At 38.4% G+C, this 61,995-nt stretch overlaps 2 protein-coding genes across 2 annotated transcripts; both read right to left on the minus strand.

The window, feature by feature from the left end:
- Nucleotides 1-36,597: 36,597 nt before the first annotated feature.
- LOC122032136 (ubiquitin-like domain-containing protein CIP73) lies at nt 36,598-39,387 on the minus strand. The gene is made up of 7 exons (XM_042591395.1): nt 39,380-39,387; nt 39,236-39,307; nt 39,034-39,166; nt 38,424-38,936; nt 37,894-38,264; nt 37,731-37,814; nt 36,598-37,006 (listed from the first exon to the last, which is right to left on the minus strand). The coding sequence occupies exons 2-7, from the start codon at nt 39,242-39,244 to the stop codon at nt 36,998-37,000; spliced, it is 1,119 nt and encodes a 372-aa protein (XP_042447329.1). The 5' UTR covers nt 39,245-39,307; nt 39,380-39,387; the 3' UTR covers nt 36,598-36,997.
- A 24-nt stretch (nt 39,388-39,411) lies between these two features.
- On the minus strand, nt 39,412-45,805 carry LOC122031531 (ubiquitin-like domain-containing protein CIP73). Its single transcript, XM_042590633.1, has 10 exons — nt 45,666-45,805; nt 44,420-44,601; nt 43,281-43,398; nt 42,130-42,225; nt 41,633-41,745; nt 41,469-41,540; nt 41,283-41,390; nt 41,041-41,110; nt 40,774-40,937; nt 39,412-39,525 (listed from the first exon to the last, which is right to left on the minus strand). The coding sequence occupies exons 2-10, from the start codon at nt 44,546-44,548 to the stop codon at nt 39,412-39,414; spliced, it is 984 nt and encodes a 327-aa protein (XP_042446567.1). The 5' UTR covers nt 44,549-44,601; nt 45,666-45,805.
- Between the last annotated feature and the right edge of the window lie 16,190 nt (nt 45,806-61,995).

Raw genomic sequence — 61,995 nt, forward strand, 5'->3', positions numbered from 1 at the left:
TTAGTTCGTTAAATCAAGAGGCCTGATAAGTTGGGAAATAATATTATTTATATGGTGTGTTGTTGATTATAAAAGGAAACTGTGTCCTATTAAATCTAGGTTGATGATGTCCCCTTGAAGAGCTCATAAGAATTGTCATGTAAACCCTACAGGTGGACTTAGTCCGGCATGATAATGAAGTTAAGTGGTACTGCTCTTGGTGCTAGTTATTAATTAAGTGAGTTGTCAGTAACTCATTTAATTAGTGGACATTCGATATCTTAACTACAAGGAGATTAATGCACTCATAATAAGAAGGAGCCCATAATGTAATTTGGGATTGATGCGGTAGTTCAATAATAACTCTTTAGTGGTATGAGTTATTATTGATGAACTTGAATTGGATGTTCGGTGCGAACATAGGAAGCTCAAGCTCATTGGGAGACCAAAACCAATTTCTCCTCTCGGTCCCTGTTGTAGCCTCTATAAAGCATGTATCCACAAAGTCCACTTCTTACCCAAGTAATGGGTCGGACGCATCCTTGCTTTGACCAAGGGGGGTCGGCCAAGTATTTATTTGAAGCCAAGTAGTGGCCGGCCAAGCTAGGTGTCTAAGCTAGGGGCCAGCCACATAAGAATAAAAGAGAGTTTTTAATTTTGTGTTAAAAATTTTCCTTTTGTAGCCATTCATGAAGGGGTTTAAAAGAGAAATTTTAATTTTAAAATTTCCTTTTATAGTCATCCTCATGGTTTTAAAAGAGAGTTTTAAAATTTTAAAATCTTTCCTTTTATGGCTATCTACAAAAGATTAAAGAGAGATTTTAATTTTGTTAAAATCTTTCCTTATTTGTAGTTATCTATAATGTTTAAAAAAGATATTTTAATTTTTGATAAAACTTTCCTTTTGTAACCATGATTTAAAAAGAGAAATTTTAATTAATCTTTCCTTTTTGTAGTTGTCTACATGTTTTAAAAGAGAGAAATTAATTTTAAAACTTTCCTTTATTGCCATGTACAATAGGAAATTTAGAAAAGAGAGATTTTCATTGTTGTTAAAATTTCTTTTTTAATGGGAGGCCACAAATAAAGAAGTTTTAATTATGTTTAAAACTTTCCTTTTTTGCCATGAGCAAGGATTATAAAAAAAGAGGAGGTGATGCCTTATGGTGTAACACATAATTCTATTCCTCTCTTCTATTATCCTTGTATGGTCGGCTTCCCCTCTCCCTTCTCTCTTCCTAAGGCCGGCGGCACACGACCTTGCTTCTTCTTTCCCTTTTTTCCCTCTAGGGCCGACACTCCATTTCATCTTGGTGGTCGGAGGTTGGAGAAGAAGAAGAAGAGAAGAAAAGAGCATAGAGGTGGTCGGTTGCTTGGAGATGAAGAAGAAGAGAAGGAGGTTTCCTATTTTGGCATCCCTTGGTGGCTCGAGAGTCTTGGAGGAGAAGAAGTGGTTCGGGTGGAGTTATCTTGGTAGATCGTCGCCCACACAACGTCTAAGAGGAGGAGAGGAATATAACAGAAGATCAAGAGGTCTTTAGTTACAAAGAAAGGTATAACTAATTAATTGTTTCTGCTTCGAAATAATTAGTTAGTTTTCTTTGTATAGATTCTGAAATACCAACACAAGAGGCTAACAGTTTTAGGTTATCATTTTGTTATCGATTTTATTTTTTGATTTCATGTTTCGATATTGTGCTTCTATTGAGGTCTCTGTAGTTAAACCTAATTTACTGTAAGAAGTTAAATATCTGATTTCTTTGAAAAGCTTTGTCTAGGAAGTGATGGATGATCTCATTCCCAAGAAGGCCTAGTGCCTCGCCATGTTTAACCTGGAAGCTGATCTTTGAAATAGATATTTAATTAACTTCTGTAATATGATTTAACTTATGAAGAACACATCGGTTAAACTTGGAGTAAAAGTGTTAAATATCGTTTCCAATCCAAGTTTAACTTCTGAAGGACAATTTGGATTAATAATGTTAAGCTTCATTTGCAATACAAATTTAACTTCAATAGAGCACATGGGTAGCTAAGATAGTTCTATGCTTGTACAAATTTTTGTACAGGGGAACTAGAACGGTATTCTGAGTAGCAACCAACAGGGACACTACCACATAAAGTGTCCAAGGAGAGGAGAGCTCAAGAAATTGACGCACTTAAAGAAATGGGAAAAGAAGAGAAGCTCAAGTCAAGTAGGAGCTTCAAAGGTAAAAGTGAAGGTAATCCCTATTTTGAAGTTTAATTCAAGTTTAAATTCCTTCATGCTTGTTAGGAATATTGAACATTAGCTACTCATACATAATTATGGATTTAGGTATAATGATAGGAATAAGGTTAACATGGTAGATAATCCTAAGAAATCAAACACTAATGGTAGAACTAATAAGACCCAAACCAGTTTGCCTAAGGGAATGAAAGTGGGTGAAAACCTAAGCATTAATTCCAAGAAAGGGAGACATATGCCTAAGAAGGTGGGTAGGTCTAGGGATATCCAAGGTGGACATGTTGACTCTAGGGTTAAAGCCCTAGAATTGGAAAATCAGGCCTTAAAGGTAAGGCTTGAAGAAATAGAGAAAGCCCTAGATAGGTTCATTATTGGACCTAGAGGACTTGACATGTGTTTGGGTGTTTAAAACTCAAAAATGTCAAATTAGGTCCCTCTCATGCCAAGAGGAGGTCAAGTGCTAGGGTGTCACATGACAATGGCAAGGGAGGGGTGACAAAGGGCAAGGGAGAATCATCCAAGGTCCGTGATAAAAAAATATGCAAGGGTTGCATATGATTATAGAAAGGATGAGGTGCCCAAGGTTAAGAAGAGGAAGTTTACTAAGGTACACCATGTGAGTATAGCCATGGTAGATGAGTCACCTAGAGAGATGATTAAGGCTAAGAGACCTAAGGTTAGGAAGATCCTTTGGAACCCATGGTAGATGGGTTATAAAATGTGCCAAGTAATTTGGAGACGAACTTGATCTCAAATCCAAGGAATTGACACAATTGGAATGAGTATCATGCATGGAAATATGATTTGAGTTTATATTATATGAAAATTAATTTTTGATGTATAGATGTTATATAAACTAATGCTAGGGGTACATTATGGTTTAGTATGGGCAGATACATCAAGAGGAAGTCAAAACTAGGACTTTAGGTCAAGGTTCAATTGAATCATTTAGCTAGTTTTGGATTATATGTCAATCTTGGGATCTATAATAAATATATTTTTGTATATTTTTTTTCCAAGTAGACATTGGTAAAACAGACTCTCCACAAAATTTGATCTGTGAAATTTCTGATACATTTCTGAAGTTGGGTTAAAAATATGATTTTTTTGTTGAAATAGGGTGTCAGTCGACTGCAACATTTATCAGTCGACTACCCTATTGACTGATACTTTTACCAGTCGACTGATAATACTATTCACGAGTATGTTTCTGTGAGTTCATTTTGATGAGGACAGTTGACTTGGGTTAATGGCAGTCGACTTATACAGTTTGAAAAAGTTTTTCAGCATTAGAAAATGACTAAAAGAGTGGTGAACATATATGTAATCTTATGGGAGATTAATACATGATGCTTATGATCATTAGAGATTAAAGAGTCTAATAATTAAGATATTGTTGGAGTTTTTTTTATGTATGGCAAAGGGGGAGAAATGTTGGTTTAAGTGAGAAACCTACACACCTTTGTAAGAAAACCTAGCTCAAGGGGGAGCTTAGGTGAAGGGGGAGAAATTGCTCACTTGTTGACAAAAGTGGGGAAGTTTATTTTGCAGCAAGGGGGAGCTTAGGTAAAGGGGGGCCTAGGGTTAGATTCCATGTTTATGCATATCTGATTTGCATAGTTACTTTGCATTATTATTGCATTTATATTTCCCTAAATTAAATGGGTTGCCAAATATAAAAAAGGAAGAGATTGTTGAAGCAATCTAGGTGCCCTAGGTTTTGATGTTTGGGCAAAGGTTTAAGTTAGGTTTATTTTTATATTTGATATGCATTGTGAGTGTGCAAGATGATAGGACCCTTGGCGGTCGGCTTATGGGAGTGAGTGTTGGTTAGTCCTAGGAAGATCGTACCGGTTCCACTATACAAAAATTTTGTACAAGTGTCGAACCTTTCCTAAATAACCTATTGTGTTCTTTAAAAGTTAAATTAGGAATCGCAGACGGAACTTAACATCATTGATTCCAAATTTAACTTATCTGTTCTTAATGGTTTAGATTTGAATCGCAAGCAGAACTTAACACTATTGATTCAAATCCACCTACGTTATAAATTCCATTAAATATTAATTTTCAAAATTGGCTTCCAGGACTGCATGACAAGACACATGACCTTCTTGGGTATGGGAGCATCCACCACCGCCTAGGCAAAGCCTTTTAAGGAAAACTAATATTTAATTTCCTTATATAACTCTAGGTTTAACCAAAAGGAACAATCGAATCACAAATTCGAAAAAACAAAAAAAAGAAAACACAACTTCGAAACAAATCCGAAAAACTAGAATCTAATGCCTCTTGTGTTTGGAATTCATACAAAGAAAAATAACTAGCATGATGTGGAAGAAAATTACTAGTTATACCTTTTCTTTGCAAGCTAATGACCTCAAGATCTTCTGCTGTATTCCTCGTCTCGCCTTGGACGTCGTGTGGGCAACGATCCTCCAAGTTGAACACCACCCAAAAGAGCTTCTCCTCCTTCTAGTATTCGGCAACCACCACTAAAGAGAAAAAGAGAGCAAAGGGAGAAGATAGGGAGAGAGAGGGTCGACCACTTGAGAATCACCAAGCAAGAGAATAAGAGTTCTGTTATCATGAGGTCTCCTCACCCCTTCTTTTATATTACTTGCCCAAGGCAAATAAGGGAAGAATTTTTACAAAAATTAAAATCTTCCTCTTGTTTTTCCTTTTCCCTTTTTATTTTTTCTTTTCTTTCCTCTTGATTGAATCAATCATCAAACCTTGATTGGTTTGATTTGGTCGGCCCCTTGCTTCGGCACCAAGCAAGGGTGGTCGGCCCTAATAGGAAAGGAATAAAATCTTTTGTAAAAATTTTAAAAGCAAAGAAGGAATGCTCTTATAAAATTTTACAAGCTCTCTTTCAATATCCTAAAGTGGAAGTTAAAAAAGGAAAGTTTTAAAAATTAAAACCATGTTTTAAAATTTAAAACTTCTCTTCTAAAAATTTCCTTTTTTAATATGGTTACAAAAATTAAAAATTTAAATTTTAAAACTTCTCTCCCTTTTTTCTTAAAACCATGAGGATGGTTAAAAAAGGAAAGTTTTAAAACTTTTAAACTTTCTTTTAAACCATGTGGCCTAATTCAAATAAGGAAAGTTTTATAAATTTAAAATCTCTCTTTTACAACTTGTAGATTTCTACAAAGAGAATATTTTAAAATTTTAAAACACCCCTTCTATTTGAATTAATCATGGTCGGCCCCTACTTGCTTGGTCACCAAGCAAAATGGTCGGCCCCCATAGAGGAGGATGTGGCCAACCCTTGTTTGGTCACCAAGCATTGGGTCGGCCCCCTTCTTGGACACCAAGATGGGCTATTATTTAGATGGACTTGAGGCTTTAATGAGGCTACGACATGGACCTAGAGGAGAAATTGGTTTTGGCCTTCCGATGAGCTTGAGTATCCCGTGTTCGCCCCGAACACACAACTCAAGCTCATCAACAATAACTCATTCCACTAGAGAGTTATTGTTGCACTACCGCACCAATCCCAAATTACATTTATGGGCTCCTTATCATGAGTGTGTTAGTCTCCCTGTGTTTAAGATAACGAATGTCCACTAATTAAGTAAGTTACTGACAACTCACTTAATTAATATCTAAGTCCAAGTGTAACGCCCGAAAATTCTCAAAACTATTTTAGAAATATAGTATGATTTTTCTAAAATTTTTAGATATTTTTCCGGAATTTTTAGAGTAGCGGAAGTAGCAAAAATAAATATAAGCGAAAAACGGCCTAAGCGGGAATTGAACCCGAGACCTACAGTTTACGGATAATGTTAGTAACCAGTTGAACCCAGCAGGGCCGTGCTAAAAGGAATGGGGACCAATAATATTTATACTTAAGTTGGCCAAAATTACCACTTAATATAAATAGGAATTTAAGAGAGAAATTGCTATTTTTCTTTAACGAGAAAACTTTTCTCTCCTCACCCTAGCCACACGCCGAACCCCCCTCTTCTCCTTCCTTCTCTCGGCGCCAACACCCAAGCAAGCCTAGGGTTTCATCCCTAGGGCCATAGGAGTGCCTTCCGGTGACATCTCGGACACGAGGACGCTCCCCTCCGCGAGAGGAACACGTAGACGCGAGAAGATCGATGAAGGGACCTTCTCCACCGGAAACTAGCGCTTAGATTTGTAAGAAATCTAGCACACGAGGTAAGAAACCCCTCACCTGCAGTATAAGTAGCTTCCGTGTGGTTTTCTATGCATTAGTTTAGTTGTACGCAGTTTTTCGGCATGTAAGGTGTGTTTAACCTCCTTCGCTACTTAGGGATTTAGTTGAGCACCTCTAGATGGGCCAGACACGTCCTTCCCCTACAGTTGGAGGATGTAGACACTGTCGGGTGCCTAGAGGTGGTCTCCCTAGTAGAGGAGAGGGTTGGAGCACACCAAGTGTTTGATAAAATGCTCAGCCCAGGAAAGAAATGCAATTTAGGCATTTTAATAGCTTAGTTAAATGCAATAGAAGCATTCATTTAGCACATTCAGCTTTATTACAGCTTATATGGGACTAGATGTCCAATGGGTGGGCTCCCGCAGTCGCCTCTAGGTTCAGACAACCTAGCTCTAGGTTCAGATAACCTAGAAATAGCAAGAACAGCCAAGAATACAGCTATAATCAGTATTTTACTTTTCAGTGGCACTGTACAGGATTAGATATCCATTGGGCTGGACTCCCACAGTCGGTCCCTAGGTTCTAAATTTGGGACTTGCAAACCCGGGTCTAGTTAGGGATGCGCGCACAGCAGGTACAGTTGCCGGGCCCAACCAGCAGCATGATTATGTATTTTCACATATTATGTATATAGTTTTCAAAAGTTCATAAAATAGTTATATGAATTCAGTACAGTTTTAGTATCAGATCAGTAATAGCTTAGCTCAGTATCATGCTCCAGCTTAGTTTTTTTTTCCCGTGATTATGCATGATAACTCTATGTTCAGTTCGATATACATGTTTGGATGATTGTATGTCATGCCATCTTTTACATGTTCAGCATATGTTTTAAATAGCATGTTTTAAAAACATTATTAGCACCGTATGCATGTTTTTGTGAGGTAGATGGTTTCTTACTAAGCTTTAAGCTTACAGATTCTATTTTCCTTATACTGCAGATAAGGGTAAAGGAAAGATGGACTAGCGGAGGCTGGAGGTCAATGCAATGATGAGGATGTGTGTGGATGGAACATGGAATAAAGATCCTAGGGATCCAGCAATTTCAATTAAGCATAAGAACTTTAGTATTTCTATTACTCTTTGTTTTAGTATGTTAAACGCCATGAGCTAACGAACCATGCTTTAGATTATGCTTAGAATGTTAAATATATGATGTTAGAATGTTAGTTGTCATTGTTAGAGTGTTTCCTAGCCATCTTAGAATATTACATGTGATTGAGGCACGAAATAGTGCTGAAATCAGGAGTTTTAGTGCGAAATCAGAACCCAGATCGGTCTACAGACCGATCAGAGTCGAGTTGTGCCATTGGATCGGTCAGCTGACCAATCCATGCGCGAACAGAGAGTTGGCGTCGGTTATGGATCGGTCAGCCGACCGATCCATGTGCGAACAGAGAGCACAGAAGCTCACTGATCGGTCAGCCGACCGATCAGTGAGCCACTGGATCGGTCTACCGACCGATCAGTGTGCTCCTGGATCGGTCGGTAGACCGATCCAGCCGCATACAGAAGCGACAGCTTATGGATCGGTCAGCCGACCGATCCAGAGGGTTTTTCCATGCAGTATCAAGCTGGATCGATCACTGGATCGATCCGACAGGCCAATCGATCCAGGGATCGATTGAAATACCTGATTACAGCTAGCAGGTCATCCGAGAGGCATAGATTCTCTTCCCTAGCATGTGTACAACTCCTAGGTACACTTAGAATGTTAAGTTCAGATTTTACAGTAATTAGTTTAGCAAAATTTTAATCAATCCAGATTTCCGTAATAGTAATTTAGCACAGCATAATGTAGCAATCGGCCTTACAGCTTAGTTAGTAGAAGGCGGGTCGTTACACCAAGAGTAGTAGCACTCAACCTCATTGTCATGTCGGACTAAGTCCACCTACAGGGTTTAATATGACAATCCTTATGAGCTCCTCTTGGGGACATTCTCAACCTAGATTATTAGGACACAGTTTCCTTCTATAATCAACAACACACACTATAAGTAATATCATTTCCAACTTATTGGGCCTATTGATTTATCAAACTAAATCTCACCCTTTGATAAGTTAAAGAAATAGATACTAAATATATATGCTTGTTATTATATTAGGATTAAGAGTACACACTTCCATAATAACTAAGGTCTAATTCTTTTATTAAGTCGGTATAAAAAGAACTTACCTAAAATGGTCCTACTCAATACACTTAGAGTGTACTAGTGTAATTTATTAGTCAAGATAAACTAATACTTAATTACACTGCAACTTTACCAATGGTTTATTCCTTTCTATTTTAGTCGTGAGCAACTGTTTATAATTTATAAAGAGCTGATAACATGATCTTCTGTGTGTGACACCACACACATGTTATCTATTTTATAAATTAATTGAACAACTATATTTAACAAATAAATATAGACATTTGACCAATGTGATTCTTTTATTTCAAAAATAAATATTTACAAAAGCTAGGCTTTTAGTATACACTCTAACAGTGAGTTGCCTGAAAAAGAAAATAATATCTCTTCCATTCTTTTAACTCTAATTAAAAGCAACAATAACGATAAATTAAAATAATGACTAGAAAGAAGAGGCACAAGGTTTACTTGGTTACAACATAGATGATTGTTAATCTAAGGCAAGTGAAAGCGCAATAAAAATCTCCTTCATTGAAGGCGGAGAAGCCTCTTACACTCGTTGAAAAGCTTATACAGCTGCTAGGAAATGATTACAAGAGTTGATGATTATTTCCTAGGCCCAAAGGTCTTTTTACAACTCCTGGGAAACTTTATTCGAGGCTGGAAGGCGCCTCCAGTGAGGCGCCAAAGGATATTTATCCTTTGGCAATGACAATATCAGCCTAGTTGAAGGTGCCTTCCATAGGGCTGGAAGGCGTTTTCGTACTGTTCATCTAAGGCGTCTTTCAGCCATAAAAGGCGCCTTCCACAGTGAAGATACGGAGGCGCTCGAAGGCGCTTCGGAGGCGCCTTCAACTCCCTTTGAAGGTGCCTCTAGCAGTATTTCCAGCCTTCTTTTTGCTCTTCTGATGCTCCGATTGCCTGGGTGATCACGGCCATTCGGGGTAGGGCTCACCCGAACTCATTTTCCGGCCTTCTTCTCGAGTAGGCTTCCACTCCAGCTTCTCATCCCTCAGAACATCATGCACGTCCTTCTCGTCCACCGGTGTACTCTTCTACAGCACCTCGTCCCTCGGATGCACTTAGCCCGTCATCTCCCTTCCCGTGTCATCCTTCTCGCTAGCTACGTCTTTCGCTTGACTTCTTATATTCCTGAGCTCCTGCACACTTAGACACAAGGATAAAACACAACAATATCTAACTTAACCTTGTTGATCACATCAAAACTACCACTGGGTTCTAACACAGGATACAAGTACAACAACGTAAGTCCAAGTGTGACTTGGCAATTGATGAAGTCCCGGAGGTGCGATCTCTTGGCAAAGGAAGACCCGACAACAATGACAAGGTTGATGGAAGCTCCAGAAGGTAAGGCATGAAGGATGGGGAGGTATCCGAGGGATGCGAGGCTGATGGAGGAGGCTAGGTCTAGGTTGTGCTGACAAGGACGAGTGCATGAGAGACTGTATGTAGGGTAAAATTCTAGTGTTACTGTAGCGTAGCAGTACTGTAGCGTTACTATAGCAGTCGACTGGTGTTTTCATCAGTCGACTAGTAGCCGACCGTTGGCTTGCAACCATCGAATTTCACTTAGGACCAGTCGACTAGTGGTTGTACCAGTTGATTGGTGGTGAGAAAACAACTTGGTGTTTTCCTCCCGAGCTCTATTTAATAGTGCTCGGAGTGCTTGGGCATTTGTGTGATCCGTGTGTACGTTGTAGGTCCCTTTGGAGGCCGGCAAGAGGGGAGGGGTGAATTGCCCTACAAAATAAAACCAAAAACCCTTCTCGGATATTCAACTAACTTAAAAGAACTTGTAATTAAAAAGGCAGAGACTAATTAAAACAGAAAAATAAACACAGAGGAATTACTTGGTTTGCAATCAGAGGATTGCTAATCCAAGGCAAAGAAGGCGCACTAATTGATTCTCCTCTGGGCGGAGTAGCCTCTTACAGCGTTGAAAGCACAGAAGGAAATAACACAATTGAAAGCACTGAATTACAAGTAGTTGTCTTTAATGTACAAATCAGTACTTTATATATAGTACTAGTCCGGGCGCCTGAAAGTGGTTCCGGGCGCCCCCGGGGGGATAAACTTTATCCCCCAACGGTCAGATTGCGAAAATCGCGATTCTGGTCAAAATCATGCTCCGGGCGTCCGGAAGCATTCCGGGCGCCCCGGAGCAAAAAGTCAACTGCGGTTGACTTTTTGTCCGGGATGACTTCTCCGTTAAGCCCCAGTCTCGGTCCGGGTCTGTTCGCTCCGGCTCCGCTAGCTTGGGTGATCTCGGCCTTCCGGAATAGGGCTCACCCGAACCCATGTTCCGGCCTTCTCCTCGAGCAGCCTTCCTTCCCGGTTTCTCGTCCCTCGAGCGCTGCGCACGCTCTTCTCGTCCACCGGTGTACTCTTCCGCGGACACCTCGTCCCTCAGACGCACTGAGCCCGTCGGCTCTCTCCCGTGCCGTCCTTCTCGCTAGCCGCGTCTTCCGCTCGACTTCCTGTGTTCCTAAGCTCCTGCACACTTAGACACAAGGGTTAAACAAACGCAGGACCTAACTTAGCTTGTTTGATCACATCAAAACACCTTGGGGTTCCAACAATCTCCCCCTTTTTGATGTGAGCAACCCAAGTTAAGTTAGGGTAACCATATGCAATAAAAACAATTTATATTAAAATAAGTCCAAATATTTTTCAATTGAAAAATTATAGTACCTCCCCCTAGACTTAACATACTTCTCCCCCTTTGATCACATAAAAATTGGGGTTATAAACAAGTCTAAGGTAAATTCAGACAAGAACTTTTGAGTGTAAAATATTTAGTAAAGACACTCTTCAGAATTTTTCGTTTGAAAAAAAATATTTTTCAGATAAGAACAGTCATAAGTGTAAAAAAAATTTAAGTTTAAAACTTATCTCAGCATTCCCAAAAAAATTTTTAAATTTTTTTTTTTTTTTTAAATGATAAGGCAAAAAAAATCTAAGTTAACTTTATAAAAAAAATTCTAAGTCAATTTTCATGAAAATTTCTAAGATAATAAAGAATTTCTAAGTTAAGTTAGAAAGTTTTTAAATATTTTCTAACACAAATTGAATAACTCTTTTAAAGCATTAAGTAATTTAAATTAATACTTTTTCAGTTAGTCAATTAAACTTTTCATTTCGATAGTTGGCTTCCAGGTCATGGCGAGGCACTATGCTTTCTTGGTTATTGGAGCAACAACCACTTCCTTAGACAAAGCCTCATAAAGAAATTAGTTGTTTAATTTCCTTGCTGAAAATGCTAAGTCTGACTTTAATTTTAAGTTAAACAGGTTTTTGGAATCCAGTAAAGGTTCCTACCTACAGGATTAATCAAGTATTTCCTGGGTATATAGATTTTTGATATATTTCTAATTTGACTTTGATGAAATCTATAATACCAATTTAAATTTCTAAAAGTAGGAATATTTGAACCATTAGATTTTTTTAATCTTTCTATTTCTTCTTTTAGTTTTTCATTTTCAATTTTCAATTTTTCAAAATCCTCTATAAGACATGATTTTGTCAAAATTCTCTTTGTTTCTAAAATTTCATTTTCTAATTTGACATTTTTATTTTCTAATTTATACATGGATTTAGTCATAGCTTTGATACCAGAGTAAAGCTGATCAGGGGGTAAGAGGCATACCTCACTTACCATGTCGGACTTGAAGCCTGAATCTCCCCCTGCTTCACTGCTTTCATCCGAGGTCGCTCCCCCTTCATCGATGCTAGGTTCTGATATACTTTGTCTATCGTAGCTTGCCATTAGTGCTATTCCGGCATATTCTTGAGCTTCTGATTCGGATGAAGAAGTGTCGTCCCAAGTTGCTTTTAGGTTGTGTTTCTTGGGAGACTTCCTTTTGGCCTTTTTGAGTTCTGGGCAGTCTTCTCTTAGGTGTCCCTCCTTCTGACACTGGTAGCACCGCACCTTTCTTCCACCTTTTTTATTACTTTTATTCTGCATTTTAAATTTATTAGATCTAAAAAACTTTTTAAAATTTCTTACCATGTATGCTTCTTGATCGTTTCGGAGTCTGACTCGAGTTCATCCTTCTGGGTTGCGTTCAGTGCCATAGTCTGGGTTGTATCCTTTGTCGTTCCTGCATACCTGGTTTCATGCAATTCTAGAGTAGAAAACAACTCTTCTAAAGTGCTTACCTCCAGGTCTTTTGAGATGTAGTAGGCGTCGACGATTGATGTCCATTCCGGAGTTCTTGGAAACGCGTTGAGCGCGTAGCGTATAGTGTCCCGGTTTGTTACCGTTTCACCGAGGTTTTTGAGACCAGTAACTAGTTCTTTTACCTTTGCGTGTAAACCAGCTACTTTCTCACCTTTCTCCAGACGGATGTTCATCAGTTTGTTGCGGAGGATGTCCCTTCTAGCGAGCTTTGCTTCGGACGTGCCTTCGTGGAGTTCCAAGAACTTCTCCCAAAGTTCTTTAGCAGATAAATAGTTTCCAATGCGGTTGACCTCTTGAGGCGGTAACACGCTCAGCAGGTGATGTTTCGCAGTTTGCTACCGACTCATTCTGCTCCTTCTTTGTCCAATCGCTCTCTTCTTTTTCTTTTCCATCTTTATCTATTGGAGCTACAAAATCGTATTTCATAATAAATCAAATTTCAAAATCTGTTTTTAGGAATACCTCCATACGACGCTTCCAGTCTGCGAAGTTCCCCTCGAATTTTGGTGGGACAATGCTTGGTCTGGCCATCTTGTTGCTTCGATCGGCGGTTAGTCCTCCTGAAGCGCGCCTTGCTCTGATACCACTTGTAGGTCCCTTTGGAGGCCGGCAAGAGGGGAGGGGTGAATTGCCCTACAAAATAAAACCAAAATCCCTTCTCGGATATTCAACTAACTTAAAAGAACTTGTAATTAAAAAGGCAGAGACTAATTAAAACAGAAAATAGACACGGAGGAATTACTTGGTTTGCAATCGGAGGATTGCTAATCCAAGGCAAAGAAGGCGCACTAATTGATTCTCCTCTGAGCTTACAGCGTTGAAAGCACGAAGGAAATAACACAAATGAAAGCATTGAATTACAAGTAGTTGTCTTTAATGTACGATCGACTTTATATATAGTCTTGGTCCGCTGAAAGTGGTTAAGGCGCCGGGATAAACTTTATCCCCAGCGGTCGATGCAAAATCGCGATTACGGTCAAAATCATGCTCGGCGCCGGAAGCATTCAGCGCCCGGACGCTCAGGCGCGGAATGGTTCGGGCGCCCCAGAGCAAAAAGTCAACTGAGGTTGACTTTTTGTCCGGGATGACTTCTCCGTTAAGTCCCAGTCTCGGTCCGGGTCTGTTCGCTCCGGCTCCGCTAGTTTGGGTGATCTCGGCCTTCCGGAATAGGGCTCACCCGAACCCATGTTCCGGCCTTCTCCTCGAGCAGCCTTCCTTCCCGGTTTCTCGTCCCTCGAGCGCCGCGCACGCTCTTCTCGTCCACCGGTGTACTCTTCCGCGGACACCTCGTCCCTCAGACGCACTGAGCCCGTCGGCTCTCTCCCGTGCCGTCCTTCTCGCTAGCCGCGTCTTCCGCTCGACTTCCTGTGTTCCTAAGCTCCTGCACACTTAGACACAAGTGTTAAACAAACGCAGGACCTAACTTAGCTTGTTTGATCACATCAAAACACCTTGGGGTTCCAACATACGTGATCAAGGTTGTGGTGAGGTTTCTCCACTCACAAGGAGATGTGCTAGCCGAAGATTTTTCGAGGATTGATCCACCGACGGATTGAGGTTTCGTCCACCTTACGGACACGCCGTGGAGTAGGAGCAAGTTATCTCCGAACCACGTAACCAAATGTGTTAAGGTTTGATTCGTTTTCTTCTTGCTTAGTGCTTAGGGTTTAGCTTTCTATTGTTAGTATTGTTTTTGTATTTCCTGTGTGTACTAACGAGTGTAGGAAGCGACGTTTTGGGTGAGACGCTATTCACTCCTCTCTAGCGGACGTCAAGGTCCCAACATTCCTGTCGGAATCACACATCCGGACTTCGCCACTTGGGAATTGAACATCCCGACTAGACTTCCTGCCTGGTGTCAGGTCCTCTTAACCCGTCAAGTTAGTCAACCCTGCACATGCACTTGGTAATAATGTTAGATTACAATAGCATCTAACTTAACTCACTTGTCATTCATCAAAATCTGAGTTAGACTGTTAGTATAAATTGCACTAACAATCTCTCTTTTTTGATACAATAATAACCTGGTTAAAGTTAGGAAAAGATATGCAAAAAATAAGAATAGTAATAATCATTGATTCAAGGGAGAAAACTTAAGGAAGATCAATTGTTATTTTTTATTCTCTTGATCATTTTATGATTAAGGTTTTCAAGATTTAGTTTATCTTTGTCCTATTAACCCTTACCCTCTTCCTTTGGCATTCATAAAAAAATACAGATAAATATAGCAAATTATGAAATTTTGAAAGTAAATATAAAACTTTAAAAATAAGTACAAAAATCTACAGGTTTTATTGGAGAGGGAAGTTAATAAAATTTATCAATTATTTTAGAAGACACTTTCAAAAAGGTTTTAACACTTTTTTTTGAAGAAAATTTGGTGAAGCAAAACAAGTTTGACAACATTTTAAAAATAGCATTAATTCTAATTTGAAATAAGTTTGCAAAGAAACTTTTTCAATACATTTTTCAAAACACTTTGGCAAAAGCAGTTTGTAAAGTGTGAATTTGTAACAAAAACTTTTGAAATGAGTTTTTCAATGTAATTTTATGTTTTTTTTCTTTTCAAAATATTTTCAAGGAAATTTGAAAACAAAATAGTTTTTCAAAAAAAATTTAAAATAATCGGCAAGGGATAAAATACTTTTTAAAATAATTTTTCAAATTATTTTTGCAACAGATTTTTTTAAAAACTTTTCCAAGGTAGGTCAAGTAGTGTTGAAAGTAAGTTTTTCAAAGAAAATAATTTTTCAAACACAAACCAAGAAAAAATTGAGCCAATTTGAAAGTAATTTTAAATGTCCTCCCCTGAACCTGATATATTATAACAAATATTAATAAAAAAACACAGCCTTAAATGTCTAACCATTAGTTACTAACTAACTATTAGAATATAGCAGTGCTCACTTGGTTAGCTAAGTTAAATGAATATATCCAGTTAGTATTTGACTAAAATGAATTTCTTAACCTGATCACTGTAATTTTAATATTTTTCACCCAGACTTATGTTGATGCACTGATATAAGCATTTGAGATCCAGACAATAGGTCTATGCATCTCACGTCGTTCTAAGGTTTTGAATACACAATCAAGGTAGACCTAGTGTATTTATGAGATACTCGATACCTAGATCTATAGGAACATACTTTCTAAGGATTTAATCTAGTCTAAGGCTAAAATTAGTTTTAAAATTCTAAGGAATAAGAATTTTTAGAAAATTTAAATAAAGAGTTTTTTTTAGAATTTGTAAATCATTTAAAAATTATTTGAAAATAGCAGTCCTAGTCCAAAAAGGAATTTCCTAGATTATCCAAATAAAGTGGCAAGAAGCAGCTGAATGTATAGATGAAGTTAAGCAGATATACAATATATAATAGTGCACTAGACATAGTCAAGTCTGATCATCATCAGTACGTGGAGGTGGGGGTTGTTTAGGTGCTCTCAAAGTCCGAAGAGTTTGCTAAAATCTAGTGGTCATCTCCTCCCGGAGAGAGGATAATCCGGTGGTCATCTCTCCCCGAATAGCGCTGAATCTGTCCAAGACTAACTGCCGGATCTGAGTGGAAGATTTCTCAAGTCGGGCAAGGTGGTCCTCGAGGGATAGCAAAGTCGAGGGTTGAGTCGAGATCGAGGACTGGGTCGGAAGAGATCTAAAGAACTCCTCAGCCATAAATGATAGAATCTCCTCTCCCTCAGCTGGAATAATGGATGGAAAATCATCCTCGGCCTCACTTGGAACGTCTGGCTGCAGTCCAACTCTCCAATCTAGTCCCTCATGAGCGGTGACATTTATATGCACTAATGCAAGTTGACGCTGACCAATCTTATCATACGCGCTAAGGAAACCTTGGGTCATATCGACCCTTATGATCGAAAATATGTATGTCAAAATGTGACAATAGGGCATATGAACCTAATGCCTAGTAATGAGATTGTATGCATGAACGACATTCTAAAACATGTGTTGTAACGACCCGGCCCCCTTGGCCCATTTGGCGGCCCATTTGGCGGCCCATTTGGTGACCCTCGGGTCGTCGACCGTCGGCCCTTATGTCGTCGGCCCATTTGGCGACCTCTCATGTCGTCGACCGACGACCCTTGGCCGTGTCGTTACTCACTAGGACTTTCCACCCCTGGTCAGTGGATTTTTGCCTCCCCCAGGATTCGAACTCTAAACCCCCAGGCTTAAGTATTAGAGTTTATGAATCCTGGTAACCAAGTGAGATGAGGCCTTTTGGGGAGAGCCCAAGAACAAAGTCATGAGGGTATATGCCCAAAGTGGACAATATCATGCTATTGTAGATATATCTTTTTATTGTAATGACCCGGCCCTCTTGGCCCATTTAGCGGCCCATTTGGCGACCCTCTGGTCGTCGACCGTCGGCCCTTATGTCGTCGGCCCATTTGGCGACCTCTCATGTGGTCGACCGACGACCCTTGGCCGTGCCGTTACTCACTAGGACTTTCCACCCCTGATCACTTGGTTACCAGGATTCATAAACTCTAATACTTAAGCTTGGAGGTTTAGAGTTTGAAGACATGTCTACGCGTTTTGTGTACTGACTTCGGTAGTTATAGTTGGTGTATTTAGCCTGGTGTTGCGATAGGCGAATCGATATATTGTTGCGTTGTGTTGACGTTAATGAATCCTGGTAACCAAGTTACTTGGTTACCAGGATTCATAAACTCTAATACTTAAGCCTGGAGGTTTAGAGTTCGAATCCTGAGGGAGGCAAAAATTCACTGACCAGGGGTGGAAAGTCCTAGTGAGTAACGGCACGGCCAAGGGTCGTCGGTCGACGACATGAGAGGTCGCCAAATGGGCCGACGACATAAGGGCCGACGGTCGACGACATGAGAGGTCGCCAAATGGGCCGCCAAATGGGCCAAGAGGGCCGGGTCGTTACAATAAAAGGCGCCTTTTTATTGTAACGACCCGGCCCTCTTGGCCCATTTGGCGGCCCATTTGGCGACCCTCGGGTCGTCGACCGTCGGCCCTTATGTCGTCGGCCCATTTGGCGACCTCTCATGTCGTCGACCCTTGGCCGTGTCGTTACTCACTAGGACTTTCCACCCCTGGTGGTGGATTTTTCCCCAGGATTCGAACTCTACCCAGGGCTTAAGTATTAGAGTTTATGAATCACAACAAGTGAGATCATCTCACTTGGTTGCCAGATTCATAAACTCTAATACTTAAGCTGGGGGTTTAGAGTTCGAATCTGGGGGCAAAATGAAGCCAGGTGGAAAGTCCTAGTGAGTAACGACACTGCGGTCGACGACATGAGAGGTCGCCAAATGGGCCGACGACATAAGGGCCGACGGTCGACGACCCGAGGGTCGCCAAATGGGCCGCCAAATAGGCCAAGAGGGCCGGGTCGTTACAATAAAAAACTTTCCACCCCTGGCAGTGGATTTTTGCCTTCCCCAGGATTCGAACTCTAAACCTCCAAGCTAAGTAGTAGAGTTTATGAATCCTGGTAACCAAGTGAGATCATCTCACTTGGTTACCAGGATTCATAAACTCTAATACTTAAGCCTGGAGGTTTAGAGTTCGAATCCTGGGGGAGGCAAAAATCCACTGGCCAGGGGTGGAAAGCCCTAGTGAGTAACGACACGGCCAAAGGTCGTCGGTCGACGACATGAGAGGTCGCCAAATGGGCCGACGACATAAGGGCCGACGGTCGACGACCCGAGGGTCGCCAAATGGGCCAAGAGGGCCGGGTCGTTACAATAAAAAGGGGCTGACGACATAAGGGCCGACGGTCGACGACATGAGAGGTCGCCAAATGGGCCGCCAAATGGGCCAAGAGGGCCGAGTCGTTACATGTGTAATGCAATATCATTGTCTAGATGTTGGCATAGTGCATATAGGAAGGAGTGGGAGGGTCACATCATACAGGTGGTCAAGACTTGATACAGGATATAGTCTTGAACCCTAAGAGAGAGCAACCTAAAGTCAATCACAATAGGTAATCTCTCCTCCTAAATGTGGGAGTAGGGTTCGCCAAATGGAAAATCCTTACTAGGGTAACACAAAAATGGACAGGCAGATCTCCTAAGTCTTAAGCTATCATATAATAGAGTGGGGGAGAAGCTAAAGTCCTTCCCATCAACTCTAGTGGAGTATGACAAATCATCAATCTTAACTAGATTGTTATAAAACTAGGAGCGCAAGTCTAAGTTTACTAAATGACAACAATAAACTAGCTTATCTAACTGGTAATAGTCAATGACCTCTATGATAGGGGCACAGTATCGGATGAAGAACAACCTACTCAAAAAGTTAGATTTAAGTGCAACATATGAATATTGTAAAAAATCTAGCGTAAGTCGCTCAATGGGAAATCTAGCATTGGCAAAGAGGGTATTGCTCGAACTAGGTTGGGATGGTACATTTCGTTGTTTCCTAAATTTATTTATATACATACAAAATATTCAAGAAAAAACATACAAATAGATAAAAATAATTGGATAGATTGATTTAGAGTGTACCGAGGAGACATTGTTGGGAATCTTGGGAGAAGAAGTGGAGAAAGGGTGGAAAAATTTAGCTGGAAGGCGCCTTGAAAGGAGAACTGTGAACAGAGCAAAAGGATCTATTCATTGTAATAATTAGGATTGAAGGCACCTTCAGCTTGATATAAGGCACCTTCCATGCGCCATGGAGGGTGCCTTTAACCAACTGAAGGCGCCTTCAATTAGTCAGGGCGGGATTTTTCCCGCCCTTTCGAGGGCGCCTCTAATTGTATCGGAGTTACTTTATAGTGTAATAATTTTAAAGAAATTTATAGTGTAATTAAATTTTACCCCAGTTGGTTCATCTGAACCAGATGCGGATTCATTGCTCGACTCATATTTTGACTCATCTTCTTGATTTGTTTCACCTCCGGTTGCCATAAGTGCAAGGTAACTTGCTTGCTTTGATTCATCTGCTCCTGATCCGTCTAAAGAAGATTTATCCCAAGTCACCTTTAGTACTTTCTTTTACTTTGTCTTCTTGACTTTGTCTTTGTTCAGCCATTTGTGTTTGAAGTCCCCCCTTCTTGTTGCAACCGTAGCATGTGACATTTGTCTTTGATTTGTTGGATGCAAACTTGGGCATCTTCTTAATGCTATGTTTGGTGAACTTTTCTTACATTTAGTAAACATCTTCCTTACCAGGTTCACTAGTTGCTCTTCTTCGTCTGATTCAGATTTAGTTTCAACTTCGGATTTAGCTCCTTTCGAAGTACTTGCAAGAAATGCAATTCCTTTCTTGACTTTCGAGCCGTTAATTTGTTCGTGTAGCTTCAATTCACAAAATAATTCATCCAACTTTAATTTTGAGAGGTTTATTGAAACCTTATAGGCATCTACGATTGATGCCCATAGTGAGTTTCGAGAGAACAAGTTCAGAGCATACCTAATGACATTACGATTCTCGAGTTGATGTCCTATCATGTGCAGGTCGTTGAGGATATCCTTGATCCTCGCGTGTAGTTAGCTTGCGATTTCTCGATCATATATTTTAATATTAAATAATAAATTCAATAGTAGATCACGTTTCATTACCCTTGAGTCGATGGTTCCTTCGTGTAGTTCGATGAGCTTGTCCCATAGCTCCTTTGCATTCTAGTGCGGGCTGACTCGGTTGAGTTCCTCTTTTATAAGTCCGCACTAGATTGTGTTCAACGCTTTTGAGTCGATCTAGGATTTCTTCTTATCTTCTGGACTCCATCTTTCAGGATCGAGTGATACTTTTATTGCTTCGTCTATAGGTGCCCAGTACCCTCGTCGGATGGTGAACCATTGCTTGATGTTCATTTTCAAGTAAACTTACATCCTCTTCTTCCAATACAAAAAATTGTTTCCTTTGAAGAGAGGAGGATAAGCAGCGTTGAATCCCTCAAGTTAGGTCATTGATTACTAAAAATAGAAAGCTAAGAGAAGGTACTAAAACTTAGTCTTAGATTAATAGCGCTTGAAATATGTTGACGACTCGAGTGATGTTGCACTAACTTCAAGTAAAAACTGAACTTGAAATAATTATCTGAAGAGGTAAATTTTTACCAATTCAAATAAGGCATGAAAAACATAAATAAAAAAAATGGTTCCCCCGACTTGATTGGTGGTTGCACCAATTCAGAGTAGAACCTACTCTGATACCACTTATTAGATTGAGATGCACGTGAGAAGGGGGTGAATCACATGATTTTCAAAAATCTTATCTTTTCAATTTTGAAATCAAAGTACGCAGCGGAAAGTTAAATACAGAAGCATAAACAGAAAACTAAGAGACATGGTTCAGTTTTACTTAGTTCGGATCCTTTGGCGATTTCTACTCCAAGCCCCAGGTCTCGTGGACATATCAATGGGTAATCCACTAAAACACCTCTTCCGGAACCGCCGGAAGAGGGGATCGAGTACAAGAGAAAGAATAGGATAAGTGTAACACGCTACACTTTCCTTTTGTAATAATTAAGTACAGAATCATAAATTCATTACCCAACACCTTCGAAGATTATCAGATCAAGCTCGATGTTGGACGGCTCCTCAACAGTAGTTGGGTGCAGTCGCGTCATAACAGAGTAGCAGTAGGAAACCAGAGCAGTCAAAAAGCCAATCAGACACGTAGAAACTTGTATGGAAGTTGTGTATTGAAGCTTAGTCGAGATACCCATTTAAAGGATGTGGAAGGCGCCTTCCATAGCCTTGAAGGCGCCTCTAACGTGTAAAATCTGATCCTGAACTCTTTATCTGCAACAAAGTCTGAATATTATCCCTTGGAAGGTGTCTTCCATAGCACCAAAGGTGCCTTCTATGAACAATATAAAGGTGCATTCCAATGCTTGAAGGTGCTTTGGGTACTATTTACCTAAGGCCTTTTTGCTCCTTTTGCCCTACAAGTCAGGTTAGTCCAACACGACAATATCTAACCTGCAAAATAAAGTTAGCACAATAATAATATAATTAATTTATGACTTAGAACATGCCCTCCAGACCAGGATCTAGTCAGGGTCTCAATTTAAGTTTTCAAAATGAACCTAAATTGGACTGACGCCTACTGTCCCCTCAATTGGGGCGTGTCCTCACTTGGTCATTCTCCTCCAGTGATTTACCTTTACTTACCATGTGTCAAGTTACCTCCTTGAAGTCAATCTGACCCATCAAGTCTTCCTGTCGGAATCACACATCCAGACTTCGCCACTCGAGAATCGAACATTCCAACTGGATTTCTCGTCTCGTGTTAGGTCCTCTTAACCTATCAAGTTAGTCTACTCTGCACACTCGATAACAAAGTTAGATTACGATAATACCTAACTTAACTAACTTGTCATTCATCAAAACATGAGTTAGACCGTTAGTACAAATTGCACCAACATTCCCGTATGGGAAGAAGCGGATGGAAGTGTACCTGAAGACCGACATTGATCAATGGTTCACCATCAGACGAGGATATAGGGTGTTGGTGGACAAAGCAACTAAAGTACCTATCGACCCAGAAAGATGGAATCCAAAAGATAAAAAAGAAGACCCAGATCGACTTGAAGGCATTGAACATGATCCAGTGTGGCTTGACGAAAGAAGAACTAAATCGTGTCGACCTGCACGAGAATGCGAAGGAGCTATGGGACAAACTAGTCGAGTTACACAAGAGCACGACAGATTCAAAGGTAACCAAAAGAGACCTACATTTGAACAATTTATTTAACATTAAAATGCAGGATGGTGAGACCACAAGTCAGTTCCATGCCAGAATAAAGAACATTCTGAACAGGCTCTACTTAATCGGCCATCAGATGGAAAATAGGGATATAATCAGAAACGCATTAAATTCCTTTCCTCAAAACGAATTGTGGGGATCTATAATTGATTCCTACAAGGTTTTGAAGAATTTATCTAAATTAAAATTAAACTAACTCTTTTGCGAACTTGAACTCAATGAGCAAACTAACTTCAAAAGGATCAAGAAAGGTATTGCACTTTTTGCAGGTTCCTCAAAAAAAGTCAAGGACAAGAACAAACCTGAGCTAGAATCTGAGTTTGACCCAAACTCAGATAAAGAAGAACAACTGGTAAACATGATAAGAAAGATATTTACCAGAAGAAAGGACTTTAGCAAAAAGGATATTCAGAAGATGATCCAATTAAATAAATGAAGTGTCACCTGCTACTGTGCAACAAAAAGGGGGACATGTTCAAAGAAGACAAACCCAAGACTACCAGAAGAAAGAAGGTATTAAAAGCAACTTAGGATGAATCATCCTCCGAAGAATCGTACGATGAAGAACCAAAGCAACAGAATTACCTCGCGCTGATGGCATCTGAACCAAAATTAGAAAGCGAAGCTGATGAAGACGACAAGTCATAATACGAGTTAAGACATAAGTCCATACTCATTTCCGAAGGTCTCAACGAGGTGAATTCTAACCTAACTGCTAGATTTTTCAAAATCATTGCATGCTTGAACAAAAAGTTAGGAAAATTAGAAACTCAAATTAATCAACTTCTTAAAGAAAATGAAAACAAAAAAGAACAACTTAAAACAAATCCAATAGTTGAACCAGTTTAATTTGAAATTCCAACTCAAGTCATACAACTTGAGGAAGAAAATTTCAAATTGAAAAATAAAGTAAATGAACTAAAAGAACTTTTAGAAAAATTCACAACATGATCTAAGTGCCTCGACATGATACGAGTTATATACAACAAATTCGGACTCAGATATAAGTCCAGCTCAATGAATAAAATATTTATATCACTTATAAGCTAAAACAAGAAACAACCCAAGCTTGGGTTCCAAAATCTTGTCTAACCAAGTAAGTAGGACTCAATCAATTTTATGTACCTAAAAATGAAATTCACTACCTAAAACCGAATCAAAATAAACTAACTAATTCAAACTCAAACCTAAAATGTAAAATGAAATCAAACAAATCAAATTCAAATAAAAAACTAAATTTAAGTCAAATAACTACAAATTCAATCTAAACACAAATTACAATCAAGTTTATTATAACTATAAAACAAATTGACACAAACCTAAAACTTAAAACCAAGTTCAATAATTTAGAGAGAGACTCCAAATTAGTTGACACTTCTAAAATAATAATTTACCCAACTGAATAATTAGGACTAGTTTAATTAGAAACAAAAGTTTAACTTGACAAACAGTAATACTCAAAAAAATTTGGATGATAGTAGGTTAGGGAAGCTCTATCTATGCATGTCTAGGAAGATATAGCTTCAACTTGGTGCATTTGGCTTGGTGGAACTTACTGAAGCTACCTCTCACTAATCCTAGCTGATTAGACCAAAATTTTATACTAGGTTCAGTGGGCAGGACTATTTAGAAAATTTTGAAGGCGTGATTATTTTAATGATATCCAGGTGACTCAACACAACTTAGATGTTTATCCAAAAGATGTTTATTTATTGAACCCAATGCTAAACTTGAATCTAACACAAGTTAAACCAAACCCTGAAATTCAAACTTAACTCATCTCACAAAATTATAGGATTCTTTGATTGAAAATATAGATTGGGTAAGATGAATAACAATTAAATTAAATTAAAATTCAAACTCAAATTAAATTAAATTAAAATTTGAACTCAAATTAAAACTTAAAATTAAAATTAAAAATTTAAACTTAAATTAAAAGTTAAAATTTAAACTTAAATTAAAAGTTAAAATTTAAACTTAACTTAAAATTAAAACATAAACTTAAAATTAAAATTTAAAACTTAACTTAAAATTAACTTAAAACTTAAAATAAAAATTAAAATTTAAACTTAACTTAAAATTTAAAATTAAGACTTAACTTAAATTAAAATTAAAATTTAAACTTAAACTTAAAATTTAACTAAAACTTATACTAAAACATTAATTAATTCTAAATAAGATCTAAAATAAGATTAAAACACTAATTAAAACTTTAAACCAACATATTTCAAATTAATCAAATTACTAATCAATTAACTTAAATCTCAATTAATAGCTAAGAATTATCAATCAAAACATACACGTAATTCAAACTTAAAAATTTCAAACTTAACTTGAACTTAATAAAACATTAGGAACCTAAGAAGGAAACTGGAAATGTGTACGATAGATTAGGACTCTTGTTATCAAATAAATTTTCAAGTGACTTGTAAATTCTAGGAAATTCATTACTTATGTTTTCTAAAAATTCTCATTTCCCTAGTATTTTTAAAATTTATTTTAGCTTTAGTCTAAGACATAGAAAGCATGATCCTATAGATCTAGATAACGAGCATCTCACAAACTCACTAGGTTTACTTTGATTGTGTTTTCAAAAACTTAGAATGACGTGAGATGTGTAGGCCCTTTGCCTAGACTTCAAATGTTTATATCAGTGCATCAACATAAATCTCGGCGGAAAATATAATAGTACATTGATCAAGTTAAGTAGTCCTTTTTTAGTAAATTTTTAACTGAATATTAATATTTAACTTGACTAACCAATTGAATGCTGTTATCTTTTGATAGCTAGTTAATAATTAAATGTTAGACATTTCAGGACAATTTTTAGATAAATATTATTGTTTAAATAATATCATGTTCAGAGAGAGAATATTTGAAAACTCTTTTCAAAAGAGTTCTATTCCAATTTTTTTTACAAAGTATTGGTTTAAAAATTCTTTTGAAACCCTACTTTGTAAATGGTTAAAAATAATTTCTGTTTTAAAAAATGAAATGAAAATGTTTTGTAAATAGAATTAAAAGCTACTTAAAAATACTTTGAAAAATATTTTCGAAAACACTTTTGAAAAGTTTTATCAAATTCTAGTAAAACTTATCTTTGCAAAATGTTTTTATTTTTGAAAATTTCAAACATTGGATAACCATTTATAAAATTTTAAAAATTCCTTTCAAAATTTACTTAATTATTTTGAAAATCTCTTTGCAAAATTTACAAAATGGTTTGAAAACTATTGTATAAATTGTTTTAACAAACTTACTTTAAGATGCTTTTTGAAAATTATTTGAAAATACTTTATAAAATTTAGTTTTGCAAACTTCAATTTTTAAAGTTTTAAAAATCTTTTGTAAATTTTGAAAAGTTCCATTTAAATTACTTTGAATTTTTTTTACTTTAAAAATTTTTTATTCACTCCTTCCTACAATAAATCTGTAAGTTTTTCTGAAAAAAAAAAATATACCTTTATAAAATTTATTTACTTGAAATAGTTGTTTTCAAAATTACTATTTAAAAACTTGAAATCATTATTTGAACTCTTGTTTAAAAAACTAAATTTGTAAAATCTGTTTATTTGACTAAAACTTTATTAAGTTATTTGAAAACTAACTTTAGATTGGTAAATAGAACAACTCCTTGATTGATATGCTCTATTTCTACTTAATGCATTGTATTATTTTGTGGCGTATGCCAAACGGAGAAAATAGTGGGTTAGGTTAGAAAAATCAATTCACTCTGTTCAATTTGCATTATATGTTTAATGCTTGCTTAATTATACTTTTTTCTAACTTTAACTCAAGTATTCATTACATCAAAAAAAAAAAAAAAAAGGAGATTGCTGATGCAGATTACATTGATAATCAGGTTTTGATATATGACAAATAGATTGAAGTTTTGCTTATCTAACCTTTTTACTAAGTGTGTAAGACTTGATGGATCTAGAGGACCGGAACACCACGCTGAAGTCCAACTAAGTTGATAATTGGCATGAAGTCCAGATTGGTTGAGATCTGGCAAAATAAAGTCTAGCTAGGTTGATAACTGGCACGAAGTCAAGATTGGTTGAGATCTAGCAGAATGAAGTCCAGCTAAGTTGATAGCTAGCACGAAGTCCAAATCGGTCGAGATATGGTAGGAGGAAGTCCAAATCGATTGAAATCTGACAAGAAGTTCTGGTGGGTCAAGAGACCTGACATTAAGGAAGTTTGCAAATGGTAAGTAAGATAAATCACTGGAGGAGAGAGATCTAGTGAAGATGAATCCTGATGGGACTTTAGACATAGTCCAACTTAGAGTCATTTGGGAAGTCTGTGCTAAGACCATGACTATATCTTGATCTTAGAAAGATAAGATTTAAATCATAAATGTTGGATATTGGGGCCTTAAATGAACCAAAACGATTTATAGGAAGGAAGTCATCAATTGTTGAAAGTTGTAATTGATTTAGATAGATTTCAAAATTGAAATCTACGATTCGCGTAGATAGATTTAGACTATTAATTTGCTCAAAACCGATTAAGGGTGAATGAGAAATTAATGTTTAAAGTCAGTCCAAAATAACATTTATTATTCATTAATAAAGTGCATGGGAGAATAGTCCCACATCGGAAATTCTCGATGTGTATTCTCTACTTATTAATGAAGATGTGTTAATGGAGTTAACACAAAAATAAAAGGGCAGGTTACCCCTTAGCCCAGGGCGAGCAGGTGCTCGCACCTGTGAGCCCGTCACCCGCCACGTGCGCACGTGCGCAATGGGCGCTTTGTAGGCGCACTTTGCCTGACGTGGCAGCACCTATGCGGCATCCTCGTGGGCAAAGGGAGATGACTGGACAGTTGACTTAGGGAATGGATGGCTACCGTTGATCAACGTTGATCATATAGGTATGATGGATCGCTTGTGATGCGATCTAGAGCGTTGGATCGCAAAAAGTAACGATCTGACGGCTTGGGATGAGACTTGATCTGAAGCATCGAATCAATGGATCCAGATCCGATGACCGATGACAATAGGCGAGATCTGAGGGTCACAACTCCTCAGATCCGATGGATGAGATTGAAGTGGGCTTGGTGAAGGGTTACAACCCTTCAGAATGGATGATCTAGATCGATCCAAGGACAATCAACCTCTTCTTTCAGTATAAATAGAACCCTCCAGATGATGGAAAATTCACTCAATTCACTCAATCCTCTCTTCTCTTCCTCAAGCATTCATCTCATCTTGTGCATTCAAGAGTCCAAGAAGTCTACTAGAAGGTTCGCTGGTCTCGGAAGTCGGAGTGCTACGATTCCGAGACGTTCGTCGTCGTTGTATCTTGGGAACGAATTGCAACAATCCGTTAAGCACCGTAGCGGAGCAATATCGTTTACGGAGATAGTGTCGAACACTAGCCTCGACGATCAGTTTGCATACTCCAGAAGCTACCCGGGGATCAACAGTCGTAAACGATATTTCCTGCAAACTGATATGGCTACCAACGACATTCCGACGGCCGTTCCGACCGTCGTTCCGACCGCCATTCCGACAACCATTCCGCACGGAGAAAAGCCGGAGAAATTCACCGGAACCGACTTTAAAAGATGGCAGCAGAAGATGTTGTTTTATCTAACAATGCTAAACCTTGTACGGTTTTTGCACGAAGACACGCCAGCCGCTACGGAAGGTAGTAAGGCTGCTAGCGATGCGTGGTCTCACGGAGATTTTCTGTGCCGCAATTATATACTCAACGCCTTGGACAACACGTTATATAACGTATATTGTTCTCTAGAGACGGCAAAATCTTTGTGGGAATCCCTTGAGAAGAAATACAAGACCGAAAATGTTGGATTGAAGAAATTCATCGTCGGTCGGTTTTTGGATTTCAAGATGGTGGATTCAAAAAGTGTCTCATCTCAAGTCCAAGATATGCAATTAATACTGCATGATATGGACGCCGAAGGCATGAAGCTGAACGAGACATTCGCAGTTGCTGCGGTAATTGAGAAGCTCCTTCCGTCATGGAAGGATTTCAAGAATTACCTAAAGCACAAGCAAAAGAAAATAGGGCTGCAAGATCTGATCCTGAGGCTACGAATAGAGGAGGATAATCGAAAGTTATCCGACTCCAGAGGAACCAAGCGGACTATAGACGAAATGTCCAACCTGGTCGAGCCGAACGCCAAAAAGCCGAAGCAGTTCAAAAAGAAGGCTCAAGCAAAGAAGTTCAAAGGCTCCTGTTACAACTGTGGAAAGGCAGGACACCAATCAAAGGACTGCAGACGCCCAAAGAAGCCAACCAAGGGGCCAAAGGATGTTGCGAATCATGTCGCAACCTCTCTTGAGGACTTGGATCTCACTGCGGTTGTATTTGAAGCCAACTTGGTGGATACCAACCCGAAGCAGTGGTTCATTGATACTGGAGCAACTCGTCATATCTGTTACGATAAAGCGATGTTCTCCAAGTATACTCCAATAAATGGCAGGAAGCTCTATATGGGTAATTCCACGACGTCGCCAATTATTGGACTCGGAAAGGTTGTTCTGAAGATGACATCCGTAAAGGAGCTAACACTCATTGATGTACTCCATGTTCCCGACATCAGTAAGAACCTAGTTTCTGGAGCGGCATTGGTCAAGGCCGGATTTAGGCTAGTGTTCAAGTCAGACAACTTTGTACTTACGAAGAATGGTGTCTTCGTAGGAAAGGGGTACCTAGAAAAGGGTCTATTCAAAATGGTTGTAATGCCTGTACTCCGAAATTTTGATGGTAATAAAATAAATGCTTCCAGCTATGTTGTTGAGTGTTTTAATTTATGGCATGATCGACTCGGACATGTGAATAATAATACTCTCAAAACGTCTCGTCAAATTAAATTTATTACCAAACGTCAATGTTGACGGAACACACAAATGTGAAGTGTGCGTGGAAACGAAAATGACGAAACTACCTTTTCATTCGGTGGAAAGGACAACAACTCCTCTAGAGTTAATACATAGTGATCTATGTGACTTGAAATTTGTGCAAACTAGAGGAGGTAAAAAATATTTTATTACTTTTATCGATGACTGCACAAAGTTCTGTTATGTCTTTCTTTTAAGAAGACGAAGCCCTAGAGGCGTTCAGAACCTATAAAACAGAAGTTGAAAACCAACTTGACAAACGAATTAAAATAATTCGAAGCGATAGAGGTGGAGAATATGGTGCACCGTTTGATGAATTTTGTATAGAATCTGGCATTATCCATCAAACAACGGCGCCTTACTCACCTCAATCAAACAGTATTGCCGAACGTAAAAATCGGACACTAAAAGAAATGATGAATGCCTTGTTGATAAATTCAGGCTTACCTCAAAACTTGTGGGGAGCAATATTATCCAAATCACATTCTCAACAGGATCGCTCATAAGAAAAATGATAAAACTCCATATGAACTATGGAAAGGCCGCGAGCCATCGTACAAATACCTGAAAGTGTGGGGGTGCTTGGCAAAGGTCGAAGTACCTAAACCAAAGCAAGTAAAGATCGGACCTAAAACGTTCGATGCGATATTTGTCGGATATGCCCATAATAGTAGTGCATATCGTTTCCTAGTTCACAAATCAGACATTCCTGATATACATGTGGGAACAACCATAGAATCTCGGAATGTGATATTCTTTGAAAACGTATTCCCAAATAAAAAGGGAAACGTTGAAAGTGATAACAACGGAAGTTCAAACAAAAATGACGTTACCGAACTTAGCTGTTATAAAAGGACTATTGACGATCAAAGTGAAGAGTCACGTCGTAGCAAACGGGCTAGAGTTGAGAAATCGTTCGGGCCAGATTTCATGACTTTCATGTCAGAAATGGAACCAAGAACATTAAGTGAAGCTCTCTCTAGACCCGATGCTCCAATGTGGAAAGAAGCTGTCAATAGTGAAATTGAGTCTATCATGAATAATCATACTTGGGAATTAGTAGACCTTCCTTCTGGTAATAAACCATTAGGTTGTAAGTGGATACTAAAACGTAAGTATAAAGCTGATGGATCAATTGACAAGTATAAGGCCAGACTTGTAGCCAAGGGTACAAGCAAGAGGAAGGCCTTAATTACTTCGATACATACTCACCGGTGACAAGGATTACGTCCATACGAGTGCTAATAGCCATTGCAGCACTGTATGACCTTGAAATACATCAAATGGATGTTAAGACTGCGTTCTTAAATGGTGAGTTGGAAGAAGAAATTTATATGGAGCAACCCGAAGGGTTCATGGCTCCTGGAAATGAGAAAAAGGTGTGTCGACTTGTTAAGTCGTTGTACGGACTTAAGCAAGCGCCTAAACAATGGCACGAAAAATTTGACAAAGTAATGCTGTCAAACGAATTCAGAATAAATGAATGTGACAAATGCATTTATGTCAAAAACACACTGAAGGCTATGTAATTGTCTGTCTATATGTAGACGACATGCTAATAATGGGCAGTAATCATGATGTAATCATGACTACAAAGGAAATGTTGACCAGAAATTTTGATATGAAAGATATGGGTCAAGCAGATGTTATATTGGGAATTAAAATTTTCAGGACATCAGAGGGGATAGTTTTAACACAACCCCATTATGTAGAATCTGTATTGAAAAAATTCAATGCGTACGATCTCTCTACAGTGAAAACACCTATGGATCTAAGTCAACACTTAGCGAAAAACCATGGTGAGACCATATCGCAGTTGGAATATTCTCGGATAATAGGCAGTTTGATGTATCTCACAAACTGCACACATCCGGATATTGCCTGTACGGTTAACAAACTGAGTTATTTTACGAGTAATCCAAACGACACCCATTGGAAAGCATTGATGTGAGTTCTCAGATATTTGAAATATACTATGAACTATGGATTACATTATGGAAAATATCCCGCTGTGTTGGAAGGATATTGTGATGCTAATTGGATATCAGATACAAAAGACTCCAAATCCACTAGTGGATATGTATTCACGATCGGTGGGGGAGCAGTATCTTGGAAATCCACTAAGCAGACTTGCATTGCTCGGTCAACTATGGAATCCGAGTTTATAGCACTAGACAAAGCAGCTGAGGAAGCTGAATGGCTGCGGAATTTCTTGGAAGATATTCCTAGCTGGGTGAAACCTGTGCCTGTCGTACTAATCCACTGTGATAGTCAATCGGCGATTGGAAGAGCACAGAGTAATATGTATAATGGGAAGTCACGACATATACGTCGTAGACATAATACCATTAGGCAGTTGATCTCGAATGGAGTGATTGCAATCGACTATGTTAAGTCCAAAGATAATTTGACAGATCCTCTAACGAAGGGATTGAGTCGAGATCAAGTATACTGCTCATCAAGAGGAATGGGATTAAAAAAATCTACAACTAAAAACGACTGTAGCGGTAACCCAACCTTGTTGACTGGAGATCCCAAGATCTTGGTTCAATGGGACAACGAAGTTACAGAAGTTGTGGTCCAGCACATTAGATAGTTTATCTCTATCCCAATTCTAGGATGAATTTGTGCTGTCCTACCTCATGTAGTGAGGTTAAGCTTATGCTTTTAGTGACTTCTATACCTGATAAGGTGGAGTATGGTAGGATACTCTTGATAGAAGTGTCACCTATGTGAGTGTGAAGACAGGCCGTTTCAATGAAACACTCATGAATCCAAGATGGTATCCATGGCCGAAACGGAACCAACCATGAGAACCTAAAGTAGGTGAGATAGATCTCTGTGTGGGTGTTATTGTCTAAGTATACACCAACAGTTGAGCAGTTCAAGATATCACGTTCACTGCGCAGCCTAGTATACTCGATAGCATTTCACTACGGAAGGTTCAAAGCCACAAGCTACCTCTCCCGATGCAGTGACTTATCGATTGGACTCTTGTAAAGTATCAGCATGCATACACGCATTGCATTAATTTCCATTCATGTGGGGGTTTGTTGGATATTGGGGCCTTAAATGGACCAAAACGATTTAGAGGAAGGAAGCCATCAATTGTTGAAAGTCGTAATTGACTTCAAAATTGAAATCTACGATTCGCGTAGATAGATTTAGACTATTAATTTGCTCAAAACCGATTAAGGGTGAATGAGAAATTAATGTTTAAAGTCAGCCCAAAATAACATTTATTATTCATTAATAAAGTGCATGGGAGAATAGTCCCACATCGGAAATTCTCGATGTGTATTCTCTACTTATTAATGAAGATGTGTTAATGGAGTTAACACAAAAATAAAAGGACAGGTTACCCCTTAGCCCAGGGCGAGCAGGTGCTCGCACCTGTGAGCCCGCCACCCGCCACGTGCGCACGTGCGCAATGGGCGCTTTGTAGGCGCACTTTGCCTGACGTGGCAGCACCTATGCGGCATCCTCGTGGGCAAAGGGAGATGACTGGACAGTTGACTTAGGGAATGGATGGCTACCGTTGATCAACGTTGATCATATAGGTATGATGGATCGCTTGTGATGCGATCTAGAGCGTTGGATCGCAAAAAGTAACGATCTGACGGCTTGGGATGAGACTTGATCTGAAGCATCGAATCAATGGATCCAGATCCGATGACCGATGACAATAGGCGAGATCTGAGGGTCACAACTCCTCAGATCCGATGGATGAGATTGAAGTGGGCTTGGTGAAGGGTTACAACCATTCAGAATGGATGATCTAGATCGATCCAGCCCAAGGAACACATCCACTCACCCAAAGGACAATCAACCTCTTCTTTCAGTATAAATAGAACCCTCCAGATGATGGAAAATTCACTCAATTCACTCAATCCTCTCTTCTCTTCCTCAAGCATTCATCTCATCTTGTGCATTCAAGAGTCCAAGAAGTCTACTAGAAGGTTCGCTGGTCTCGGAAGTCGGAGTGCTACGATTCCGAGACGTTCGTCGTCGTTGTATCTTGGGAACGAATTGCAACAATCCGTTAAGCACCATAGCGGAGCAATATCGTTTACGGAGATAGTGTCGAATACTAGCCTCGACGATCAGTTTGCATACTCCAGAAGCTACCCGGGGATCAACAATAAATTGATCATATTCTTGATGTACTAATTTTATTTTGTAGGATGAACATATATCATAATTGTTTGGATTAAATCTTTTTTACAAGAAAAAGAAAGGTGAGAAAGAGTTGTTCGGACACCCGGAGGGAATCCTGACGCATAGACTCCAAGCGCTTGGAGTTGATCCGAGCGCCCGAACTAGCCTCGATGAGGCTAGCAGGTGCCTGGCCAGGCACCTGGACGATCTCGGCGGTCTGAGTGCTCGAGGCTGCTCCAAGAATCCGGACCAGCAAAAATCATCAAGAAGTTGAGTTGGAGTGTGTCGACTGGTCAAACTCAAGTCAACGATCTAGATGCTTGAAGGGTGTTTGGGAGCCCGGAGGTGAATAAACTTCGAGGATGAAGTTTCGATTGGAGTTAGCCACGTCACCATAGTCCAGACGCCCAGGAGGGGATCCAGACATCCAGACGGGGCTATAAAAGGAGGTTTCGACCAGCAGCTCAAAGACAACATTTGCTACAACTTTCATTCCTACGCACTGCTCCGAAGAATCTCCTACGAAGCTGTAATGCTCCTTTGACAACTAGCAATCAAGTTCTATTTATTTTCTCTGTTGTTGATAACCTTTCCTTATTGTTCTTATACTTAAATTTTGTAACATTTCGAACTAATAGTAAATTGCCCAACGAAAACACTTAACGAGTACGAACCTTGGAATAGGATTCATCGAAAACTCCGAATCAAGTAAAAAATTACTTGGGTTAGCACTTGTCCTTTTTTTTGTCTTTGCTTTCTCCTTAGCTTTATTTCCTTTGCGTATTCTTGACTTTTGGAAAAGTGACGAATGTTACCTCTCTCCCCTAGTGTCTTTATGATCCAACAAATTGTATCAATAATCTCCCAATAATTTTATCTCTAGATAAACATATTCGTATATTTGTTTTGTTAAAACAATACTAATGAGAATGTTAAAATAAATGTACATATATAGTTATCCGAATGGAAATAATAATAATAATAATTAAAAGTAAATCGGCTCAAGTCTAATATTGATAAAATGAGAATAAAAAAATAGATGGAGATGATATAATTATCTCTATATGACCAACATATTTTTATAGTAAAACGAGTTCAATTTATTAGAATGAAAGGTATAAGGTAGAAGAAGTTTAAAGAAAGCATTCACTAGAAGAATACTATTGTAGTCAACCACAAATTGTTGGGATTATTATGGTTTGCTGATGATGATGACGACCCAAACATGATAGGAAACGATACTTATCTAGATCATATAACAAGTATGGGCCCTCTTGCTATGGTAGTCACCAACTACTATTTTTTATATATATATAAAAAAAGTACCCCTATTATTATTCAGTATTTTCAAGATATTCATACTAATCACATCACTCAGATAAGATATTATATAGATATATGGTTTCCTGAAGTTTCCCTACTTGCAAACTAATTTTGGCATGCTATTTAATGCCTTGATGTTCAATCCAATCAATTGCATAGTCAATAGGCCATCAAGTAAAGGTAATTAACTTTTTTTTAGTTCTTCAACCATAGTAATTTTCTATGCTTCTAAAAATATGACTTTTACTTGTAATTTTAACTAGAACTCTCTGGTTTATGTAGTTGGATTAAAGAGTTTGTGTAAGATCAAGGAATAGACCATCCAACTCCAATTGGTATCAAACCTTTCCTTGTCATGTCAGGGTCAACAAGATAAGAATAACAAAACCACTATGATATACGGCGGCATATATAAAATTAATTTTCTGGATAAAATACTCTAAACTTCTCACTTTAATTCATAAACATCAAATGTTTCATACCCGTCGCCAATCTCCCTCTCTCCCGAACTTGAGGCCACATAATTAAAGGACCCACACTTCGACTAATGGAGATAATGGTATAAATTGGGGTCCCGAAATGCTAGAAAACTTGGAATACGGACGGCGCCACCCATCTCTCTGCTCCACTGAGCTCATGGCGGACGGCGACGTCGAAACAGGAGCACGTTAGCAAAGATAAGTGAAATAAGAGTGATTTGATCAATTCGGCCAATTGCACACATTAAACAATGGAGAAAAATAACAATTAACCCGAAACTATTTTGATTTTCACAAAAGGCTATCATAGATACACAAATGCGCACAGATTTACTGCGAAGTGACAGAGGCGCCGACGACGGCGAATCCCTAGTACGCGACCTCGACGCCAACGCCGGCGGAGCGTCGCGGTGGGGAGACGGGAAGGCGGGAAGAGAAGTTCCGGTATCGGCGCCCATCCCCACCGGCGGGAATGTCCATGTCCTCGTCCTCGGGCCCTTCATCAAAGTTGAGAGCGTAGCTGAGGGGGTCGTACCTGAAGGCACAGGGACCGCGGCCGCCGTTCTGGTGGCGGCCGATCCGCGCCACGAGGTTCCGGCAGCTCCTGCGCCTTCGACCGCAGCCAGATCGTCGAAGACCGTACCAGAGACGCCGGCCGACCGCCCTCCTCGTCGCCGGCCGCGACGCCGCCACCTCCGCCGCCGAAGCAGCAGGATCCGCAGATCGAGGAGCGAAACCGGTGCATGAGCGAAGGGGAAGGATCCGGTGAGTGTCGGTCGAATTGCATCGAGAATTAGGGATCGAATGGAAGAGATTGGTTTGGCTGAAGCATCAGTGTGTCGATATATATTTATAGCTGGGAAGACAAACGGGGGAGTTAACGTCGTTAAGGCGACGCTTTTGGGTAGACTCCGCGTGTGGCGAGCTGGATAATCAAAATCTCATTTTCCACCTCCCGAACTATCCTTGTTTTTTCCAAACGCCCTAATAATTTTTCGATCTTCATAATTATATCCCAAACCGCTCACTCACAGTCAGTTACATAGCAAACAATGTCAACGGTGTCAATAATCAAAACTAAAATAACAAAAGTTTTCAATCTCTACGGCACGTTGAAAATTTTCTAACCTACTTTGTGAAGATTTAAAAACTTTAAGGGGTAAAATGAATATTTATAAACAGCTGTGTGCCTGTGTGTGTCAGTTAGCTGGAGAAAAAAAGACGGCACTTGCTCCATTTGGATGATGATGAACACAGCGATCGTGCCGCACACTTATGCTTCAAGAACTAAGATCTAACAATAGCAATCAGTACAAAAACAGGGGGAATTGAATAAAATAGTGACATGGTTAAGAAGTGCTTATGAAGTATAAATATTAGTATCATGACTTCCTGGTGACGGAACCATGATTTACAAGAAAAAATTTCATAAATTTTGCACTGATCATCTTGTTGAAAACACAAATAAACATGAAGATGGCCATTGTACAGGCTCTTTGAGTACCATGCGACAATTGGAGAAGGAATTTGCTAATATCCACCCGAGTCGTCGGTTCGGGCGCAGGTGGAAAAAGTTTGTTTAACCTCTCAGAAGCTGGATAACATTCATCTTTAAGAAGGGTATGCGGAAAACATTCAACATCAAGTGCGGCGTGCTCGGTAATTTGCTTAGTGGCATTTGCTAGCACTCTTACCCAAAGTTTTAAGACCTCCATATGAATATCTGCTTCATTCACCCTGCAAGAACAGAAGTCTGTAAACTTCGATGTTTGCTACAACCAGAATAAGCTTTGAAACTAGTTCAATATTCGCTGCACGAACAACTTCTTGCAATTTGAGATTTCATATCATTGAAGAACCCAAAAAAAAAAAGCAGGCATGTTGAAAATTCCACCTTACCACTAGAATGACAAAGCCCATGCAATTCTATATGCCATTACCTTTTTTTATGTTACTAGTAGCATCTTCCAGCGGGATGATAACAAGAACATTAAAAAGAAGAAGAAAAGTAATTAAAAAAAGGTTTGTTAGTGCTCGTGCTAACTCAGTGTCTTCGATCTCTTGAATTTGATCTAATGAAAAGCTATGGGAAATGGTTGTCCGGCAGTGGTGTAGCCTAAAATATCCTGAAAAGGCTAGTCAATGTCAGTTTAGCTCCAGCCAGCTGAATAATGTCCCCAATGGAGGATCTAGATATACTGCCATGAGGTTCAGACCTAGATATATCATCCCAGCATGGAGTGGGGTGGGAAAACCCTAACCTGGATGGGTTTTAATATTACTATTACATAAAACTTATATATATATATATATATATATATCTATATAGAACATACTATTGCATATTAAATAACAGCTAGTATACTAAAACTGAAAAAATGACACTTGATCCAATCGGACTCACGAGTTGAAGAAAGTAAAAGGAAAAATGTATGCTGAAATTTTCTTCATGATTACAAACCCTTGCACGTTTTGGACTGGGGGCATCAGGTGGGTCTCGACGACTTCGGGAACTACTAGAGTCATTTGAGTTCTGCATGGTGGCCTGTGTACGGACATTATCAATATAAATAGCAAAAGTATCTTGGGTCCAGCAAGTAGTACATTAAAAGAGTCATCCTTACCACTGCTGTTGAAGAGCTTTGATTAATTATTGTATCTTGATCTGTTGATGTGGCTTGAGATATGAATGGCATAAGATTACGTACTAACCTTGAGAAGAATAATCCATCCTCACTTACACTTACACCCACCTCAGGCGATGAATTTCCACCTATGCCTGCTTGATGTGCGGAAGAACCTCTAGCAAACTCAGGATGACTAGTGGCATTAACATGAACTTGCTCTCTGGGTAAAAATGACTGTAGCCACTGATCCAATCTGCCAGTTAGTTGAGAAATAGGGCTTTGCCTGTTCTGTTGTTCAAATTGGATTTCGTTGTTGCTAATACTGGATTGCATCCGTTGGCTTCCACTAAGGAAGTCTCTTAAAGAGCCTGACAAACATTCTTAGTTTAATGCAGTGTAGGAAAAATTTTAAACTCTAAAGAAGCTACAAAAATCTAATCCACCCAAAAAGGATAATATTTAACTACTTTATAAAGCCAAATTCATAGAACTCATAAGAAGAATGAACTAGACAAATTATTTCTGACCTTGATGTGAAGCTGGAGCTGATTCATTTATTGAGGCATTTAACCCAGAAGCAAAAGAATCTATATTTGCAGAAATTTGGTTAATCTCATGAATAAAATCTCCGATAGAAGATTCCAAGTTTTGTGATTGTATAGTAGATCCAGTGGTATGCTGTTGCTCACTGTTATGACCATTCTCGTTTTCCCCATTAGACAATACATTGCCCCTAGAATCACCCAAGTTCCCAGAAGTAACATGTTGAACCCTTGCAAGAACTGGGTAGATTAACCCAACTGCACTACCAGATGGGTCGGATGTGGATTGGCGAACTCCAGCTGGTAGAGGAACCATTGTTCTTATCGGCAATACTCTTACTCCAGAATCTCCAGCAAGAGATGGATTATCTGAAGCTCCATAAACTGCTTGAGGAACAACGTTTGAAATAGAAGAATTTTCAGTTGGATTTGATGTTTCTTGAACTTCTTGTCCACCTTGTGTGCCTAGGTTATGATGGGAAACTGGTACAGTACGACCTAAGCAAATGATTCATCATCTGTCAGGCTGAAGGAATTTAAGAAAACAAAATAATAGTAAAAGGTGATTAAGAATGTGGACAAGATTCTAAAATACCTGCACGAAGACGAATGGTGATATTTCCGGGAACAAATGTAGTACCCAGCGGTTCACCTTGTGAACCATGACCAGTATATGCCGCTCCCATATGATGTGAACTAAAATTTGATCCTGGAAAGAAAGGAACAGGCTGCGACAAGAAAGTTTAGCTGATACAGAAAACAATGAGATATAACTCAACAAAAAGGAGTTCTTTAACCTGAACCATAAGAGGATTAGGTCCAGATGCAGAGATAAAAACTGCTGGTCCCGCATTGATCACAGCATCAGACTTGCATGATAAACATTATTCAACTATGAGCATGTTTGAAATACATGGAAGGAAACTACTTATGAAACATACTGGTCTTTCAGCAATGTTGTTATACACCAGCTCTAGCAGTAATAACCCCAAATTCTGCAATAAGATTTAAGCACACTGTTTTGAAGGTTCCCGCGCATAAGAGGATCCATCAAATTTACTTGATCCTCTAGGCGCCTTGTGAATTGCTGTATAAAACAACAAAACAGCATTGTCAAAATGATTGATAAAAAAAAAATCACTGAACAAAGGGAACACAAAAATGGTGCCAATATCGTCAGCCAATATGAAATTTATTGTAAATCTATATTCCAAGAGCAAGCAAAAATAGTATAAACAACTTTCTTATGCTCATTGAGAACTGAGGGATAAGATGAGTGGCAAAAAAAATATGACTCATTGGATCTTTCACAATAGCACAAGCTTTGGGGGCAAGTGGTCACCACACTAAACAGTGTGCTAGTCTCTGAAACAAAATTATGGCTCAAGACAAATGACACTGATAGATAATTGTGGTGTCTTAAGGGTTGAGAGAAACTATGCCTGAATGAGGAAACAAGGGGTAGAAAAAAATATGACTGAATGAGGAAACAAGGCGTAAAAAAACTAGGACTTCAAAATAGGAATTAACAAGTGTGTTTTCTTCCTAATAGAACTGAGTGACGCCTAGCCCATGAACAAATACTACAGAAGAATCTGATGGCACCATAGACCATGTCAAAGTGAACAATCACTATAGACTGACAGCAAGCCAACTATCAATTATCACAGATTTAAATGCCAGATTCAATTGGCATAGACCATGTCTGTGTCAATACCTCGTCAAACCACATAAACATGAAAGGAATGACTAACCATCCAGCAAATACACTGTTGAAACTGAAACTGAGGAACAAGTTTCTGCATATACTATTCAGTTTACTTGGTAACCATTCAACTTACATTAACTGCTAAAAAAATCCCTATTTTGGAGGTCCTGTCTTCTGAGATTAAAAGATGATCCCATTATTTAATGACAAATACTTGTTCATAGGACATCATAATATAAAAAATGAAGATTGACATTGAACATCTTCTAACTATTGACATTCGAATATTCGTGTTCGTCAAATCCTTCTAAAACTGTACTAGGACATGTTATCCATCTCTAAGTTTCAGGGATGAAAAAAATAAAAATAAAACTAGAAAACAAGACTTAGCTCGAAAACATCAAGTTCATTTATTCACCACAGATTCAAATAAAATAGTATAATTGTAATGGTTCGATCATAGCTGACTCTACTTGAAATGTATAATACAAGTACAACTAGTACAAAATGTATAATAGAAAGTTTGGTGCTTAAGAGCAATAACTTGGTAATTTAAATTGTTATGCCTTATTCAGTTCTTTGTGAAAAAGCCAACTTGATAAGACCCAAAGTGGAATGAAAACATACTGATATGTATCCATCAGCTAGCATCATTAGCAATTCTCTTGTAGAAAGCAGAATGTCTGTTAAAGACGCTAGACTTGGTGGGCCACCTGGGGTAAAAGAATGGTGAGACTGAAGACCATTGCCAAGCATATTAGCGGTGTCTGGTTCATTTCTGTATTCCACACCTGACAAACAATGAAATTTCTTCTAGTTATACTATAACCCAACAGAGTGCATTAAAATAAATCTCGTCAGGTTTATAAAGAAAACAATTAGTAGCATCTATACCTTCTCTGAAGAACTCATTCCTCATGAAGCTCAAATACTGATGTATGGTGGTCAAAGAATCAGGAATTACCTGTGTAGCTACAATTTATAAGAAAGTATAACAAAAAAAATGTCTCACCTGCTAACCTAGATGCTAATAAAGGTTTTACAGTTGAACAGAGAGTGTGGTGTAAATAATTTGCTCAAGCACGCAAATAAACATATAAAGCATATCCAGACACTATCTGTGGTTGACAACATACAGTCGGCTGTTGAGGCCCCAATGGAACTGCAGCTTGGAATTGGTCAGATGGCTGCCTAGAACCAAGCTCACCAAATGGAATGTCAAGAGAGGCTCTTGCACTCAAATCCTGTGAAGCAAGATTATTTGTCTTCTGAAATAAAACTTTTAATTTGACATATTTTCACATTAGAGGAATAAGATTTACCCTGAGATCTGTAGTTGAGGTCTGGGATTCAGTATTTCTTGTTGCAACAACATTCAAGATACTAGATATAATCTGCTCAACGGAATCAATGATTAACCATGTTTATATTATTAAAGTGGACAAACCAAATTAAAAATCAAGGGCATGTGCACTGGCGGAACTACCTGAGAAAGATGAGTATGATGATCCCCTTGACCAATATTAGCAGTCTCAAAGACTAAGGTATGAGCTCCTTGACTAACATGACTATGATAAGTATCCGAAGTAGCATTAGCAGCTACAGTGGAAGGAAAAAATCAGTCAAGATTCCTTCATCCCAATTTCTCATTTAGGAAACAATTGGCAAAGATCTGTTCTAATTTCTTCTAGAAAATATTGTACTACAAAATAAAAGCAGAACATTCTCAACTATACTTATACCACCATTAAGCAGAAAGCAAACAGAAGGATTAATTTATTTGCAGTCAATGCATATCAAGGATTACATCCTAATACACTTGGTCTTTTGAGATAAAGGACCACAAATGTTCCAACACTTAGTACAATTATAAAAAGCTTGTTTCGCCAAGTGCATGACAAACAAAAAGAAAATGTTTAAGTTTTCAAGTGAATTCATATTACACAAGATTGAACATAAACCATACATGACCTAAATGCAAACCTGGTGCACCTTCATTTTCCATATGACTTGATGGGGATGAAGAAAATTGTTGTGGTTGTCTAACAACCATATGCAAGGTATGACCATCTTCAATGTCTTAATCATCCGTGCTAAGGAACAAGAAGTCATTTAGTAGAATACTGATAATTAGATGATCAAGTCATAAATAGCACAACCTTGACAGGCATGTTCGGTAATAAAATCCAATATTTCCCTAAAATTAATGAGCAGTCCAGGAAAAATAGAAGGATATAATCCATAAGCGCTATGATGTTACAGAAACAGGTAACTTTTATAGAAAGAATATAAGCACTAAAAGCAAAAAATATGAGGCAGCCCAGTAAAGAAGCATCAAATGCAGTATGATCACAAGTCAGCACTCAAATGCAGAATGGTTGCTACGAAGGATAGGCAAGTTGCTGGCGTGTACCATCTCCACTGTCCATAATAGTTAGTGTACTCACAACCAGACACGAACCCAATAACACAGGGCACATAAAACCAGTCAATATATGGGAACATATTGACTTAAGAGGAGTACAGAAATAACCATAAATGTAATATATACTTGAAACAGGTTATCATGCCTTTTTGTCGATATAGATGCAATTGTGACCATCTTTACAGCATTACCATATGCTTTGAAATATAAAAAAGATGACCTATACATAGAATTGTATTTGAGGTAAAAAGCAAAAGTCAGTATTCTTTTTGATGAAAAACATGATAGCAAGCTTAAATAAGATTGCCAATAAGTTCATCATGCAAATTAGTGTGTCCGTCTAGTTATCTACTACATATAAAAGAGAGAAAACATGCATGATAAATTATCTAGAATGGATAAAAACAGCCAATATCTGAAAGGGATGATGTTTGTGCTTCTCAACAAGTCTATTTCAATACAAACAGGAAAGAGAACATCTACAGTAAATTAAGAACAGAAATATGATATGCCTTAGCAACTCAAAGTGTTTAAAACTACATGTTTCCATAAATAAAGATGTTACCACAGACAAAAAAATGATGCATTAATAACACACAAGACAAGTAGAAGTGATATTCCTCATGCAAAACAAACCAGTATTTAATCAGTCTGGTGTAATTAAATTAGTCAACAAATTTGCCACATCAAAAATGGCATAATAGGATACGATATGTAGACAAAATTTCATCATCTTTCAGAACCTTGCCACGGCATATTAGACGTTGTTGTTCTGAGATTACCCCAGTAATGCTGGCTATTTGTTCCTTCAGCTTTGGGATTGGCACCTGAGAAGAAAATAAAATATTATAATACTGCAATGGACTTCAAGGATCTTTATCTTTAAATATGTTTGGAGACGTCATAACAAAAATATGTACAATTCTCATAACTTCATCAAAGCTTAGCATTAGTAACATTATCTTTTTATGATAAAAGGTAGAACAGTGATTATTATGCAGAGATTGTTTCAAATTTTAAGATTAAAATCTCTAATGTAATACTAGTATCAAACCTGAGAACCATTTTGAAAATAAAATTTTCAGATATACAACTTCACATATCAACCATTCAAAATGATAATATGGGTAAACAAATAAAATATATAATTACATAAGGTGTCAATCTTTTTCCCACGGTAAATCCAGTTGGAGGAACCTTTCTGTAAACTTCCTCAAAGTTTATTTAGGATTGTAAAATCTGGTAAATCTACAATCTAAATCCCCAGCAAACACTGCTAGCAAGACACATGAGCAAATAAATTGGAGTTGGGAGAGTCAATGCTACAAGGCTTGTTTAAGATCCTATTCCAATGTTTACGCACCTTGGTACCTTGCTTTACAAGGAGATGAATGATAAATGCAAATTTTGACATCTACATCTATATGCTGCTTTGTGCATAGAGACCTATGTATTTGATGCTAAAAATTGGATATGTAACAAACTATTATGCATGCACTCGCAGGATGCTAAATGAGAATAAGATTGAAATGATGGAAATGGACACTAGTGATATTGAATGATTATTAAATATTAAATAACAAATCTTGCTATAATGAACAGATGATGTAAACACAGGAATTAGTCTTAACTTATGATCATAGCAAAAGGACCACTTTTTGGACTAATGAAGAGTTGAAGAACCAGTAATATTTGTTTATTTAAGATAGGACATCTTTTATCCATTTCAAGCTAACATGTCCCAGTTGCAAACTAATGTACAGAAGAGTCAATGGGCTAAAAGAACAAAGTGTTTTGGATAAAGTAAGCCACAATTTACTTAATGAACAAAATTTAAATTGTACTTACAGACTTCTCTACTTGCAGAGTGTATGTTTGAGAATCCAATGTTTTAATTTTTATCTCCACGGTGCTCTGTGAATCTTTTGTAGCATCTATACAAGATGTTGTTGCTTCTGAAGGATCATGAGCACCCATGTTCTCCTCAAGTGACCTGATGATGATTCTCCTAGAAGCATCATCAAAATGCACTAGGAATTTATCAATGCCATTATTATAATTATTCAGATACTATATGTGCATAATCATTGTCTACTTTGGTGCTTGAAAGAAACAGAAAAAGAAAGTAAAATAAGATGCATCACACATTTAAAACATGATTCACTATATACTGTGAAATATGTGAAGCTGCTTCACACTCTATTATACCTTAGTGGAAATAGCAATTGTCTGTATCCAAAATTAACCAATGTGAATACATGAAATAAAACTACAACAAAGATGACCATAACTGTACCTAGCATTTTGAATGAGAAATAAGACAAGTAAAATAAGTGACACCAGTTCTATGTCAAACAAGATATGAAATCACCCTATCATGCAAGTAGCATGTATGTCACCAACAATGTGCTATCATCATTGAAAAAATATAGTATAATTCAATCACTTATTCAATCAGTGGAAAGAATCGAGCTTAGATATGCGCCAAAATGAGTCATAAGAACATCATGCCCAAAATGAGCCAAGACACTGGATATAATTCTGGTCGATGCCCTGTAAATACCAAAATATTTCGCCAATTCAGATATCCTATCTAAGACAAACTGGATCAAAAATCAAGAATTTGTACTTAGTTGTTCATTGCCAACAAGGACACAAACTTCGAACTAATCTCTCTTTTTTTCCCCAATGTATCATAAGCACAAGCACCTGGTTAACACGTAGCACGAGTTGTCGCACCCAAACTGAGCACGAAAAGCTTCTCTTTTCCATCGTACAAACCCCATCGCTCCCCTTCGATGAACTCACTGCTCGACTACGTGTCCTATGCGAAAGCCCCAACACCCCAACAAGCGCATCACCACTCATGCGGCATGCCCTAAACACTAGAAAAATCGAGCGGGTACAAAAACTCAAGACTCGTCGAGAACGGACAAAGCCGGCGTTCCCAAGGTCCCAAATCCCAAACGAGAAAGTAACCTCACAGTAGCATAACCAGCTCCGGAAAAGGAACGAATCCCTAATCGCAGAAGCATGGCAGACTCGAGAACAGAAAAGGGGAAACTCCGTAGGCAATCATGGAGATCGTGATTACCGAGGGAGAGGTCGACGATGAGCGAGGGTGAACCCTCGACGGAGCGAGGGAGGGAGGCAGCTCGTGAAGCCTCCGCGGTACGTACAGCGCTATTGGAATGACACGGATTTAACTCCGCAGTTGAGACTTGCTGCGTTTGGTTTCTCTCACCTGATAAAATTTTAATTTGGTCCAGATATTCTATGTATATTTTTGAACAGCCCCCACCTTAGCAATTGAGATCGAATTCGAAGCGTTGGATTTAAAACGGACGGTGAATGATGCCATGGGTGCAACGGCCGAGTAAACTGCATATGGCTACGCATTAAACGGGATGAGATTTTACTCGAGCAATTTATAATTTAGATTTAATGGCAGATTAAATCTTATTAAAAAAGAAAGGATAAATTAATAATGAACCTTTTTTAAGTTTTTAGTATTTCATGTACTCGTATTTTTTTTTATAAAAAAAAAATCACATTAGTTCATACTGTAATACTATTTTTATAAAGCACTTTTAATATATAGGAATTAATAAAACATTATGATATATAATTAATAATTATTGAAATATGCTCTTAAATATATATATTTTAAAATTAGCTTTACTAAGATATTATCTTTTAAATGTAAAAGGTAAAACGATTTTGCAAAATGACCCACACTCCTTAAATGCCTAAAACGTTTAAGTTTTTTTTTTTAAAACAAAAACTAATTAGTAGTAAATATATGGGTTCAAAACGTGATTTGAGTTGTAAACATCTATAAGAGGTTAAATTGACTTTAAACATTTGTGTTCTAAAATTCACATATTTGCATATTAGCGTAGCTCCGTAAATGAATTAATAAACAAGCACTCATTGGATAAATTAAATAATCATTGATTAAATCTATTGTAATGTAAAAAGTAAGGGCTGCATATGACAGATCTATGTGGTTGGTCGGGATCCGGTCTATTTAGACTCGTGTCAAGTGGCATAATTAGATACCCGGTCAATCTAGACATTTGAGTGAACACGACAGTTACAGATTACGAAAGACGTTTAGCGGATTAGATTATCCTGATAAAATCGAATATTTCTCTTAAATAATTATGGTCCTGACATTCACATTATCAATTAAATATTTCATTTCTTAAATATCCCAAATCCCACAATTAAATCACATAAATCAATATTTACGAGTCTCACCTATTAAATATCTTACATAACTCTATCCCGGTGATTTCAAATCTCCTCCATTATATTCCCTTCTAATGAGGGATATTTGAGATTGAGAATACTTTGAGAGATATCTCTTCTAAATATCTCCTATTGTGAATGCTTTTAGGGAGGATGACAGTGGCGTAGTTAGAATTTACATTCAGGGGGTGCGAATTCAAGCTGACCACGACACACTGTTTAGATCACACCCAACCTTGCCACCTCACTGCAAGGCCGCAACTAAGGAAAGACCTCACTATGAGGATATGACTAAAGCGAGACCTTGCTGTGAGGCCACCGCCAAGCAGTCTCTAAGAGAGGAGAGGGAACAGGAGAAGATCGTGCATACCGACAAGATGCATGCCAGTGTCGGAGATCAAAGAGGAGAGAAGAGGAGCGTGCCAGAGATCAGAGAGATGGTCTATCAGAGAGGAAGATTTTAGGGCAGAGAATAAAAAATTTAATTAGAAAATTAATTAGTGACGGAAACTTAATTGAGTCTCTAAAATAGCGACAAAAACTTATTTTGTTGCTAAAATAGCCAGGGAATTAAGTTTTCGTAGCTAATTAAAAAGGTTAAATGAGTATAGAGATGGAATTGACAACAAAATTTATTTTTTGTCGTTAAATTACTAATCATAATTTATTTCGATTGCTAATTAGTGACAAAAAATAAATTCCGTCTTTAATTACAAGTTTTCTTGTAGTGAATTATATGATGAGAAGCAATAAACGATATGATTTAATTAATCAAATTTTGAACGATCAAACACTATCGTCAATGAAATTGATCACCTCCATATAACAAATCAAACATTAAATGCATGGTAGATCTCAATATCTATAAATATTTAACATACTTAACTAACAAATAAAATTATAAATATATGAAAAATTTACACTATATTTTTCCAACACTTAAATTCGTAATCGAAAGAGATAAAGTAAGAAAACTTTACCTTAATCAAAATGTGCTATCGAGCGTCGACAAAGCGAGGACGGCAGCGCTAGTAGCAAATTACAGCGGTGCTGGTGATAGCGGCGATAACAATGTGGATGGCAACGACATCAATGTGCGGCGAAGGATATTTTGAAGGTAAAATTAAGGTTAGGGAAAGAATAATAAGGAGATTATGAGAGGAAGAAGACCATGGGAAAGAAAAACAAAGGGAGGAGATTAGGAGGAGGAAGAAAACACAGGAGAGGAGAGAGGAAAAAAGTATGGGCAATGGGAGAGAGAAAAAAAGGGTTGGCGGAAAGAGAGAAAAAAATGTTTGGGTTCTTGTTTGTTTTAAATGAACATTTTGTGAAAAAATTCTAAAATTTTTAAAATTTATAACTAAATCTTTTTTTTTAAAAATCATCGTATTAACTTTTTTTCCTCAAAATTTCAAGGGGGGCGGCCGCACCCCTTTGGCCCCATGTAGCTACGCCCCTATATATATATATATATCCTGCACGACTTCGTTTCCGCGCTTGTCCGCGACTGCACACCTGGCTTTGCGGCGTGGCTTATTTGCTTTTTTACTTAGCTTTTCCGTGGCTTCATTTTGCTTTTCTTTTATTTGACTTTTAGTTGCCTTTTGCTTCTTCACAGAACGCGTGAAGCTAGGGCACACCGCGACATGTTCTCCTCACAGCGACGCCGCAAAATCAGATAGCATTCTCGCCCCGACGGGGAAGCTTCACAGCGAAGCTAGGGTAGCACAGCTTGGCCAGCAAAGTTTCTCCTTCATTGTGGTTCCGCCGAAGCTGTCCTTCCTTGCCCCTCGCCTGATTCCGCTGGATCTGTGCTGTGGTTCCGCTTAAGCTTCCAGATCCTTCTTTGCCGCCATCTCGCTTTCCTTGCCCCTTCCAGACTGTGGTTCCGCCGAAGCTTCCATAACCTCGCTCGCCGCCATCTCGCTTTCCTTGCCCCTCGCCGTCGCGACACTGAATCTGCGCTGTGGTTCCGCCGAAGCTTCCAGATCTCTCTCGACTAACCTTTGTGGAGAAGCTTCCAGATCTCCCTCGCTGCCGAACTCACGCCACGAAGCCTTTGTTCTCGCTGCCGACCCCTCTATGTGAGAATGCTTGTTCATAGTTTTCCTCTCTTCCCATCTTAGGGCTTAAAGTATTATCTGATTTAATCACATTGGTTATGGTGATTTAATCACATTGATTATGATGAATTCCTCTTGCACGTTTCTGTAGGGTTGTTGTCCATCTTGTGTTATCTGTACTATTCTAAGGTGAGTAGGGTGATCTTCTGTGTTACTTGATTGAGCAGTGCAGTGCTGAATTTTGGATTCTCATGTTTGACTCTTGCTAGCTGCTGCAAACTTTGAAAAAGTAGCTTGTATTGGGACTTTTCAGAGTTTTTTCAAGCAAATTGATCTATTCAGTAAATGCCTTAATTTATATGCTAAGGTTTTATGTTCCACCGACCTCACAATGCTTGAAAATTTAAGATGTTTGAATAATATAATTCATTTTAGTTATTTACTACCATATTGAAAATTAGAGAATTGAAGAGTTATCTAAAACAGTTGAAATATTCCTTGTATAAGAAACTAGTGATAGATAATATTCTTTTGGTTTTACAATTTACAGGAAACTTGCAAAACTTTGACTGACAATCTATGATAAATCATTTGATTTAAGTTATAATATTTTGTTTATATAAGATTCTGAATGTTCTTTAAAATGCAGGGGAAAACATATGTTGTATTTGTTGGGCGTAAACCGAAAATTTATGAAACGTGGGTAGAAGCTTCTGATCATGTTAATGGCTTTAAGGGCGCCATACACAAATCATTCAAAACTAGAGAGGAGGCACAAAAAGCTTATGAGGAATACTTTGAAAAAAGATCTGCACCAACTTCCTTTGCATCTAGTCCAAATAAAATATCATGTGCAACTTCAAGTTCAAGGTCAAGTTCAGATTTGGAGAGAAAACTTTCAAAAACTGAAAAAATTATTAAGTTGAAAGATGCATTAAAAGAGATAGAGCATCAGTTAAATTCTCTTATGATCAGTGATGATAATGATGATGATTAGGCATGTTGTTACAAGTGTTGTATCGAAATTAAAACGATGATTTAATCTAAATTGCTTTATCTACGTTGTTATAAGTAATGTGATTAAGTTGTGGATTTGCTTCATGGGATGTGCTTCAAAAACGTATTACAACTGTACTAACATGGGATGTGCTCCAAAACCTTATTCAAAGATCTTCATATGCCATTATATACCGTTGATTATTGTATATTGAAAGTGCAGTTGATATTGTTCTCTGTGAAAGAGCTTCAGTTTGTTTATGAATTGAGCAGTTGTGTTTGTCATTACTTACCACATCAAATGAAAACTAAATCTTGGAAATTACTTCTCATTCATTGATTCAATTGCATATTTCAATGCTAACGGAAGTTCCTCACGTAAGGTGGTGAATCTGGTGCGGTTCTTCATATCTGTGATATACATCAAAATTTGCATCCATCTTTTCGCAAAGTTCCTTCAACTGAGGCTGAACCCCAGTATTTGCACAATGATATTTGTCATGCTTTAAATATGTTAAATTATCACTATAATGCTAAAAGAAAACCATGAAACAAACTACAGCCACCTGGATATTTCAGTAAAACAATGATATTTAAACTCAGAGTTTTGAGATTCGCCGCACAGTTGCAATATAATAAAGCTATATAAACTAACAAAAAGAATTATCATTTCATTCCTTGGTGAACTCATTGCATATCAACTAAAACAAACAACTGAAGAAATATAGTATTGAATTTTTATTGGAAAACTTGATAAAATTCTCCAAGGTCAAAATTGTAAAGAGGAACTACTTTAAAAACATCAAAAATTAACCAAAAATTCAAAGTTTAATGAATAAATAATCTCCATCAATATCTCAGAAAAAAAAACAAGAAAAGCCATATTCTGAGCAACCAATTCTATACAAACATTATCCAGCTATGTGTCAAGATGAATAGTGGCTTTGTTACTCAAAAAAGGGAAGACTTTACTTCTAAAGGGGAATTATTGTTGGTTGCTACTCGGAAAACCTAATGGTTCCACTGTACAAAAATTTTGTACAAAGGTCTGAACCTTTTCCTAGCTACCATGTGTTCTTTTAAATTAAACTTGGATCGCCTGCGGAACTTAACACGTTTGATCCAAAGTTTAATTTATTTGTTCTTTTAGGTTTAGACTTGAATCTCCTGCGGAACTTAACACGTTCAATCCAAATCACCTAGGTTATTAATTCTATTAAATATTAATTTCCAAAATTGGCTTCCAGGACTGCATGGCGAGGCACATGGCCTTCTTGAATATGGGAACAACCACCACCACCTAGACAAAGCCTTTTAAAGAAAGCTAATATTTAATTTCCTTAAATAACTTTAGGTCAACCAAAAAGAACAATCAAATCACAAGGAAAAGAAAAATAAAAGAACACAACATCGAAAACAAATTTGAAATACTAGAATCGCATGCCTCTTGTATTTGGTATTTTTACAAAGGAATAAAACTAGTATGATGCGGAAATTAAATACTAGTATACCTTTTCTTTTGCAAACAAAAACCTCTAGGTCTTCTACCGTATTCCTCTTCTAACCTCGGACGTTGTGTGGGCAACGATCTTCCGAGATGAGAAACCACCAAAGCACCTTCTTCTCCTCCTTGCAAGGTTCGGCCACAACAAGAGCACCTCCAAGGATGAAGAGAAAACATCACCAATGCTCCAAGGGATGCAAGCTTTCTCTCCTTCTTCTCCAAGCTAGAATCCGGCCACCACTTGATCTCCAAGAGGAAAGGAAGTTTCGTCCACAAGGATGGAGAGAAGAGAAACGGATGAGCCGGCCACACCAAGGAAGAAAAGAGGGAGAAAATAATAGAGGTTGTTCACCTTGAAGGCTCCCCAAAACCCCCTCTTTTATAATCCTTAGCTTTGGCAAATAAGGAAATTTAATTACAATAAAATTTCCTTAACTTTCCTTGACATGAATTAATTAAGAAAAATTAAATAAAATTTCCTAATTGTTCATATCATGGCCGACCACTTCATGGAGAGCAAACAAGGCAATTTTCAATCAATAATTAAAATTCCTTATTTGTCTTCAAAAATTTTAAAAAATAAAATTTCCCTTTAAAATCCCTTCATGGTTGATAAAAAGAAATCTCTATAATTTTAATTTTTCAACATATGAATAATTTACAAAGAAAAAAAATAAAATATCTTTCCAATCTACAAATAAGGAAAGAGATTTAATCTCTTTCTTTAATCTTTTGTAGAACCTTATAAAAGAGATATTTTAATTTTTAATCTCTCCAATAAATTATATCTTTCACATAAGAAAATTTTAAAATTAAAATTCTTTGTTAATTTAATAGGGCCGACCACCTAAGCTTGGGTTTAAGCTAGGGTCGGCCACCCATGGACCAAGGCTTGGCCAACCCTAGCTTAATCCTCAAGCTAGCTTGGTCGGCCCCTACAACATGGGTATGAAGGTGGGTATAGGTGGGTATAGTACTCTATAAATAAGAGGCTACGATAGGGACCAAGAGGAGGAATTGGTTTTGGTCTCCCGATAAAATTAAGCATCCCGTGTTCGCCCCGAACACACGACTTAATTTTATCAATAATAATTCATTCCACTAGAAAATTATTATTGAACTACCGCACCAATCCCAAATTACATTTTTGGGCTTCTTCTTATTATGAGTGTGTTAGTCTCTCTGTGTTTAAGATGTCGAATGCCCACTAATTAAGTGAGTTACTGACAACTCATTTAATTAATATTTTAGTCCAAGAATAGTACCACTCAACCTTATCGTCATGTCGGACTAAGTCCACCTGTAGGGTTTAACATGACAATCCTTATGAGCTCTTCTTGGGGACATTATCAACCTAGATCACTAGGACACAGTTTCCTTCTATAATCAACAACACACACTATAAGTGATATCATTTCCCAACTTATCGAGCTTATTGATTTATCGAACTAAATCTCACCCATTGATAAATTAAAAAAATAAATATCAAATATATGTGTTTGTTATTATATTAGGATTAAGAGCACACACTTCCATAATAACTGAGGTCTTTGTTCCTTTATAAAGTCAGTATAAAAGAAACGACCTCTAATGGTCCTACTCAATACACTCTAAGTGTACTAGTGTAATTATATAGTTAAGATAAACTAATTTCTAATTACACTACGACCTTCTAATGGTTTGTTCCTTTCCATTTTGGTCGTGAGCTACTGTTTATAATTTATAAGGTACTGATAACATCATCTTCTGTATGTGACACCACATACTATGTTATCTACAATATAAATTAATTGAACAACTACAAACAAATATAGATAATTTGACCAAATGTAATTCTTTATTCAAAATAAATGTTTACAAAAGCTTAGGTTTTTAGTATACACTCTAACAATTATAACTTAATAGGATTGAACACCATCAGAATAAAACATGGACAGAATTCTAAACCATCCCGGTAGTTTTTAATTTAATCCAAACCATCAGTTTAAGCGGCCAACAGAAGGTCAGATCCTAGAAAGCATCATCAGAATAAAACATGGACAGAATTCAAATTAAAGTAGTAATATTAAACAGAAGAAGAATATAATTTTAAGAAATACGTAAACATTTTTCATTATTGTCCCAGAAGTTACTTAAGACTGAGTGCTAATATCATCTACAATATCTAAACACTTCAGTGTCAGCCATCCTATTGGATCTGTTTCAATGATAACTTGAGGATAGTTGCACACTGTAAGGGTTCAAATTATGCTAGAAGAGACAACATCCAGTAAATCCACAAGAAGCTTACATGCATACATGGTCTGTAACAGATGAATGTTTGATAAAGCAGCAACTTTATATTTAGGTGCTTGTCTTTGCAACTCCTCCATGATGCAGCATACATCGTCTTCTCCACCTTTAGAACAACTTCAGATTTAGGTCTCCATGTGCATCTATAAGCACAACTAAAGATAACATAAGTGTAATAGCTAACAAATTAAAATTAAATTGTACATCCATCTTCTATGGAACTAAGTACACATAATTAACAAAAGTAAAAATAAACCTTCAATACGAATTGTCCATTGAATTATTTGCTAGCGCATATTGTTAGAACCTACAATAATAAAGACAGTTATTATTTGTAATAAATGTATTTAATCAATCAGCATATTGTCTTTAATAATTGTCCTTGCCTGCTATTGATGTCAATTCTTCTTCATATGGGTTGTCATCGTTGTTATGATGATTATCCAAAGTTGATCTATCAATCAACACATTGTCATATTTATACAATTTAATAAAGGTAATTAATTTGCAAATACAATTAACATACAAATAGAGAATTAATTGGCACATATCCCTTGTTGCAAATTTGGACAATTACGCTTATCATGTGACACACCTCGATGCCCACATCCATGACATAACCGAGACTTTGATGTTGACTTCTCCTTTGATGATTTCAATATCTTCCCACATCCCTTTGTTCTTACTAAAGAAGGATCCATAATATTAGGGGACTCATCCATAGATTTTTTCCTTTAACCTCTATTGTCACATATTCTACTAATGTTCATCTCTTGAATTTTACTGTAGGTACAATCCAATTATTCATCCAAGAAGTTTGTTCCTTCATCAGTCAAAGATGCATCATCAATTAATAGTGAAGCTTTATAGGATAACCTTGAGTGCCTTGACATCAAAGCCCTATTTGGATCATCAATGAAATTTTGTACCCCCAAAGCATATATTGCTCCAACCTTTGCATCTTGTGTCCATCGTTTGAGTATATACTTATCAGGCAAATGAAATACTTGGTTGATACGAAAAAAAACTAACATATGCCTTTATGGAATGTCATCAAACTCAAATTTTCTACAGCTACAGAATATGTTGTCCCTCTGTTTGTCATGCGTAAGCACCCTTGGTTTGAAGGAAGAACAACTTTGAAAATTCATCACATGGTAAACTACTGAGTCAACTTCCATAAATACTTTTGCACATAATAACCATGACTCTCATTCACACTTTGAAACTCCATCCATTTTTTTTTGTGTATAACTTAACCATTTGAGTTTCCATTGGCCAGTTTGTCTTAACCCTGGGATGCTCATTCAAATCAATATGATCTGCAACTAACTCATTATGTCTTTGATGTCTCAGTGCCCTATTGAAACGGGTGATAAAGTCCATCAATGAATTTTTATTTGAGACATATCTCTTGAAAAATGCATATGAGCCTTCAGATCTCTGACTACTAGACATTCCAACACAAAATACATGACTAAAATAAGCTGGCACCCACTTATGTCACAATTCATACATCAAAGACAACCAATCATTGTTCTCCAAGTTAGCACACTTGATAACCTCTTCCCATGAATTCTCAAATTCATCAGGTGTTGAAGAATTTCTAATTACATTGTTTATACTTTGATAGTAGTCACGAAAAGTCAAAGGATGCAATTTTTCTAGAGATTTGTTCAGTATATGCCACAAATAATATTGATGTACTGTCTGAGGAAAAACTTGGGCAATGGATTTTGTCATAACAGGATCCTGATCAGTGATAATTGTTGGGATCTTAGATGGCTAGAGGGGGGGTGAATAGCCTCTTAAAAACAAAAGCAGAGAGTTCTTCACAGAAACTAGTTAGCGCAGCAGAATAAGCAAACTAAAACAAAACGAAAACCAACACACAAACACTGATACACAGATTTACGAGGTTCGGGGATAACTTGCCCCTACTCCTCGGCGTGTCCGTAAGGTGGACGACTCCTTGATCTTCGGTAGATCGCACCCCGGAAGAATTCCGGCTAAAGATCCTCCTTCTAGGTGGAGTAACCTTCCCACAAAGTCTCAAGAAATATCTAAGTTAAAGCACGAGACTTACAGAAACTCGGTGGTAAAGGAGAATAGAAATGCTTACAACCACGCGAGGATCAGTAGCAAAAACAGAGATCGCAGTTCACCCGAGAGCTCAAGAACTTCGCACAACAGCACACTCTTTTCTTCCAAGCTTTCTTGTTATTGTTCTTGTTCCCCTCTCCCTGTTTTTACTGCTTCTCAAAACCTTATCTCTGCTGTCACAGATCTGGTCCAAACTGCGCAAATCAGCGCTGCAGCCAATCCCTTTTCCTCCTTCTCTGAACTCACACCAATGATATCACAGTCAACACTGGCGTCTTCTGAGCTCGAACCAATCCCGGAGTCAAGCAGATCGTAGCCAGTATCTGTTGATGCCTGAAATGCACCATGCGCCGCTGAAACCAGCAGAAAGACCATTTGTCGCATTCCTCTTATGAACTTAATTTGAAATTAGGCTTGGAATGATACCTGTTAACCGCAAACTCAAAAGCTAACAGCACAGAGGATTACATCACATAAATGAATGAGATATATCAAAAGCGGTGAAGGAATCGTCTGATGAACAAATCGAGTGTGTGAATCGGTCACGGGCCGATCACGGTGACCGATCGAGCAGCGATCGATCGGTGCGAGGCTCGATCGATCGATCGTGATGACGTCCGATTGAGTGTGGATCGGTCCACGCACCGATCCACCTCTTCTCTCTTCGCGGGCTTTTCTCACGATCGGTCTCACGGCCGATCAGATTACCTCGATGTGCTCGAGTGTTTTCGTCGATGCGGGCCGATCGATTTCACTCGATGTGCTCTTGGTGTCATCGATCGGTCATCGGACCGATCCGTGGAACTTCGTTTCACTAGATCGGTCGTCGACCGATCCATCGATTCTTATGTCCTTTGGATCGGTCTCACCGACCGATCAATGTGCCATGTAATGTCCACTTAGGTCCCTCTCGACCTAATCAGGAGAACGAGCTACCGAGGCCCTCTCGACCTAGTCCGGTCCGAGCGAGCTACGAGCCCTCTTGACTTCGTCCGGGTCCAGGAGGCGAGCTCAGGGCCCTCTCGACCTAGTCAGGAGAACGAGCTACGAGCCCTCTCCGACTTAGTCAGTCCGGAGAACGAGCTACCGAGCCCTCTCGACCATTCCGTGCCAAGTCAGCATACTTGGACTTTTCCCGTGCCAAGCTCCCTGCTTGGACTTTTCACCAGATGTCTTGACCCATCTGGATTTCCCTTGCCTGGCTTCACTCACCAGGACTTTCCCTCCCAACTGATCAACCTCGATCAGTAGTCATTCTGAGTTTAATCAATATCTGATACAAACTTAAATCAGTGTCAACATCAAAACAACAGCCAGGTCAGACTGTATCAACAATCTCCCCCTTTTTGTTGTTTGACAATACGATTTAAGTTTAGATCAGAATTGTTCAACTTTTCATAATTTTAGGGGAATCAAGATCCTCCCCCTAAGACGGATACAACACTATGTGAGGGTCTTCACATTTGCATTCATCTAAACTTAGTTATCTTCTCCCCCTTTGTCAAACACCGAAAAAGTACGAATAAGGTAAGATAACTTAAAGAACTCCCCCTTAACCCTTACCGTCTGGTTCTTAAAGCACTTAGAATTCCCTCTAAGTGTATTCTAAGACAGTAATTAGGAAATAAAAGACAAAACAAGACATGCAAGTGAACAGCATATTAATAACCGATAGAAAATGAAGCATAATAAAGAGCAAGTAAATATAAAACTGAGTAGCATAAATACAGGAGTAGCATCAGAAGTGCAAACATCCAGGTCAGTCATAAAGACTAACAAATAACATCCAAAATACAGACAGTCAACAAACAAACTGTATCAATCAACATCCTCACACTGAGGAACATCACCATCATCGGCAGGAGGGGTGAAATCCTGAGGCGGCACGCTAGAGGATGGATAGCCTGGATAAGACTGCGGAGGCGGGTAGCGTGCCATCCATCCGAGTAACAACTGCTGTGTCACCACCTGATGACTGCGCACATCATCGAAGCGCTGGTCAATATGCCCGCGCAGGTCATCGTAGAGCTGGTCTATCCGAATACGCAGGCCATCCAGCTCAGCAGATATCATCTCATCGTGCTGATCAAAGCGGCTCGGCGATCTGCGGTATGAGATCGGGATCGGCCTCTCCATCGTCGGCGGGAGGAGGCGAGCAGGCGACTGTCGTGGAGGTCCCCGTGGTAACTCACCCAGTGCTCGCCCATCCTTCCACCGAACATCCCCATTTTGCCCTATGATGCCAGACTTGGAAAATGCCCGTTTCCCAAGTCGGTAATCCTGCCTGACCATTTTGACTATTCTACCCTTAGAGACATTAACCTGAAGGGTCTCGAGCCAATCAGTAATTATATGCCCATAAGGCATATAAATAGTGGAGCCGCTAGGCTTAGAATATGATATGATCGAGGAGTAGATGCTCGACATGATTTCAAAATCGAGACGCCGACGCAAACCATAAAGCATAAGGCAATGATATGATCGGATCTCAGATAATGGTTTAGATGTGATAGGTAGAAGGTAGTTCGTGACAATCTTAAAAAGAATGTAGTCTTGAGGAGATAATCTCAAGGCTGCAAAAGTAGGGAAGTCAACATCTAGCTCATCTAGTCCATCCGGTCTAGGTTGCCTGAAGAAATACTCATAAATATCGTCAGGTGATACATCAAGTGGAGGAGGTAGTGACTCTGGTAAATCAGGATACAAGGGAAAAGGATCTCCTGAACACATACGGCAACCTAGATACCCAAAGAATTCTCTGATGGAGAAATCGATACTTCTTTTAGCGACTCGAGTGGTATAAACACCATCATGGTTTTGATGAAGGTTGTTATAGAATTCAGATATTAGGTCAAGATTGATGTCCCTTTCTAGGTAGACTACCGAATCAAGTTTATAATAGGCTAGGGTTTCGGATACAGATGGACAAAACTCATCCATCCACTTTCGATCCACAGATCGACATGGAAGCAGCTTGAATGTTCTCTGTTGAAATGCTAGCTCAAACTGGCAGTTTGGGAATCTACTGGATCTAGCTGGTTGGGGTCGAGAGGGAGCAGGAGCTTTGGATTTGGATTTCTTGGTCGGTTCCTTAGAGGATCCCTCACCACCAGTGGGTATCTTTCTAACAATTAGGACAGTGGGAACAAGGAAAGAGCACCGGCCATGGGCAAACCACCGAGCACAAACCACAGTGACAGTAAGAACATGATAACATGACCTGCCAAAGACAATAAACAGCAGAGATTGAAAGATTACCTCGGTGCCATTGTGACCTTTGGCTTTTAGAAGACGATGGGTCGAGAAGACGGGAGGAAAAGAGAGGCGTCGGCTAGGTTATGAGTCGGTCGGCTAGGGTTTTGAGAAGGAAGAAGATCGGGAAGAGAGGAGGTCGGGAGGATTTAATGAGGGGAAAGTGCACAGTGTGATCTGATCGGACGGCTGTCCGAACAGAGAAATCCTGACCGATCAGGGAACGTCCTGATCGGTCAGCGATCGTCCTGATCGGTCGTGAGGACCGATCAGATGTGGATCAGTGGGGTGCGATCTGTGCCGGTGTCTCCTGATCGATCCCTAGATCGATCAGTGAACCTTCTGTGGTCAGGAATGTCCTGATCGGTCGTGGAGACCGATCAGGTATCGTCAAATCTCCTGATCGGTCGTGGAGACCGATCAGGCATCATCCTGATCGGTCCCTGGACCGATCAGTGTCTGATATAATATTCAGTAACTGAAAATATGAGCCGTTATCTATCGGGAATTTTGAAAAGTTCAGAATTCAAGAATTCAGAATCTCCCAAATTCATAACCTAGAATCAACACCCACAAGTATAAAAAAAAATGAGTTCTTAAGGTCTTAGTTTGTGTAGAGCCCTAAAGTTTCATACTTTAAATCCAAAAGCTCAAACATTTGGAATCTTAGAATTCCAATCTCAGAAAACCTTATAAAACCATATAGTGAAACAAGGTATTAATTAAGACTCAGGATTGCTATGATCAGTTTCAAGTTTGTCAAAATATAGACAACTTGTCCTAATTTTCAATCAAGGCATGTTAAGTATCAATCAAAAATATCAATCAACAAATCATCCATAGTTAGACACTTTTTAGACAAAGGCCCAATCAAGATTCCTTGATTGGAATATATGAGTAAGATCAAGGAACCAATTACACATGAATTATGTAATGGTGTTCCCCATACTCAATTAATGTCTCTTCAACCTAATTATTCAAGGGATGCATGATACATTTTGAATAATTTGGTTGTTCCTAGCATCTCACCCCATTTCTAGCAAACAAAAATATTTTGTTAAACCTTATAGTTTGTGTGAGATGTTCCCAAGTTGCCCAAAATCATTCCCAATTTCTCTTGTCATTTTAATTTGTCCTTATTGATCATGATGAAGTCCTAAGGACCTAAGGAGCCAAACACATTCCCAACTCCCTCCTTAAATGACTAAATTCATTCTCCGGAAGGGGTTTGGTGAAAATATCAGCTAGGTTTGACTTTGACTCAACATATGTGAGTGCAATGTCTCCCCTAGCTACGTGATCTCTTATGAAGTGATGACGCACTTCAATGTGTTTGGTCCTCGAATGATGGACTGGATTTTTAGTTAGGTTGATCGTGCTAATATTGTCACATAGCACTTGTACACCCTTATAAGAAAGTCCATAATCCTCTAGGGTGTGTATCATCCACAACAACTGTGATACACTCTCTCCCATGGCAATATATTCGGCCTCGGTCGTAGAGAGAGCAACACAATGTTGCTTCCGACTTGACCAACTAACTAAAGATGAACCTAAAAATTGGCAGCCCCCACTAGTACTTTTCCAATCCAATTTGCACCCAGCATAATCCTACAAAGTCTAAAGCCACGATCATCGATCCTAACAAGACCTACTCTAATTGTGCCTTTAAGGTATCTCAGAATTCTCTTAACTGCAATCAAGTGAGATTCCTTGGCACAGACTTGATACCTAGCGCACATGCCCACAGCAAAGAGTATGTCCGGTCGACTAGCTGTGAGATATAGAAGACTACCAATCATTCTTCTATATTGCGTTAGATCAATTGGTTTTCCACTCTCATCATTGTCAAGGCGAGTGTTTGTCGCCATTGGAGTGGACACTTCCTTAGAGTCACTCATATTGAATTTTCTAAGCATCTCTTGAGTGTATTTTGTCTGATGGACATAAATTTCATCTCGAGTTTGTTTGATTTCAAGTCCGAGGAAGAATGTCAACTCTCCTACGAGACTCATCTCAAACTCACTTTCCATGTGAGAAATGAATTCATTCAAATAGCCCTTGTTATTTGAGCCACAAATTATGTCATCGACATATACTTGGGCTACAAAAATGTTTTCACCATCTCTACGTAGAAATAGTGTTGGGTCTATTTGGCCTCTTACAAAGCCCTTTTCTAATAGGTAAGTTGACAACCTATCGTACCATGCTCGAGGTGCTTGTTTAAGCCCATAAAGAGCTTTCTTGAGCTTGTATACGTGGTTTGGAGCTTCAGTACTCACAAACCCCGGTGGTTGCTCAACATAGACCTCTTCTTTGATGAATCCGTTTAAGAAGGCCGATTTAACGTCCATTTGATAGAGCTTGAAACCTCTATGAGCAGCAAAAGCTAGCATCAAACGAATGGACTCTAATCGGGCCACAGGAGCATAAGTCTTATCATAATCGAGACCTTCGACTTGACTATAGCCCTTGGCTACAAGTCTTGCCTTGTTTCTTACAACTTCTCCCTTTTGATTTAACTTATTTTTGAAGACTCATTTAGTTCCAATAATGGTGGTCTTCTTAGGTCTAGGAACTAAGTCCCACACTTGGCTCCTTTCAAATTGACCTAACTCATCTTGCATAGCTAAGATCCAATCAGGATCGTGCAATGTCTCATCAACTATTTTTGGTTCAATCTCTGAAATCAATGCAACTTCATTAGACTCATTTCTAAAGAATGACCTAGTCCTAACCCCTTGGTGGATGTCTCCCACAATTTGGTCTTGGGGATGACTAGTGGCTATCCTAGATTGTCTTGGTGTTGGTGGAGCCTCATGAATGGTCTCACTCGGCACAGGCAAGGACTCAATATCAGGCAAAGGATCAGATTGAGTTCTTTGTTGCCTTTGCTCATCAACATCAGAGTCAACTTTGACTCGTTCTTCATTTTGATCATTCAAACTTAGATTTCTAAG

Source organism: Zingiber officinale, chromosome 11A, assembly GCF_018446385.1.
Source record: "Zingiber officinale cultivar Zhangliang chromosome 11A, Zo_v1.1, whole genome shotgun sequence".
NCBI lineage: Eukaryota > Viridiplantae > Streptophyta > Magnoliopsida > Zingiberales > Zingiberaceae > Zingiber > Zingiber officinale.

What these genes read in the sequence shown, in the direction of transcription:
- LOC122032136 (XM_042591395.1), bottom strand. An exon ending in CACCATTCGTCTTCGTGCAG is followed by an intron (nt 38,937 to 39,033) that starts GTATTTTAGAAT and finishes TCATTTGCTTAG; the next exon opens with GTCGTACTGTACCAGTTTCC. An exon ending in AAAGCTCTTCAACAGCAGTG is followed by an intron (nt 37,815 to 37,893) that starts GTAAGGATGACT and finishes GTCCGTACACAG; the next exon opens with GCCACCATGCAGAACTCAAA.
- LOC122031531 (XM_042590633.1), bottom strand. Translation starts at nt 44,548, where the DNA reads ATGGGTGCTCATGATCCTTCAGAAGCAACAACATCTTGTATAGATGCT. An exon ending in TGGGGCCTCAACAGCCGACT is followed by an intron (nt 41,111 to 41,282) that starts GTATGTTGTCAA and finishes GTAGCTACACAG; the next exon opens with GTAATTCCTGATTCTTTGAC. An exon ending in GAATGAGTTCTTCAGAGAAG is followed by an intron (nt 40,938 to 41,040) that starts GTATAGATGCTA and finishes ATTGTTTGTCAG; the next exon opens with GTGTGGAATACAGAAATGAA.